We start from the raw sequence: 51,498 nt of genomic DNA on the forward strand, positions 1-51,498 counted from the left end.
GGTTGGGCGCGCACTTTCAAAACATTTGTTTTGTTTTGCCCGGGCAAATTTATCTGCGTTTCGTGTTTTTCACCGGCGTCACGGCCAGCCACCAGCAGTCAGACCCGATTGTGTCGGATCCTTTTAAGCTGTCGGAACATCAAGTAAGTTTTGATTCATTTGTGGTTTTAATGTTACAATCTGTAGCCTTAATGGTTTATTGACTGACAATTTTTTAATTTTAGCTCCCGTACAATCGTGAACCAAAGGACGATAGCGGAACAGCGATCAAGGGTAGAGGAACATCGATAGCACCTTTTCGCTATGGCCGGATGGGACCGTCGCTGGAAATTTCAGCCATTGGACGACGAACTCGCGATACCAGATGGTAGAATTTAGCGCAGGAACAATGATAGCACCAATTCGCTGCCCCTGCTGTCGGATGGGATCTTTGTTGGCGATCCCTTGCAATCACTCACAAATTTTAGGCGGATGACCGTAGCCGATCGATACCTAATTAGATGAAAATGTAAGTAATAAATAATTTCATATAATCGAACAAAAATGTTTCCATGAAAACATCCGAAACCCCTGTATAAAAATTTGAACTTGTGTGCGTGCCATGTTCCCGTAAATATGATTCTAATAAACGTATGTATACCTTCGGAAGTAACATTTTGTCGAATCGTTTTATACCTTTATTGGAAATGTTCGGTTACAAGATAACTTTAAGAATAACTGTATCGAAAACAGTTAGATGACCAGAATACGTTTTCCACGAACGATTCTTGGACGTTATCTCAACTGTTTGTAGAACAGTCGCCCCATACAAATGTTTTAACAGTTTTAAACAGTAACATAACTTAACGCCACATTCAACAGACCGTCGTTTTGGAATTCAAGATAAGTGCAATGTTTTTTATGGTTTCAGATATCATTTTCTAAACGTTTTTTTACGCTGTTTCTTATCGTTTTATAACTACAACAGGAACTGTTATGTTACAATATTTTCGTATTCGGGTTGCTATTCTGGCTGGCATTGAGGACGGGAGTCTGGGTTGCTCCCTGAATGCTTCCTAAATCACCCTCAGCTTCCAGATACTGCAGCAAACCACCATCTCCGGCTGCTACGTGTCAGTTTTCGGCTGCTTCCAGGGTTGCCAACATATATTTTCAAAAATCAGGGAACTGGTGAAATAAAAATCAGGCAAAATCAGGCTACACATAAGTAACGGAAATTCCTCTAAAAGTGATGACCTTTTTTTTTTTTTTTGGTCATCACTCTACATTTTTACTGTGTTAATAATTCTACTGAATCAAAGCCGAAAGATTCCTTTTCATTCCCTTTTTAAGATATGAATTAATGGGAATCTTTCGATTGCTTTCATTCAGCCACATTTTCGCTTTTTAACTTCAGTAATGGTACCTAATTTAAGTTCCTTACTACCGATTTTTCATCACATTCGCAAAAATCAGGCAAAATCAGGCATTTTTTGAAAAATCAGGGAAATTCAATGGCTTTTCAGGTTGTCAGGCAGAGCCTCGAAAAATCAGGCAATCCCTGAAAAATCAGGCATATTGGCATCTCTGGCTGCTTCGAACATCAGAAATTCGCCATCCTGTGTTTTGAGAGCCCGGTACAGGATGTAGCGCATAGGTCTTCTCGATATTTTTCGTCTCCATCGATGATGTGCAGTAGCAGCCTAAGGAAGTCGGATTTGGTGTTGACTTGTTGCAAGATGTGGAAACCGGTGGGAAGTTTTCTTCATAATTGTCCCCCAAGGCAGTCCACTTTCAGAGGCCAAATTTCCTCGAACAAGACCAACACTCGCCGATCATGTTTCGGTGGCCCAAGGGCTCGATTGTTCGTCAACACATCCAGCTCCTCGGTGATGTCCAGTTCCCCCAAAAGATCGACGATTTTGTCAAGCATCGATTCATCGGCGACCATAAACCATCCGTGTAAGAGGTTATAAGCTGGCTTCTTATTTCCTGTGAATTTAGAAAATTATTTTGAAATCATGTAGGTATTCATTTTTTTAAATATTATTACCTGTGACACATCGGTGCACCAACTAACACTGGTTCGCGCCTGTAAAAGCTCTTTCAAGCGACTTCCTTCCGTCAATTCTTCCATAAACGTGGCAAGCTTCGTCTTTGCCGGAATGATGTCTTATTGGTCCATTTCCTTGGGTTCCTGGCCTCCTTCGGATGGGTGGCACCTGTACCACAGAGAACAGACATCGAGCCCCGAACAAAAATGTGTTGAAAACGTGTGTGAGAATACCAACCTAAGTTTCAAACCAAATTCGTAAGTGGACTAACATCCATAAGATGTCGCTACCAGTACAATTATTTTTCCATTTTTTCGACACGCTTAGAAATTAATATTCATAGCTTATTTCAAATGAGGCCATTGCAATACATGAGAGTAACACAACTTTTTGTGTAATAAAGTTTAAGAACATCTTGATTTAAAAAAAAAATGCAAATCATATTTCAATCACTCTTTAATCGCTGTCATATGTCCCAGCATATGCCCCATATTGTTCAATCAATAATGACGCTGAATTGAAAGTTGAATTCCAAGTTTTAAAGTATGTCTGTCAGTAAATAGTTTTCTAGGACAGAGAATGTGAACATAAATGTTATAATTGTTAATTATGGGTCGGTATTCCGGTTGATGTTATCTTGTAACTCATGTGTAACTCAGTTATTATTTATTCATTTCTACTGATTACTAACCCTGAGTTACAAGTCCTCGTATCGATCTCAGGTAACATCAACCAGAATATCGAGCCATAATTTACAATTATAACATTTATGTTCACATTTTCTGTTCTAGTAAACTGTTAACTGATAGTAAAATCCCAACACATACTTTAACACTTGAAATTCAACTTTCAATTCAGCGCCAACATTGTTTGATTGGTGCATATGACTGCGTTCAAGTGTGATTGAAATATGATTTGCATTTTTTTTTAAAATCATGATGTTTTAAAATTTATTACACCAAAATTTGTGTTACTGTCATACATTGCACTGGCCTCATTTGAGATAAGCTATGAGTATTAATTTCTAAGCGTGTCGAAAAAATGAAAATAAAAATAGGTGTACCGGTAGCGACATCTTATGGATGTTAGTCCACTTACGAATTTGGTTTGAAACTTAGGTTGGTATTCAAACACACGTGTTGAGCTCCAGCTCGAACTCTGTTCTCTGTGCCTGTACCACGTCCATGCTTATCGATTCCACCTATTCTGATTGCAAGACCTCTTTTAGCACTGAATTGACACATTCCGTGAGCTCACCTAGGTTGTTCGGAGTTCGGATGCTGGAAATTTTTATCACTTTTTTTTTTTCTTATCGTTTTTCAATTACACCCCGAATAGACTTGCACCGTGAAAAAACCATGAAGTTTCCCGAATAGCACAGAACCATGGTATTACATTCATTTTCCAATGAATTTTAATGTTATCATGTATTTCATGGTAAAAAGAACATCCGAGCGTATTTCAAAAATTTACACACTCCAAGTTTTGCGTGTACGGTTGATATTTTGACAGCCGCGGCACGTGTTTTTTTTTCCTCTTTTATAATTCCCGGTCGGCCGGCAGTCAGTTTTTCGGTTTTTTGTTGTAAATTTGTTCGAAGTGTTCGGAAATGGGCGCAATGGTAAGTTTGATATCGAATATATCCAAAGGGCAAATATATTGAGTCGTTTTTTATCAATTCCAGCAATATAAATCCGACATACGAGTGGCACAGGATGTGATAACCAACGGATGCCATACGAGCAGCAATAAGATGCGGGAGTTGCGAGCCTCAAGATTCAGCGAATGATTAACAATTTGGAGTGTGTGAATAAAGTGTTAAAGATTGTTTAGATAAATATATAGCTAATGTAAATAAATTCATTCGTTTCTAGTTTTAAAAAATTATAAAAATGATGACAATTAAAAACAATAACAAAAACCCCACAAAGAGCAAAGATTTTTATTTCAGCGGGCGAACAATGTAAATTACCAAATTTTCATGGTTTTACCATGAAAAAATGGAAGCTGTTCTAACCATGAACTTTATAATTTTGGGCTTCCGAATGTATGGAAAATCGCCATTTTTTTCATGGTCACGCTGCATAACAATACCCCTTTTTCATGGTTATTTTTGTCAAAACTATGAAATGTATGGTCGAAAACTATAAATTACAACGTGCATTCACGGTATCGAAGACGATAATAATCATTGTGTAGATCGTATAATTTATGGTTTGTGAATATGGAATTCATGGTTTTTTCACGGTGCAATTCTATTCGGGTTGTAATCACAGTACCATGAATTTGGTGGTTTACACCATGACTTTTACGATCCACGATACCGTGAATACACATTGAAGTTCATAGTTTATGACCATAATTTTCATCGTTTTGACGAAAATTACCATGAAAAAGGGGTATTCCCGAATAGCAAAGACCATAATATTTATCGTAACACAACATTGATTTTAATTTTAACTATCAATTTTACGGTAAAATCATATTATTTGTCAAGCACTTTGGAATATGATATCACCACACATTTTATAGTAACCGTGAAATGTATAGTTTATCCATAATATTCCATAGTTGTCAAACATAGAGGAATCATCGTATCACAGTGATTTCCAATGTAACTGTTTTTTTCACCGTAAAATTCAAGTCCAAACAAAAACGACCATAGGTAATTTTTTTGCTCTTTTTACCCACTTAAGATTTTTCGTGAAGAGGAAAATTATTATCCAAGGCACGCCATTTTGAAGCTATTTTTATCGCGTTTCTCGCAGTAGGAAAACTGATGTTGTGACAATTGTGACCGTAATCTGGACAAGTTCCAACGTGAACTAAAAGAAAGTGAGTATTTTTGGTGTGCATGTGCATATTACGGTAACTATAGCCAATTTTTTTTTTTTTTCAGAAGCAGTCAGAAATAACAAAGTACCATCGCTCCGGAATGAATTGGGCCACATTTGCATATCCGAGGCCTGATGCTGGAGCAGCTTCCCAGGGAATGTATGCGCTGGAGGAGGCTCACCGAAGCGAGTACGTAGTGCAAATGTTAAATAAAAGTGGCTCAGTAAGTGTATCACAGTGTTCCGATTTATAATTTTCGAAACAAATAAATAATTATTGAAGTACTTCGGTGTCTTATTTTGTTATTGTTCCTGAATGAATATAAATAAATAATAATTCCAACCATGAAATTCCACGGTAACGATGGTCTATTACAAATTATGAAAAAACATTGAATTCCATCTTTGTCAGAACGATATAAATTCAACATAAAACAATGAATTTCACTGTTTGCTGGAGAAAAATTGGAAGCTGAAATGACCATTATTTTCATAGTTTTGAGATTTGAGATGTATGGAAAAAAGTTGATTTTTTCATTGTTAAGTTGCTTAACAACCCCCTTTTTTCATGATAAATTTTGCCAAAACCATAAATTTCACTGTCGAAAAATATGAATTTGACAGTACATTCAAGGTTTCATGTACCATGATTCGCATAGTCTGAATCATAAAATTCATGGTTGCGTGAAAATGAAATTCATGGTCTTTTCACCATGTTTTTCTATTCGGGTTGTTATGCAGCGTGACCATGAAAAAATTGGCGATTTTCCATACATTGGGAAGCTCAAAAATATAAAGTTCATGGTTCATTCATGTTCCAGTTTTTCACAGTAAAACCATGAAAATCTGATGATTTACATTGTTCGCCCACTGAAATAAAAATTGTTGCTCTTGGTGGGTTTTTGTTGTTGTTTTTGATAATGTCATCATTGTTAGGTTATAGATGGAAAACAAATTAATTCATTTATATTATTTATTAAAATGATCTTAAAAAATCATTCAGCCAAATACACAACTTGTACAAATTTATTTTTCACTGAACATAATGTTTTTAATTCCATTAAAACTCACTTTTTTCCGCTGACATCCAGATCTGCCTCCAGCGGGATTCCTCGGGGATCTGCCACAATCTTATCGTATTTTCCTGGAAAAAAAAACCTTTCATAAGATTCAAGCAACTTAAATTTAATCATCATTCGTACTTACCATCATTGAAAATGCTCTTCGGATAAATTTTGCAGGACATTTTATCCAACACCAAACACGTACAAAAAAAGTGAAAATTGTTAACAAATCGTACACGCTCATCTTAAAGTCCCAGCTATCTAGGTAATACATACAGTGAAATATTATGTATTAACCATATATTTCATGGTTATCGCCATATTTACGGTAATTTCACAATATAACACAAATTTTACTTTTTGAAGGGATTGAGATTTTACATTGTTTTTCATTGTTAAGACGAAAACCATTGTTATTACAATGTAGAACCATGGTCTTGGTCTATTCGGGACGGTTATCGAATAAACGCAATATTTGTCTCAAAATAAACCAAATTTTAATTGCATACAATAAAAAATAAGCGTGCAAAAATAACAAAATTTTTCGTTTATCTATAATCAAAATTATTGTGCCATTCAATAATCTGCTTTTGAAATACAAAATAAAATAACAAAACGTTTTGTTGAAACCAACCCCCATTCTTTTTCTGCGTGTGGTTGTGTTAGTGTGCAATCATTCACAATTCTCTAGGATTTGACATCTAGTCCGGTTTCTTGACAGCAAAATGTCAGGTTTGTTATGGGCCCACAAAATCGTGGGCCTGATGGTTGTCAAAATCAATGACAAAGGATAGGGCTGTCACCTCCCTGGTTACACAAATAACAGCCATTTCAAATCATCCGCATCACCCCTCACTGAGCGCCTGAAAGCGGAAACGCTTTTGACAGTTCGGTTGGCAACCGTGCTCGCGTCAAAACTGTTGCCCGCCTCCGTTTTTTTTTCATCTGTCACTGCCAAATTCAGCATTCTCTTTTCCGGCAGTCGCAGTGAAAGACCCATCGCTGGCTTGCTCGTATCGGAAATCGCGAAAAGTGTCGTTTGCAGATCCGTGTCCGTTTTCCGTGGGTGTCGAATCGAACCGGCCGCCAGGAATGACCGTTTTCCAACCGGAGCTAGGATCCGATTCGCTAGCTGGTTGAGGTAATGAACGTTTTTCTTCCAATGGGCTAGGCCAGCCAAATTGCAATTTTTCAAAATGGCGGCCACTCGCTGGCTGGCTCAGTAGCTTGGCTGCTGTTTTTCGCATCTGGTTTCAGCAATTGAGGTGTTTTTTGTTCTATCGAGTAGTCTGTTCTCATCGGCTAAAATTTGCGATACTGATTCAGATGGATAATTTATTTTGTGCATTAAATTGTGTGTGAGTTATTTTCCGTATGATGAAATCGATGGTAATTGATTTTAATTTTATTCTTAACAGAGTTAGTTGTTTTGAACATTAAACGTCAGGTATAATTCGAATACGAAATATTCGACATCATTAAGCTATAAATTTGGTACATTCTGTATTGTTCAAAAAATCTTATTCGCGCGTTTTTATGTTTGACAGTTAACCGGTTTGTTTACGTAAACAAAACGAGATCGGTTCATATTTTGTTGGTTTATTGCCAATTATTGGTCAACGTATTTTAATTATTTACATAAATATATAAGATTTCTTTTTCTGACCTTATCGAATAGCTGATTTAAAAATTTTGCTGTATTGAAAATAAAATCTAATTCTGAATACTACCCGTTATTTGGTACAGGTTTTTAGGTACAGAAAGAACTATGTACTTCGATGGTAAAATATGTTAATTTACTCTCAAATTGTCCCAATTTTCTATGATGAAACTCATATCGTTTTTGTATGAATGAATTGCAACTCTATTTTAGAGGTGCAAATCATCTCCGGATTACAATCGAGGCATTTGTCTGATTCGTCATTCGAAAAAATGATCCTGAAAAAGCTATCATATCATGTTTCTAAATCCGTAATTTTCTTTCTCTTTTTATACAGATGATTAAAAAATGAATGACGGTGATTCAGCGGGAGGGCAACGAGGTCAAAACCTAGCCCTTCCTGCTGGGACTGACCACAAAATATCGAGCATCAGTAGCGGTACAGGCCAGGTAGGTTTCATCGTATTCCGCTTGCTTACAGATGATTCTAATCCCAAATGTTTGTTTTTTCCTCTCGTATTAAAGCTATCCACTGGGAGTGGGCCTGTCATTGCGGCAAAGTCAGCATCACCAATGTCCCGTTCGTCAGCCGACGAAAAGCAGCAACATTTTCAGCATATCCAGCCAATGCAGAGCCCTTCTAGTGGTGGAATAGTGGGCAAACCTCTCCTCCATCATCAGCAGCAGCAACGCCAACAACAACCTCATCAACAATCTTCCGGTACGGTTAGCTTGGTTTCGGCGCAGGCCGGAATTGGGGCCGCCGGAATCGTCGGCTTCAATCTACACCAACAACAACAGCAGCAACAATTTGTCACATCTTCATCGTCAGTTAATGCCAATATAAGCAACATTTCGATTGGTGGTGCAAGCAATGTGAACAATAATGATACAGACAGTGGTTCTACGGCTTTCGGAGGAATAAGAACGCCCAGTGGCACAAACAGTAGTGCAATAGTGCAGCAGCAGAACCAAACAGTGACCAGTGGAAGTGTTTATAGTACGAACCTTAACGTAGTTGGTAATAATAGCAGCAACAATTTCGGCGGCAGTGGCCCCAGGAATATTTATATTCAATCCTCGGGCAGCCCACTAGTAGTGACTCCGGGCAGTGGTAATTTGGGAGTCGCTAGTGTATCGGCAACCTCCGTCGGAGGATCGGTGCCCGTTTCACCGACAGCCCGGAAACGGCTAAAGTTGGAACAGAGCCCGGTCATCGAAGTGGAGCATGACATTACGACACTCAAGAAACTGATTCTAGAGCACAAGTATATGAGATTACGCAGTATCAAAGACAAGTAAGTATCCTTCGCTCCTGTCTGTAGCCTGGCCGTAGTAATAGGTTCAATGCATTGCTATATGTAACAGATATTATGTTGAAAAGGAAAATGAAGGATTCAAGTTTTGTTTCTGAGGGGAAAAATCTCACGTCTTCAATCGCTAAGTATCAAATCTCGGTTTCAGGTCCCACGATTTTTTTTTCGAAGGACTTTAAGCATCCTTATGGCTTATTCATCCCGACAGGTCCCACGACTCAGGTTCCAAATCCAAAGACTTTTGTATTTGGTCTCCCGTTCAAAGGTCTCAGGTTTCAAATCTTAAAGGAGGTCGTGATGTAGTCCCAACTTCAAAAATTTCAACTTAAGCATCATCAAGGCATCAAGGAGAGCGGCATGGTTAATGAAACCTTGTGTAGGAGCCCATGACTTCCTATGGGGTTACGCCTCCAGGATAGTTCAAGTAACAGAAATTGTTTTACAAGGTTGTCAGTAAAGCAGAGGATTGCTTATAACAGTTTGATTTTTATCTACAAAATAAAGAAAAGAATGTTACTATCTTACATATAAGTATCCTTGGGAAAGAAGAGGCAACCATCTAGCTTGGGATGGATCTCAGGGCCTGCTGATTGAACCTGAACTTTTCTGTGGAGTATCGAGAAGTGCCTTGACTAAGGAGCTCAAGAACTGGGAAATCACCACTATTGTTTCCAACTGGAGAACACCAGGGGATTTTTTTTTATTATCTGACGGGTTTGCGCCGGGGGTCTTCAGATTTTCCCCAAAATTGAAAATTTGGTTCATTTTTGCGACTTAAAAACACATGTATTTTTTCAGATTTCTAACATTTTTATTTTTTGAGTTAGCTTCGGTTAGATTTTTTTGTCAATAAAAAATAACCTTTTTTCAAAGCTACATAACTCTGTTATTTTTCAACGGAAATTAAAAAATAGCACATCAAAATGCATTGAAATTTTATCAGCTTTCCAAATAAAATAGTTGAAAAAAGATAAATACAGACCTTCAACATGAAAAGCTGTAAATAAAATTTAAATGGCGTCTAAAAGTACCGTCTGCACCACCGAATATTTTGCAAAAAATACCATTGAATAGCTCAATTTATGATGCAACTTTCATCTGAAGACACCAAAGTGGGCCATCAACTCCTTGAAGAGTTATGAAAGAAATAATGACGATAAATCTCTTTTTTTGCATCGAAAACAAACAAGGGTCGAACAACTGCACTCACATATGGAGATAGCGCGCACTTCTAACTACATGGAAACAAAAGAACTTATCAAAGCAGGTAAAAAACACTACTTTTTGAGCTTTGTAGACTGCCCCTACTCTCATAACAGTCCCATATGAATTTTCGTCATTTTAGGTCAACATAGGGATTCAAAATAAATCACTAAAAAAGAGGTTTTGTTCTACAAATTTCGAAAAAAATATCAATTTGTGGCTGTCCTATATGAAATATACCCGAATAACAGTTCCATATGTGAAATACCACGGATTTGGTTACTTTTCAATGCTTCTATCGACGAAATAGTCTTTGATTTATTGATTTGAATCATTTAAAAAATTTAACTCACTTGATGTCGAATGATGCACACGAGTTTTCGAAGAGAGGTCTGACTTCCATAGGAATGACTTCCTGAGCGAAAAACTATCGGATGCAATCAAAAATCGTAAAAAGATTCAACTTACAATGTGGAATTTACAATATTTTTCCAAAAGTATGTTTCTTTTTCTGAAAATTACATTTAGAAGTTCAAAAATGCTAAAATTTAAGTCTTAGAAAGTAGATTTGAAAAATGTTTAAAATATGGTCGAATAAAAGTCCCATAATGAATAAAAATAGTGCTCTCGACCTTACCAATAACCCAATTTCGAAAATTTCAGGTCTTACGATTGATTATAACAACCTAGAAACGATTTTCGTTTATGCTGAAAGTGGTGATCTCAATTTAAGAATGTATTCCAAAACAGGAAAAGCTGATTTTCTCGCTTGCTTGTTTTTGCATATGGGACTGTTATGAAAGTAGGGGCGGTAGAGTGTTGCAGCTTAACTGACTTCATATTATATCCAAAAATCTAAAAACGTATTCGTTTATACCCAGTTTTGCACCAGGTCACAACAAGTTTTGCAAATTTTGCTATTATTTTTAGAAGTTTATGCGCTTAGTTTTGCATCCGTAATTTCGCAGATTTGATTTAAAATGGACACTGAAGATTCGTTTGTGAGCGATCGAGGTAGCAAAACACTGACGACGAATTATGTTCGTTCTAGTATGGTAAACCTCAAAACTGGGCGAATGGAGAAAACGAATACGGTAAAAGTATCATATTCTCAATGTCATATTACCTACAATGGGAATGATGCCTTCTACAGCCTGGGCTGGCCATACTGAGCTCTTCGATTATTTCTACGTTTGTGCCACACTCTTTGATTTTGATCAATGGGAAAGGATTTTGGTGGCCAGTGCTTAGCTCCCGATATAAAAACTATGTCCAGCACGTCTATATTTCATTTTTAATCACATTTTTGTGATCCCAAACACAAGGACTGAACCTTCTGCTCTTGGCATTGATTTTGCTTCACAATGATCTTTGATCGAAAAGTTAATAAGTTATATAGCATATGACCAGGTTGTAAAAGCAACTTTCCCATTATTTGTTATATCACATTAACAATACGATACTAAGAATTTTATTGAAAATTTAAAGTCAGTTATGCTGCAAACACTCTACAAAGCACGAAAAAGTAGTGTTTTTTACCTGCTTTGATAAGTTCTTTTGTTTTCATGTAGTTAGAAGTGCCCGCTACCTCCATATGTGAGTGCAGTTGTTCGACCCTTGTTTGTTTTCGATGCAAAAAAAGAGATTTATCGTCATTATTTCTTTCATAACTCTTCAAGGAGTTGATGGCCCACTTTGGTGTCTTCAGATGAAAGTTGCATCATAAATTGAGCTATTCAATGGTATTTTTTGCAAAATATTCGGTGGTGCAGACGGTACTTTTAGACGCCATTTAAATATTATTTACAGCTTTTCATGTTGAAGGTCTGTATTTATCTTTTTTCAACTATTTTATTTGGAAAGCTGATAAAATTTCTATGCATTTTGATGTGCTATTTTTTAATTTCCGTTGAAAAATAACAGAGTTAAGTAGCTTTGAAAAAAGGTTATTTTTTATTGACAAAAAAATCTAACCGAAGCTAACTCAAAAAATAAAAATGTTAGAAATCTGAAAAAATACATGTGTTTTTAAGTCGCAAAAATGAACCAAATTTTCAATTTTGGGGAAAATCTGAAGACCCCCGGCGCAAATTGTCAGATAATAAAAAAAAATCCCCACCAGAGAGATCAGCTCAGGCGAAAAGATTCATAGAACCAAGCGCACGACTCTCCGAAAACATGTTGAATTTAAATAAGCACGTGTAAAGTACTTACACCGGTCTTTTGATCGAATATTGTCCAACGAAACAGTTCTCAAACGGACAAACATTATTCAAAACGATGACTGGGTTTTGCAGGTTCGAAAAAGAAACTGCAGAGCATCTTCTTGATTGGAGAGAGCGTATACTTGAGGCAAAGTTAAAAGGCTCAACAGTCCTAAGAAAGTTATCCTACCTCATGCCTCAAGGTCTTCATTTCATGCTATCATACCCGATTGGGACAAAATGGTTAATCAGCAATCAACTGTCACTTCAATTCATAGTGCAAGTATACCTGCTATCATATTGTAACGCGAGGTCATTACCTCAATAGGCTCTTCCCTACTTCTTGGACGGACAGGAGAGGTCCAGCTACTCGCCACAGTAGCGATTGAGAAGGTGTAAAGTTGGATGCGCTCCAAGAGCTTGCATCTGGCTCACTACAAGACCGAGATGGTGCTGATCACCAACCTGATTTCAGCACAATCAGGAGGTGTAGGGTAACTCCTTCGTCGGGGAGCATCTGAGTAGTGTGCGTACGAACCTGGCAGAAAAGCATACTAAGATAAGACTATACCTTCTGCGTATGCCGAGCTGCCTGGTACGTCGTGCGTGTGTGTGTAAGATATTTCCACCGTGACTTTCGCGGAGTATCCGAATCGAACGCGCCCTCTGCGATGGAGGCGGCGGGGATAGGACATTACCTTCTCCGCAGTCGAACTTGTAGGGGGAAGAGTTTTTACGTTGCGGAATATCTCGAGTAGAGTGGTCTCACGTCGCCGTCATGTGAATAACTCGAGTCGGTGTAGGATGACGTCTTCGCTGGGAATCATCTGAGTCGTAAGCGTAAAAGACCCGTACGTGTGCTGTGACAGGCGTGAGTCTAGGATAACCTGCTCTCAATTCGTCACACGGCACTCTCGATTCGGACGGCAAAGAGCAGAGGGCCTCGAGCCAAACTAAGCGGAGCCAAGATTTTGAGTCGTTAGAGGAGAGGTCATTGGTCTCTTGCTATGCATGATAGTCGTGGAAACCCAGCGAGCCTCGAGTTACGAGTAAAGGCCGGACCTCGAGTCGTCAAAGGAGAGGTCCTTAGTCTTGAATCGGACTCGCCGTGCTCTGGAATGCAGGATGGCTAAATACGGAAAAAGAGACAATCTGTGTTCTGCAACGGTCTGAAAATGTAGAACAGCTTACCACGGAGCATTAAAGACTGTTAAAACTTGGATATTTTTAGAAACTGGCAATAAATCACATAGAACAGATAATTTAAAAAAAATCACTTATCCTAGAAAGAATCATCAGTAGTGAGGAAGCTCTGACGTAACATCAGATTGAAATTTGTATTGTGGTTGACTTACATGAGATTAAGACGAATAAGTCGTTCAAGGACATGTTTGTTCGACTTATTCGCGAGAATGAAAAGATCGGGTATGTGACCTTGCCGTTCTGCCAGACATGCAGCTGGCGCGTGCAAAACAGGTGCGATGACACCAAGGAGTTGGAGAATGCAGCAAATCGCTTTAAACGCAGTACGATTTTACCTGCAGTCAGGATCAGAGAAGACTTTGGCCGTTGCTCAAATAGCTTAAAAACCGTTCATCAACAAAAAAAGGATTCAGTAATTTGAGGAAGGCCTCTCATCCGAGGTAATGCTTAAAGCCAGAGACCAAATGAAATCTAGATCACAGGCCTCAGGTGGACTTTTGGGGTCAAAAGGTTATATGGTAGTCTAATCATATGTCCTGGAACCTGAATGTTTAATATTCTAAGAAATGGCAGTTAATTAAGAAACACGTAGCCAACCTTTGCGATCTAGGTTGGTAAAACTTATAATCGCTGAAGCACATTTTCATATTTTAAACTTGACTTATCTAATTTTTTAAAAAACAAACTGTTATAATTTTCCATGATGATCTTCTACGAAAGTCTGATTGAACTCTCATCTCCATTCTGGAGAAGTTTGTTCTTTTACAGATGACTTTCGAGGCATTTGTCTGATAAAATATAATCACAGAGTCTATCACCAAGTAATTTCGTAATCGATTATTAACTCCTGCCTTTGTTTTGCGTTTTGATTTCACAGATACTCGGAACATGTAGCGGAACTGTTTTTTCTTCAGTCCGGTGGTAATATGATGGAATATCCTGTATGGAGAAAGAAATCACATACACCCACATTTTTGAATTTTATGAGAACGTATAAGCTAGAACCGTTGTCATCCAACCTGGAAGAAGCAGGAGAAGCATTGAAACAAGTAAGTTTTGTCTATTTGTGGCATGATGGTAACTGAATCTTACGCCGTTCGTTATTTTGCCCAACAGCAATCGTCCAACCGAACATCGCTGGCCCTGGCGACGACCGGCGGAGCAACTTCATCAACAGCGGCTGCTGGCTTGCCCCAGGGAGCAGAAATCAAAATACCGGGCGTCGGAGCTACCCCGGTAGCCGTGTCGACGCAACTTCCAGCCGCGGTGGCTCAACTGAGTCAGCAGGGTAAGTGTCGGTTTGCCAACGCCCCCGCCTTCTCCCAGTATTCATTGTTTTTTTTTAACTTTTAGTTTTCAACACATATTGCTCTGCGTTTTTCTGTTCCCTAATCGTTCCGTTAGCATTTTGGTTTTTTTTTTCTGAAGAGACAATAACATCAAATCACGTTTGTTACAATTCATTTTCATCATCAAACGCCAAAACCGTTTTATCATTGACATTTGGATAATCTTGTATATATTTCGACATTACATTTGAGAAATCGGTTTATTTATGACTCTAAAGTCAACGTTATTGAAATTGGTTTTTTTCGGCCTGATGAGATGGACCATTCTAAGTTCTCTAGGCGCAACACAGATTTCGGAAGACGCTGGTTTTTGTTTGGGAAGGTATCTAACCGGCTCTGTCTCCCTCAGATCTTTCCACCCCGTGTGTACCTTCTGTATTCTGTATTTTCTCTTTCTTGGCTTTTGTCTTTTTTTTTTCTTTTCCCTCGTACTATGTAGGTCATATACCCGGCAGACCTCAAGGGGGTCGCCACGGGATGGTCTTTGGCCATGTTAGCGTTCCCGTGCCTGTGGTAGGAAGCTCCTCCGTACCTCTGGTGCCAGGTTCGCACCGTTCCACTCATTTCTCATACTCAAAGCTTTTTGATATTCTAGGAAATAAAAATGCTTTTTCATTGTTCTTGAAGAAAATTATGTTACATTCCGTCTTAAGTTTCATTTTACATCATGAATCATTGCTGTGTTTTATTTTCATTAAATACCAATAACCACTCATTAGTTACTTTATGCTACTTAAAACATGGTTCAATTAGCTACTATCTCCAATTCGCTTGAACTTTTATTTTGATTTTTCTTAGTGTAGATAAATAAAGAGAAATACTTACTTAACCATTTCACTTCATTGAAGCATGGGACTTGTTACCTTTTCGTTTATTAAGATGTTTGGTTGCTTTGCATCGATTGTTTCGTGCTGCTGACAATATTTTAAATGATGATTTTCTGTGCTGATAGTTTCATTGGTCTCGTTTTGAGACGAAAGAAGCTTCTTTTTAGGATGACTTCCGAGGCATTTGTCTGATAGAAAAATAAATGTACTTTTTCAATGCTTAAAGTTTCAGGTAGTCCATCTTTCTAATTTTGAATTTATTTATTTTTTCATTCACTTGAAAGGCGGCACCCCCATCATTCCTGATCCGATAGGAATTGGTGCTCAGGCGGGCATCGATAGGAAAAAGCACCTTAGCACAATTCCGAGTATAGGCGGCACGGCTTCGGCTACGCTTGGAATAACTGCGCTGGCTTCGTCCGGATCGACAACAACCAGTACGGCCGGTACAAGCGGGGCTGGGTCTGTTTCCGGGAGCGGAAATGATGGCACCTCTAATAACAATTCCCATCACAATGGGACGTCCTCCAATTCGACGTCGGCAGCACCGGCCACAGCAGCAGGTGGAAGCGGTGCTGGCGGAAATGGAGGACCAGACCAGTACACGAACAAAGCCAAACAGGAAGTTTACGTTATGCAGCGAATCCAGGAGCTCCAGAAGGAGGGTCTCTGGAGCGAAAAGCGTCTTCCGAAACTGCAGGAACCTCAAAGACCCAAGGCTCACTGGGACTATCTGCTAGAAGAAATGGTTTGGTTGGCGGCCGATTTTGCTCAGGAACGCAAATGGAAAAAGGCAGCCGCCAAGAAGTGTGCCCGAATGGTTCAAAAGTACTTCCAGGATAAGGCAAGTGCTGCTCAAAGGGCTGAAAAAGCTCAAGAGTTACAGCTGAGGCGAATTGCTGCTTTCGTTGCCAAGGAAATCAAAATTTTCTGGGGAAATGTAGAAAAGCTGGTGGAATACAAGCAGCAAACCAAAATAGACGAGAAGCGAAAAATGGCACTGGATCAACAGTTAAGTTTTATCGTGGATCAAACGGAAAAGTACTCACAACAGCTGGTGGAAGGCATGAACAAAAGCACTGCCGTAGCGGTTGGCAACACCAGCAAAGCTAATAGTTTAAGCTCCAGTCGAATATCGTCACCGCAGCACAGGAATGCATCGGACGATGAGTTCCGACCGGATGAAAATTCCGATGACGATGAAGAAACTATTGCAAAGGCCGAAGCAGAAGCAACGGGCACCAACGAGGAGGTCGCTGCCCTCCAGAAAGAGTCCGAAATGGACTTGGATGATTTTCTGAAGAGCCTACCGAAGGACTACCTAGAAAATCGGGATAAGATCGTTCTTCCGGTAAGTTCAATTTTGGCTTACTATTAAAATGTATGCATGAGTTTCCAAAATTTAAAAAAAAATATTTTATTTATTCAGGAGAAAGAAGAAAGTGAAAAGGAGAGCGATAAGGACTTTTCCGCAGGGGAAGCTAGCACAGATGACGAAGATACCATCATGGAGCAGGAGAAAAAGGAAAAGAATACCGACCACAAGAAAGAAATCGATGAACTAAACGTAAGTAGTCCGAACTGGGTAATAACAAAAATCAATTCTAATATCTATTGCATTTCTTTTCACCAGGCCGAGAACGAGATGAGCATCGAGGAACTGATGGCCAAATATAATCATCCGGCTAAGCCAAGCACCTCCAGCAAAATGGAAATCGATTCCGACGATGATCCAGACAATTCAGATGATGAATCATCTCCAAGCAGCAGTGAGGAAGCATCGGAAGACGATGATGGTGCTTCTTCGTCCGCCGACGAAGACATGGAAACGGAAAACCAGAACGAGGGCGTTGGGTTGAAATCTTTACTGGACGACGAAATGGCGAATAAAAGTCAGAGCGAAAAGGACGAAATGCTCAACGATGCAGCTGCCATCGCCGAAAGTATTCAACCCAAAGGGAACACTCTATCGTCCACAAGTGTGGTTACACCGATTCCGTTCTTGCTGAAGCACACGCTCCGAGAGTATCAGCACATTGGTCTCGATTGGTTGGTAACGATGCACGATCGTAAACTGAACGGTATTCTGGCTGATGAGATGGGTCTCGGCAAGACAATTCAAACCATATCCCTGTTGGCGCATTTGGCATGCGTAAAGGGTAACTGGGGTCCCCATTTGATTATCGTACCGTCATCTGTGATGTTGAATTGGGAAATGGAGTTCAAAAAGTGGTGTCCGGGGTTCAAAATTCTTACATACTACGGTTCTCAGAAGGAGCGGAAACTTAAGCGAACCGGATGGACCAAAGTGAACGCCTTCCACGTTTGCATTACTTCCTACAAACTTGTCACTCAGGATCATCAAAGCTTCCGGCGAAAAAAGTGGAAATATTTGATTCTCGATGAAGCACAGAACATAAAGAATTTCAAATCCCAACGGTGGCAATTGCTCTTGAACTTTCAAACGGAACAGTGAGTATGATGATTGAAACGGCAATTGCTTCTATTGAACCTTAAAAACAATTTTCAAATGATGATAACGTATCGATTTGAACGGATTAGTTTTAAGATTCTGTTTTAGAAACTTTTAACTATTTTCAAGGACGACAATCGAGGCATTTGTCTGATTAAATCTAAAAATAAAACAATTTATGTTAAAATAATCTTAAGGTATTGTTGAAAACAAATTAAGCTAAAGGCTGTTTTCTGTTTTTAACTTCAAACAGACGATTGCTGCTAACCGGAACGCCACTGCAGAACAACCTGATGGAGCTGTGGTCCTTAATGCATTTTCTGATGCCGCATATTTTCCAGTCACATCGAGAATTTAAGGAGTGGTTTTCCAATCCTGTAACTGGCATGATTGAAGGCAACTCGGAGTACAACGAGAACATTATCAAGCGCCTTCATAAGGTCTGTAACCTGTACGTAATGTAGAGATTATGATTATTATTTCCACGTTTTGTATGCGTACCTTTTATTTTTCCAAAAGTGGGATTTCGTTTTGTTTTTTTTTTCTTTATTGGTTCACTAGACCAGGGATTTTGAAGGTTTTATGTTTGTCCGTTGTCTTCTTCTGTTCTTTAGTTTTGTTTTTGCTACACTAAAACATTTGTCAAAGGATGTAAAAGGAGCAATAATCATAATGTTGATTACGTTGCATTTGATTATGAGACATCATTTAATAGTTAACTGATACATTTGTGTAACTAGGTTCTTCGACCCTTCCTTCTTCGGCGATTGAAATCAGAGGTGGAAAAACAGATGCCAAAGAAGTACGAACACATCGTAATGTGTCGGTTGTCCAAGCGGCAGCGGTTTCTGTACGATGACTTTATGAGTCGTGCTAAGTAGGTTTCATATTCCAGATTCGACGTTTCCAGAGAATATTCATTTTGTATTTAATTCTAGAACGAAGGAAACGCTTGCCACAGGCAATCTTTTGAGCGTGATTAACGTACTGATGCAACTTCGGAAGGTGTGTAATCATCCAAACATGTTTGAAGAACGCCCTACAATATCGCCATTCAGGATGGAAGGTATTAATTTTCGAACGGCTTCGCTCGTTTACAATATGCTAAACTACGATCCTTTTACGGTAAGTTAATTCATTGTGATTTAAATGAAAATTATTTCATGAACGATTTTTTTACACAGCAAATTGATCTGTCTTCCCTGAATCTGGTGTTGGTAAAGTTAGAGCTAATGCTGTCAGCTTACGTTGCGTACCGGTCGCAGCAGCTCTGTATGCCGAAACGCTTGATCGAAGAGATTGACTCCACGCCAGAACCAGCTCCTCGTTGTCCCACGGGAAAGATGAAATTGCACGTTCGTGTTCCCAATATGCTAGTGCAACAAAGCTTAAGCAACAACAGTGGCATCCGAAGCACAGGAGTGAGGGTTGGAACCAGCCCAGCTATGAAGACTGAAGGGACGCGCTATGTTCCGCTCATTAATTCTTCGCTAGTAGATAGAAAACCCTTGATCGAGGAAATCAACTCACAGCCGTCAACAAGCACGATTATTGTGGATGATCCCCTCGCATCGAATGTAAATTTACGTAAACAATGTGATATGAATAGCGGTAATAATTTTAGTAGTAACATAACTCCTAGTAATAGATTCAGTGCTGGCCACGTTGCACAAATAGTACATACGCCTGCTGGTAGGCAATTGATTCTGACGCCTAGCTCAGTGGTACAAAGTTCCAATACCCCCACAACTCTGATGACGTCAAGTGGCCAAAGGCTTACAGTAGTGAATCGATCCATTGCATCTTTCCCTGGAACGAATACGACGAACAGGATATCGTCGGTTTCTTCCGTACATCGGCCAACGATAGGAGCACAGCTGTCGAGTAATAGTATTCAATCTACTTCCTCTGTGACGAATCCGATCTCATCGACGTTAGCAGCTTCTATTGTGCAACAGTTGAAGCATCATTCCTATTCATCCACTGCCATGCTCACTCCCGAAGAGCTGGAACGAAAAGCCCGCACTGAATTTTATCTCGCAAGTGTTGAAGAATCCCGCAAAGAGCGAAGAGGCCAAATCCTAGAACTCCTTGGTAGGATGAACCAGAAACGTTGTGATGCCACACCAGTTTATGGCGAAGATTTGATCGAATCGTTGGAAAACGTGACAAACGATATCAGTTTGAATGCGGATTCTGTGCCAATAACTACGTTAGGATCATATTACTGTCGCGAAGCTTGGCGTAATCCAACGGACAGCTTAGCTTGTGCTATTCAAACTGTCGAGCAACGAACGGCTGAATTCCGATCTGTCTTTAGTAATTTCGTAACCTACGTGCCAGCTGTATGTGCGCCAGCTCCCATGCTACACGTTTCCCATCCCAATCCTTCGCGGTCGAACGAGGAAAAGTGCCAAGATAGCCAAATAGAAGTTTCGCTGAAACCAACGTTGAAAATGTTCCATCCTATAATCTCTGCTATGAGTACACAGGTAAGTCTAAACTCTTCTCATCAAAAGCCAAGTCAAACGAAAGTCTGCTCCAAAAATCAATCATTCCGAAGCATATTTTTGGCGATGATTTTTGCAATGGAGCTACAGAAATGGATCTAATCCAAGCATTGACCATCCAGCGGATCATGCGCTTTTGAACAACATCGCATAGAGCCTCTAGAACCTTGCTACAGTAAAACAGAGGCATTTTTTTCCTAAGCATCATTCAATGTGGCTGGAATATCCTCAAGAAAAAAAAACTGAGGCTCAGCTTTTGTCGTGATGCAACAAAATCGAAAATCTGAAAATAGTTTCTTGTAAATCAACGTTGGTCAAGCAGTATCACATTTGCAACATTCTTATAAAAATATATTCACTTAAAAAGTAATCTCATTTCTTAATTTAAATTTTCTTGTAAACAGATCTCTAAAAAAAATTTTTTTTTCATTCTCCAGTTTCCCGATCCTCGTCTGATACAGTATGACTGTGGCAAGCTACAAACACTGGATAAGTTGCTTAAACAGCTGAAATATGGTGGTCATCGGGTACTGATTTTCACCCAAATGACCCGGATGCTGGACGTGTTGGAAGCTTTCCTCAATTACCACGGTCACATTTATTTGCGGCTCGATGGAACCACCAAGGTTGAACAACGGCAGTTGCTCATGGAGCGATTCAACGGGGACAAGAGGATATTCGTGTTCATCCTGTCGACGCGATCCGGTGGCGTCGGAATCAATCTGACCGGAGCTGATACTGTGATATTCTACGATTCTGACTGGAACCCTACAATGGACGCCCAGGCGCAGGATCGTTGTCACCGGATTGGTCAGACTCGAGATGTGCACATTTATCGATTAGTCAGTGAGAAAACAATCGAAGAAAACATTCTGAAAAAGGCGAACCAAAAACGCATGCTTGGGGATTTGGCCATCGAAGGAGGAAACTTCACGACGGCCTATTTCAAGAGTTCCACTATTCAAGAGCTGTTTACGGTTGACGTTATAGAAGAAGATGCGTCTGCAAGGTTGGCTGACGTTATTGAGCGGGATAAGGAGCGCAAGGAAAGGTTACAGCAGAGTATGGCTGTCGGTCCTTCCACAAGTACTGGAGGTGCTCAACAGCAGCAGACGCAAGTCGAAGAAAGTAGATCTGCTATCAATGTGTTTGAATCGGCGCTAGCCGCTGCCGAGGATGATCAAGATGTGCAAGCTGCCAAGTGTGCTAAGGCAGAAGCTTCTGCTGACTTGGAAGAATTCGATGAAAACATTCCACTAGATCAGGATCAGCAAAAAGACAGGCCCCCTGAAAAAAGTAAAGCGGAGAAGGAACTTGAAAATTTGGTCAAACAGGTGAGTTGTTATTATTTTTTTGCTAAGACCAACCCAATCAAAAATACTTAGGTTGTTTTGAATCAATCGAAGTACACAAGTTTCTTAGTTTCATTGGGAAAATAAAAAATGAGAACCAGACCGCGTTAAAACGGCCTTAGGCATAGTTTAACGCTATCAAAGTTTTCAAACATCAATTCATTATATGTACATATTTAAGTGAACCACGCACATAACAATGATCATCCATTTTCATTCGTAGTTGAGTCCCATCGAGCGGTATGCCATGCGATTTGTGGAGGACACCGAAGGAACGTGGACAGCGGTGCAGCTGAAGGCCGTGGAAGCCGAAATCGAGCAACAGAAACGCGACTGGGAAGCTAATCGTTTGGCTCAGCAGAAGCGCGAAGAGGAAGCCGCGCGGCAACTGGAGGCTGAGGAGAACGATTTGCTGACGTTTTCCAGGGAGGACGCAAATAATCAGGTTAATAGAAACAAATCCAATAGCTCATCTATTCATAAAAATAATTCGGCTAGGCGGGGTGGTAGATTAAACAATAACGTGGGTAGACACCAAAGGGATAATCAAATGGTACACCGCAGAGTCGCAATTGTTCGCAATGCTAACAAGGAACAGATTTTAGGCAAACGCAAACGTTTGAGGGAAGATCAGGTAAATAATTCATCGGAAAAGACGAGGTCTAATGAACAGATATCAGTAGCAGCGAATAAGAAAACTAGGGTTATAAGGCAGCAGGAACAAGCGTTAACTAGCAGTCCAATTCGAACACGAAGAGAGAGCATTAGAACTAACAACATAAGACCCATCAGTCCGCGAAAAAAATTATTGAAACGTATTCCGGTTAAAAGAAATGTTTCTAATAGCGAAACTAAAGATAAGGATGGTGACAATAGGTCAAATGACGGAGAAGAATTGGCGAAAGAAATGAAACATGCTGAAGAATTTGATAGCGAATGTAGCTTAGACGTTATGATTGATTCCAATGACGCACCGGATTCGGATTCCAATCAGATGAATAATTACTACTCCTCACAGGATGAAGAATCTGGAAGCCAAAGTCAAGACGATGTACATCATGCTTTGACACATAAGATGAATGATTCTAAAGCGTCCAATTCTGGAACAGCTGAGGATGTAAATAGTACCCCTAGGACGAGATCGCGAGGTTCAGTCAAAATCAATTTGTGGACATTGGATGATAGTCCAATTATGCCAATATCAAAACGTCCCAGGGTAAGTGATTCATCAAGGGGTAAGAAAAACTCGTCCTCAGAGCAAAACAATTCTCAGAATGATAACGATTCTCTGTCGCTAAACGAATCAGCTACAAATGAAGAATCTAATGCGGAAAATGTAGACGCTGAAAACACGACACAAAACGATACTGCAGATGAGAGTGATGTGGCAGCCGAATTCACTGAAGATTCCATTCCACCTGTCACTTCGGCCGGAGAAACAATCAAGGAACTGAAAATAATTGTCACGGATGTAAAACAGATGAGACATGCACGGGTTCTAGATGGATTTTCAGCACCGCAACGAACACCGTCTCCTAAAGCGAGAAAATTGAAAAGAAACAACGCAACTACCCCACGATCTAGTGGCGGTAGTGGCAACAATAGAACACTAGACCATTGGATATCTAAAACGCCAAAAACAATGCCAGCATCTGCAAGCTTACCTATTCCACCAACCAATTGTAGTAACAGTGATGATGCGCCGATTTCGGAAACAAACATTACTCCGCTGGCACAGAGTGGCCGCAAGACTCGAGCTTCGGCTAAGGTAGACGGCATTGTGGAAAACGGTGATTCGCAAAACTAGTGACTCTCAATTTGTAAAATACTGATGAACATAGGGTTAGACAGGTTAAAGGGACTCAGCTCGACGAGATCGAATTAGATACATTGTGGGATGCAAAGAACTCGTTCTTTAATTTATTCGCGGTTGTATCACTCAGTTTACAGTTTATTGTTTTGTTTTTTTTTAAGAGACACTTCATTTGATCATTGTAAATAGTAGCAGGGCACGTTGTTATACAGATCATTTTCCCGTAGAGTTCTGTTTTCAGGTTTATTTATTCATCTAGGGATCGCTCTGCCAAGTAGTTTTAATTATGACAATCAGACGTGTTTTATACGTCTGAAAAAGAGATTGTAAATCTCCAGAAAAGTTAATTGGAAAATAATATATATCCTGCATTGTTTGTTGAACGATTCGAAGACTCTGTTACTACTTTCAAGTAGCTCCTCATTTCAAAAATACAGTTTGCAGGTATAAGAAATCCAGTTTACTAATGTCGATCGATATGAATGATTGAAGTTGATAGAAGACAGAGAAAAACATCGTTTTGTTCGCATACAGTCCGTGGTATGTTTGAAAACCCAAGTCAAAACGTTAGGTACTATGAAACAAATTTAGGAGATAACAAATTGTCTAGAAAAAAACAAATATCAATTCCAATGAAGCATTGATTTATATGTTGTTGATCTGCAAGATCACACTGATCTTATGCGATAACCTCTCCTTAACAGAAAAAATCTGGAATATCGAACAATACTAACATCAAAATCCTTAAACGATAAAAAAAATTGATAGAATAAAAAATCCTTGCTGAAAACGACCGTTAATTGCTGTATTGCCAGTGTTTATTTTTCGTCCACTCTCTCGCACAAAACAACAAATCTTCCTGTCTTGCGTGGTTTTATAGGCAAATCTAACGACGTATCGATATAAGTTTACGGTGGCAGTGTATCAGTGTTTTGGTGTCATTCAAAGAAAAGTTTTATTTTTCTAGTGAACAATGAAGCTAAATTGTACTTTACCGATATCCAAATCTAATATCCACATTATAACCAACATTATTCAGAGAAAAAGAGAACAGTTTTTATTAATTGCTGCTGCTTTTTTGCAGAATGCTTCCTTTCTCCAATTCAATTCGGTTTGGCAATGGCATTATTCTTTTCTTGTTGGCACCAAAATAAAGAATAGCAAAATTCTAGTTTTGAACGCACGCCTAAGTTGTTAAATCGGATTATTGCTTGTTTAAAAATTATTAGCTATGCCATGCCGATCGAATTAAGTGGAATACGATGGAAAGGAATAAGTTTATGGCGGGAGGTTTGTGGTGAAAATGAAAGCACCAGCAAAGAGCAATTAACAGCAAAGTGATAACTTATTTTGTTAATTTTATTTTTGTTTAATCGTTAATCACCTGGTTGGAACAATAAGCAGTTTTCCATTCCTGTTCCAGTTTGTCTTACAAATTACTTTTACGAAAATTAACAAAATAATTATCAAGATCCTTTTCTCTTTTTCTCTGTTTAATTTTAGATTTGGATATCGGAAAACACAATGGAAAAGATGCCGGTAAGTTGAATTGAATCTTGGAACTAGTTGGGTTGTTATAATTTTCTTCATTTTTTTTTCGTTTAGATGTGGTGTCCTCCGACTCCACCACAAGATGATAACGACATTTACGTTGATTATTCGTTGGGTTTCCTGTACGAAGCGGATATTATTCCGGAGTCTCAGTTACCGGCAGTTTACGTGAAAAAGGAGTACAAACGAAGCCATTCGGAGGCTGGATTTTATCCAGATGGACGACGACCGGTAAAAATAAGAAAAGAGGATACATACTATGCCCCGCGTTCGCTTTTTGATAGGCCGTCGCCTCAGATAGCAAAATTACGGAAGGATTATAAACTGCAAAGATACAAGGGTATAATCAAGCCTTTCCCGATGCTTGGTTTGAAACCAACAATGCCTATGAAGCAACTTGTTGAGCCGGAAGGCATGCCTGAATGGATGATACACGAAGATATGTCGATGCTGAATGTTATTCAGAATCTTCAAGGCTTGCCGCTAAACTTAATGCTTGTATCACCTGGCCATACGCCTAACTGGGACTTGGTAGCCGATATCGTGAATCAATCTTCGAGGACTTACCGTTTACCGAAACAATGCCGATATCGCTACGAGGCTGTTATTATCCCCCGTGAAGAAGGAAAGCTGCTAGAAAGCCCCAAGAAACAGAAGAAGAGTAAAAACCCTCTGAAACAATCGCCACCGAAAGGGATGAGAGCAATGCGTACGGCACAGCTCTTTACTGGCGATGGTAACAGCTCGTACATCAAATTGGCTAGACAGAAGTTTGATAATATTAGATTGGCGTTCAATAAGAAAGCGCCACAGGCTAAGCCGATAATTTCTAATCCACAAATGAAAAACCCTAAGCATGCAGCTGTTTTAGCTGAGTATGGAATAACCAACTACGAGACACCATTGACTCCGATAGAGATTGCTACAAGACGGGCGGAACGAATTTCGAAGGAGAAGCAGAAGAATGCTGTATTAATGCAGGGACAGGAGCAATTGGCCGCCCAACATCAACAACAACAGCAGCAACAAGTCCAGCAACAGCAAGCGCAACAACAACAGCAGCAACAGATTCAAGTACAGATGGCCTCTCAAATTCAACAGGTGGTACAGAGCCAGGCACACGTGATTCAACAGCAAGTTCAACAGCAAATACAGATTCAAACTCATCCTCAACATGTGACTTCTGCTGGAACAGGAGTTCAACAAGCGACCATCGTGGTTTGTGGAGTTGGAACAAACACATCGCCAGCAGTTGCCACATTAGTTCAAGCACCAACGCTGCAATCACGTGCTCAACCTGTCGTGAATATTTGTTCTACTGCTAACCAGCAACAAATCGTCAAAGCCATTGTAGCCAGTCCAGCCAACCAGAATCTTCTGTCACAGCAATTGGCGGTAGCTCAAAACAATCCTCAACAGCAGGTTTCCGTTGTTCTTACCACACCCGTCACTACAATATCTGGTAATCAGGTCCAACTATCCCAGCCGCAAATAGTTTCTATTCATCAGTCAAGTCCACAGATAATTCAAAGCAACCCAACCGTAACTCAATCCAGTAATTCCATCGTCCAAACCCTTGCCACGCAATCATTGCCGCAAGTTGTTTCTGTCGCTCAATTAGCTACAGTGGGTACGGTTATGACCACGGGTAGTCCCATTCAACAATCTCAAGTCGCAACTCTTACAACGTCTGCCTTGAGAGCCCAACGGATAGTAGCGCCACCAGGCACCCTACAGGAAGTTGTCCTTCATCAACGGCCCGGATCACAGAGCCCCACAGTTGTCAGCGTCAGCGGTTTAGGTCAAGGTTTAACTCAAGCCCAACTTCAAACTACCCAACTACGCTTGTCGATGGCTGGAGGGCAGCAAGTGTCCGGCGTTGTAGCTAAAGGAATATCGGTTGGAACAGTTACCAGTGCTGGGAAACCAATCAACACTTCTCAAATACAATTCTACCGCCAACAACCGATTCGCCAACAGCTTAAAGTTCTGCACCCTGCTGCGGGTCAGGGAGGAACGGCCACTGTACTTCAACAAGCTGCTGGTCAGCCGACATTAGTCAGCCCGGCCATAATCCAGGGAAACATTATTCAAACCGGGGCAGTTGGTCAAGCCGTTCAGGTTCAACAAGCTACCCAAAAAGTTTCAGTAGCAAGCGTTGGTACGAGTGCAACCGCAAGTGGAACTGCTACTGCAGCTGCCGGCACCATTGCTACCGTGCAAGTTGCTCCGGGTCAACAAAGGACACAATTTATTAAACAGGTGGGAACAAAACAGATGATCACCACCAGACAAGTTACTGACAATGAAATGCAGCTAATGGTTAAAAGACAAATTATCAGCCAACAGCACAAACAACAGCTTATGCCTCAAACGCAAATATTTGCTCCTGCCAATTTGCAAGTTCAACAGGCTGGTACGTCCGGTCAGCAAATTGCAACCCTAGTAAAAACATCTAGCGGCACGGTTGCGGCTACTGGAATGACACTTTCGCAAGTGAAACCCGGTCAGCTCAAAACCCTTAGCAATCAGAGCCAAGTGAGGCAGCTTCAACTACAGCAGCAAATTATTGCTGCCCAGCAGAGGAAAGGCGGTAAAATGACTCAAATAACGCAAGTTGCCGGCAAAGCAGGTCAACCAACGCAATTGTTCGTTCAGGGACCGAAAAATTTACCATCCGGAACGGTGACCGTTCAACAGATCCAGCAAGTGATTAGACACGCCCAACCGGCATCCCTAGCTGCGGGAGGACAAATCGTTCTTGGGAAAACCAGTGTTGGCAGGGTGATACCGGTATCCGTTTCACAGCAAGCCAACCAAAGACAAACGATTCAGGTAAGTTACCCGGACATTTGTTAAAAAAATTGCTCCCATTAAGCATCATCACATTTTTTAAAATCGTAGGTCGTCACTGCAACTTCTGCTGCCCAAGCCATTGCAGCGGGTAACATAAGGGCCCATGTTCCAACGCAAAACATCGGAACCATTAAGGTTGCTGCTGGGGCAACTCCAGCGCAGCAGCAGCAAGCGATACTTACCGCCCTCCAAAACCAACAAAACCAACGGCAGAATGCCAGCCCAGTGCGTTTGCAAACTTCCAGTGGTTCTCTGGTCGCAGTGACGGTACAACAACCTCAAACCGTATCTGCTGCCACTAGTAACGCCGAACTACAACAGCAGGCAGTGCAACAGGTTGGCACAGTGACTACCATCAGCCAAGCTCAGCAGCAGCAATCACAGGCCGCACAGAACCAATCGGTATTGCAAATATCGTCAGGGCAAGCACCGCAGATAATTGCATCGACTGCCGGTGCATCAATTTCTGTTGCCGGTTCTTCCGGCGATGGTAGTTCTGCGGTGGTACAACAAGCCACAGCAGCTCAACAAGTGAGTATGATCAAGAAAAAACAATCTCCTAGTGGCAAATAGGGCACCCAGTTCAGATCAAGGGAATTTATTATCGTTGATCATCATACAGGTGTCCAATATAAACTATCTTAGAATTCAGATTTTGAATACTTAACAGTATTGCACTGCAAAGGGGAATGGTTTGAATTTTGTCGTCTGTAAGTTTTCGTACCTACACAATATACAATCCGATATCAATAATATTCAAAACGAGACATCATTCCTGTAAAATTTTATTTGGGTTAACCAGTAACTTAAAGAAACTACAAATCCTGAAATGAAGTTCGGTATCTATCTTCGGATAGGTTTTGTGCAAATGCAACTTGTAAATTTAAACATTAGGGTTCCTTTCGACAATGAATGTATAAAGTTTCTTTTTGTGAAACTTTCTTAGTTAACTTAGTTATCATCGAAGCAGAATCTGCTGGCATAAACAGAAGCAAGAGATTTAATAATTTATTTAAATGTCTATAATTTTAGAGTAAAAACTTTAGTGTAAGCTGTGCCCTTTCCATCTCTTTGTTTCTTAAAAAGTGTACAATAAATGGTTAATACAATAATGACGCCTTTGGTTTAGTTCTGTTGATTTTTCACATCCATTTTACAAAGACGAACTCAAAAACTCGCGACCTTTATCCTCTGCCTTTAATGGAATCGAATGTGCGATACACGAGCTCGAATGTCACATTTGAAAGACTCTTGTTCCCCGTTTAATCTGAAAAGTTTACAAAAATTGTGTTATTAGCAAGCGGTATGAATCCTTTCCCCCAAGTTCATTGGAATAATTAAGACCATTCAGAGTACAGATTTCTGTCTTCCGTCGGTGGTTGCTTCCTGTAGCGTGGTTTCGTTAGCTCCTTCTCTACCAACTACCTAAATTCAACAGTTGTGTGGGAATTTCTTATCTTCACGACCCGACTTTATTAATTCCAGATTTCTAATGAGTTCTCGTTAAGTAATATTGGGGATCGGGTTGAAATAAGGATTTCGGGTCCGTTGATATTGAATGTGGTAGCTTCAGCGATGCAGTTTTATTTACTTGGTTCAACAATCCAGATTCCTTTGCTGTCAACAGATAAGGGTAGCTTATCATAATGCATGCTACGTCGTATTCTGGGTGAATTTTTGGGGGGTGATATAACTACGACCATAATAACTATGACCATCGACCACGAGCTCATAACTCAACAAATAAGCGTTACAGCCCAAATACCACTCACGATGAATTCCTTTCAGTCTCACACCGGCAGCATATCGCTAGGCTTTTCATAGCTGATCCATTCGCTCTTCGTAGCAGTGGTTTCGTCGTTGCCTTCGTCTGCTTCAAGTTCCTCTTCGAAATCGGCGCTGCTACGTCCACTTTTGGATCGTTTCTCTCCTATCCGTGCCAGCAAAGTGGCAAACTGTTTCTTGAACGCATCAAGCTGGAAGCTTTCGTCCAAGGTGAAGATAAACTTTTCGTCGAACGAAGAAATTCCGCTGGCAGTTCGAAACGGTCCACTCTGAGAGAGAAATTTAACCATTGACTGCGCAACATCTTCCCAGCCCTGATCCGTGCAGTCGAAGACCGGTCTGGCAAAGATGGATTTTACGGTTTCCAGGTACTTCAACGCTATGTCCGAATGAACAAAACTAGCCTCGAACAGGCTTAACAATCCAGTCAATTTAATTTGCGATCTACAAATTAATTAGGAAATTTAATATTTTAATTTTATTTACAAATGAATAAAACATTACATTTTTATTTCGTTTTGGACTGCTTTCATTTGGTTGCAAGTTTTGGAAATTTCCATATGGTTTTTCTTGAGCAGCATCAAAACTCCATCAAGGGCCCGTATGGAACGTTCCTGGAGCTTGACCACAAACCGTCGCTGGAAAAGTCTCATTTGGCCGGTCTGAATTTCCAATTCGTTCTAGCGTGGGTGTATCAGAAATAAAAGATTATTAAATTCATAAACGGGAACCGTTTGCTTAAAGCTTATGGGTATCGTCAAACGAACTTACTGATTTCTTTTTCAGTTTTTCCCTTAGTTGGTAATGTTCATCGATGGCACCCAGTAGATCATCAACGGGGGGATACGACGATATTGATACCTTTAGAGTCTGTTTCTTGGAGTCCCTGGAGGATTCAGGATTGATTTGAATGATTCGCTCCACCAAGGAGTTCACAACAATAGGGATGGAGTAAAGGTCTTCAGATTGAACGCTGAAATCGAAAAATGTATTAAACAAGGAGTTGTATACTACCTAGTATTTACCCATTCAACTTACCGATAACGGTTTGTGTTCTTAGCAGCAACAATCGTTACCTTGCTTCCAGTAAGTAATGACGTAAGTCCTAAAGCATGCGGACTTCCTTCACTCATAAACTCAGGAAAAAGCCTTTGGAGACCTTCATTGGCATCGTGGACAGTGAGCGTGACTTTATGGGATCCTTCCTTTGAAGCTTGGCTTGTTTTGACAAACATTTTCATCGGCAACGAGCTACTTTTCTGTTGAACTCTCGTTATACCTTGTTTATTTGTGTAGGAACATGTTATGAGTATATCTGAACTACCAGGAGTCACCGGCTCATTCGGATAAACCCACGCCGATAACTGTTGCACGCTATCTGCAGTTACATCTATAAACATGAACATTTCTTTGGTACATTTTAAAGCTGGGTCTACTGACACAAGTATTTGAAGAAGCTCAAGATTAATCCTGACCTTAGCTGTGACGGCGATTTGACACATTTGCAGGGAGTGACTTTCATAAACTACATTACCCTTATGAGTACATTTTTCTAAATTCGAATCAACTAACACATGCAACGCAACATCACGTTCGGCAGCAGCGTTCAAGAGACTGATGTCGCTAAAGTCGACCCCAGATTGGATTTCTTTTTCTAGCTCCAACATCTCCCTTTGGCATTTTTCAATCTCGAAGGGAGCTAAATTCAAAGGAGGTACTTTGAACAGATGTGGTTCCGATCCCAAGTATCCAACACAAAGGACTCCGGTGCTGTCCAGGGTTATCAAGGCTCCCGGCAACTCGGTTACGTTGGCTCTTCCAATGGCGACCGGTATTTCTTGTAGCTCTGCAGACCACATTATTTGATTACCTTCGTATAGCAACAACGATCCGCTTTCGGAAACCACGGCTAACAACAATCGTGCATCGGGCTCTAGAAAACAATCGAAGTTTTAATAAAAGTTTTCAATTCTCGTGATACACTCACCCCAATACCAGCCAATAACAAACGAACAGTAGCATATTGGAGAGAAATCCAACTTCTTCACAAACCTTATTCTACCAGTATCTGTGAAACATAGGATGTTGTTCTCTCCCAGAATAACGATAAGGGATTCAGTGCTGAAAAGATTGGAAGGATTTCATCAACATTCCAATAATATATTCAAACAATCCACTCACTTCGAAATTTGATGAACACTTAGATCCAGAGCGTACTCGCCGACACAGGCCGACCAGATGGGATCACTACGACGAAGTTTTTCGTTCGTCTCGGATAGATCCTGGTAGCGGTAGCACTCAAGCTCCCAAGCTGGAGAAATGGTCACGAAACAGTCCACCCGGGCGACGTACGTGATCGGTGAAGGTATATTACGATCTCCGGCAAGGCTGCACTCGAAGCTGATACCGTCCTGCTCGAAGAAACGCAACGAACAGTCCAGGTGCTGAATGCAGAGGAAGTCTCGACCTTTAACACCGCCGAAATTACCCCGGCAAAACGAAAAAGCGGGCTTCGTGAGCTGGTGTTCGTAGAGTAAGTGTAGAGTACTGTGATCGCCTGTAAAGATCCAAATCCAAATAAGGAAATCAATATGGTGGTTCTTCCCTGAAGAAATAGTTTCAAATAAGATATTTCGAAAAATTTACATTTAGTAGCGAAAATCAACAACTATAGTTTGTGCAAATGCATTTCGGTTTCGAAAACGCTCCATCTACGTTCCAACGCGCGATGCGACATGCTGAGACTCTTGGTCCATCATGCGTTGGAACTCAAAAAGAGTGCTTTCGAAACCGAAAGCCATTCTCATAAATTCATAGTGTCGATTTTTGACAGTCTTGTAATTTTACGATGTGTTTTTGCAAGTTTGCACTTCGTGTCGAAATTCGACATTATAAACCTTTGAGGTTGACTTTCGGTTTCAAAAACGTTCCATCCTCTTCGCAATGCGCGTTGACTTTTCTCTTAATATGTTGTCCATGCGTCGTTAGCAATGAAGGTGCACCCACAATCAAACTTCTTCAACCCGTTTACAATAACGGAATACTACTTTGTTCTGGTGTGTTTCGCACAAGCCCAACACTTTCTATTATGGCCGACCTTCACTAACTTGGTATGATCATCATTTGCAGCGTGACCTAACTATGAAAAATGCTTTTCGTGTAAGCGATCCCCTTTCTAAAGCAAGAACCATGTTCAATCATCTGATAAACACCAATTACAAAAATCATCATGCGATTTACACAGGATCTGCCGCTTTAGACGGCTCTGTTGGCATCGGCTGCTACAGTGAAAAAATTTCAATCAAAGGACATTTACCCAAGCAATGTTCTGTTTTCTCGGAAGCATCGCTGATTTTACTTATTGCCATCGAATTCCAACTCCCCTCCAACAGATAAAAAAAAAATCTCTACTCTGCAAGCTGCATTGATGCAATCTGTTCCGAAAAATCTACATGGTACATAAATATCAACGCGTTGTAAAATGTAAGCACTGTCAATACTGTTGAACAATGTGTCAAATTTAGGTTGTAGGTGAGGTTAGGCATATCAGAGCACACCTTTCCTCATACGAAGGGAGTTGGATCGGGTCATTCCAGGGAAGACGCCGTAGAGCGTACCTTAGGAAACATCGTTGAACTCGTTCAAGACGGTGGTGTGCCCTGAGCCGAACTCCGGTTAGTTGATAGTCAAAATGGATCGTACTTCTTGCACGAGAGAAGTTTATAATCTTGCACTTTTTACGTTTGCTAGCATTGCTAGCATAGAAGGGCCAGACAGTCAACAGCGTGTTGGATCTTTCGGAAAATCTTCAGATCATCGGCGTAAAAGAGTGTATCGGATTGAAGTGCTGATCACGGGTCATTCACGAAGATTATAAACAGCAGGGGTCCGAGATGGTTCCTTTGAGGAACTCCAGACGGTAAGGCAAACATTCTTTAGCGCGTGCTCCTTAGGAATTGATAAGAAACAGAAACTGCATCCCCTCTTTAAAACAAACGAATCGTCAGCCATAATCATAAAAAATCATTATTAAAGCAAATCGTCGTAACGGGTGTTAAATAAAAAATGAGAATGTTTTCAATACCTTTCAGTAACTCAAATAAAGAGCGTAAAATTTTCTTTCTCCAAGAAAATTGCTCTTTGGGCTCCCTAGAAACAGTAGGCGTGTTTGGTTTTGCTAGTTTGAATTTAGTCAAAGCAAAGATGGGGTCGAAACAGTGCTCCGCTAACGCATTGTACGGTTCTACGAAACGCATTTCCAGCAAGGAAAAAAGTTCACGGTGGCACTTTTTAAGGAAGAAAATGTACCTATCAGTACGGTATATCGTATCCTGGGTTCCCTGTACGTAGAGCGGAAGGTCGGAAGTGGTCGTCCGGTGACGATAATGACGAAGCAGAGGAAGAAATCGTTAAAGAAGCTGTTTGACAACAAGGACGCAACCAGCCTGCGTGACGCCGGTCGGAAATATGGCTGCTCCCACGTATTGATCCATTCTACCTTCAAGATGGAAGGAATCGTCTGCAAGAAGAAGACGAGGTCGCCGGAGTACACGGAGGAGCAGATTGAGACGGTTAAATCACAGTGTCGGTGGATGACCAAAAAATACCGCGAGACGTCATTCGTTCTGGCTGGCTGGCGTACCTTGAGGAGAAAAGATACCGTTCGTGCCGAAAGATCGTAACCCAACAAACTTGCCCCAGTGCCGCCCAATAGAGGATGTCTTTGGCTCACTCAGTGCCCTAGTGTATAAAAACAATTGGAGGGCCAAGGACACGAAGCAACTGACTACAAGAATCCGAAATTGTATCCGGAAAATGGACGTAAGTGCCGTACAACGTTCTTGTGAGAGCATCGCGACAAAGTTGCGTCGAACATCAGACCACGGCCCTTACTCAAACATTCACTGACATTTTTTTGAAAAAAAAAAACATTATGTTATTAATAAAAAATACTTAAATCGATTAAAAAAAATAACAATTTTTTCAAATGTGATTGAAAAAATTCTCATTTTTTATTTAACACCCGTTATAACTTATTTAAACAAAAAAAACTTATACCATAATACGAATCTGTTCGTAAATTTGGTACATTTAGCTAGTCTTTTAACGAACTTTGATTGATTAATGAAAATACTAAGGCTTTAGCATGTAAGTCACGTAACTGGCAGCAAATTTGCGGTATTTCAATAACCTAAAACATTATGGTTCATGAAAAACGACTTTTTTCTGTACTGTTTTGGAAAAATTCATAATGTATTCTTTTTGGCGTTGCAGCATATGGTAACCCCAGTCTAGAGTAAGGTTGCCAGATTGCCCGGATTTATCCGGGTTTGCCCGGATATTCAATATAAAATTTAAGAAAAGTCCGATCCGGACCGATTGCTCGGATTTCATTGGAAAAGCCCGGGGTTTTCCCGGATATTCTCATTCTTAAATCCAACTTAAAACAAATTCTGTTGTAATTTTTTTTATTTATGCACCCAATTCGAAATTTTTCGAGGAGTATCATAAAAATAATCATGAAAGGTTTTATAAGCCATAAATACGATATAAAATCTGCTGACAAACTGGAATGAAAAATTTGTTTTTTCAAGTTTTTTTTCTTTATTTTCGATGTGTAATCCCTAGGTTTTGACCACAATTGCCCGGATATTGCCCGAATTTTGGTCGGCAATTTTGAAATCAAATGCCCGGATTTTGCCAGGTTTTCTTCTGGCCAGATTTTCATTCTGGCAAACTTAGTCTAGAATCAACTCTCCAAAAGATTAGATACTGGGACCCAACAATTAGAATAAGTTTTTTTCAGATCCTCTGGTGCCACCGCTGATGAGGAACCTCAGCGCTTCCCAAAATCGAAGTCTGACAATGAGGTTGGATTGTTCTAGGTCTTAGTTAAAAAAAGTTAAATACCTCTATTATACAAAGAGCTGGGTTTCCTTATCAGCGGTGGCTCCAGAGAAACCAAATAAACTACATTTCTTGTACTTAGTGTGGATCCCGACGAATCTCATAGAGGTTTCCCGAGACTGTCGCACATCTGACCTCATCGATAGTGTCTAGATAAATAATCGGGAGAAGAAAAAATGAACTAATTTCGCAAAACTCGTCAAAGCAAGCAACTTGAACCACCAGTATCTGGAGACCTACAATTCTAGTTTTATTTTAAAGTTTTGAACTTCAAATTGCACATTTCGCTTTGCGGTAAAATTTGTCGAGCAGATTTAAAAATTGCATTCAGAATTTCGTGGTTTGATTTTCAATATTTGGCATAACTGTTAACAATTAGCGAAACTTCGTTATAAGCTAGGTCACGAAAATTTAGCGCGGAAATTTGTCCACTCACCAAAAATTAGTGGCCAATTAGCGATTTGTGAAATAGCGTTTTTGTGCCAGACACTGTAAATAAGGGATTAATTCGCACTCACCATGGTCGGCAATTCCGTCCACCGTCAATATCTGGTAGATGGCCACCTTCATCGGATGCAAAATGGCAACATGCAACCGGGTATCGGACTTGGAGGCACTGAAAGAAACATGAGACCCATCAAAAACCATCACTTCCCGTTGCTGCACAATGCAGTTCCAAAGGTTGGTGTACGTGGTAAACTTTCCACTGGTGATTCCGATCACCGGATGGGGTAGTTTTATTTCCAACACCACATCCGAATGCTGGAAAACGTTCTCGAACTGCTGGTCCTCCTCGGACTCATCTTGGGGGGTTTTATACGAGGGTTGATAAATCGAAAGGTGTCCCGAATGGGAACCCACAATGATGCTATCCTTTTCACCTTCCTCGATGCAGAGACGGGTGCAGTGAAGCGAAAACGAATCGTAATTAGGTTCCACATCTGGGCACTGGGTTTTCCACCAATTACACATTTTGAAAAGAGACATTTTCTTCGCTAAAAATTTCTGCCAATGGTTTTCTGATGTACTTTTGCTGCAACTAGACGCAGTTTGTTTTGCCTGATTAAGCAAGTTTTTGCGAGGAAATTTATGTGTTTAGCGCCACATGTTGCCATAGTAACAGGCAAACATCCCTTCATAAACCAATGTTATCAACGTTATATACATACACTAGAAAAACTAAAACAAAATTGTTCACATGATTTGGTCAACTAATTGTGACATCTATCAATTTCAAAAAATTAAATTTTTTTTTTATGTTGGCATACTTTAAAAAAAAAATTGATATAAGATTTCATGCATCTTTATGATTTTTTCAAAAATAAACCATTTGTCTTTATTATCCCCGTAATTTCTACTGAAGAACCGAAAAAATATCGTTCTTTATACTGAAAATATGTGAATTTTTAAGACGATTTTCTCATACATTCTTGAAGAAATGCACCTTCATTTCTTTAAACATTCCTCTAGAAACACGCAAGGTTGAACAATTTCGGGAACGTCAGTGTCGAGCAAAACATCGCCTTGCTGCTGTTTAAAATTGACAAACGGCTGCACAGCGAAGGTGTGAAATGCAAAACCGCTGTCCTACGAGAGCTGCGACAGTAATTAAGACCATAAATAATAGGATTTTGATAGAATAGGCGCAGGAATGTCCCGCATGGAAGCCATCGTCGAGACTTATGATTATTCGAGTGTTTTTTTTCCTTCTCTTCTACCGGAACGTCGTTGATTTCGGCATAGTGAAACAATAAGTTCCGAGGAAATTAAGAAATAGAAAATCAAAATTAAAAAGATTAGGAAAAAATTTTAACAGCTAATTGTCTTGATAAATGTCATCATTAAACTCAAGGTTTTTTTTCATGAAAAACCAACATTTCCCATAAACCACTGTGAAAGCCAACGTGCAGACGCGAATCGTTTACGGAATAATTCCGGGCAATACCGGGCAAGTGATACAAATCATGTGTGGGAATACATGTATGTAAGTTCATTCTGATCCGGTATGCGAAATCGCTCTGTTCCACGACCCACGCAGATCAAGTGTTTGCTGCTGCTGCAAGCACACTTTAGGATAGGTTAGGTCCGTACGCGAAAAATGATTAATGTTTTACAAGTGGATATTTTTAGTTCACTGCTCAAAGGCATGTTTATCGTTTGTTTTCACTCTAGGGTAAAAGCACTTCTAGTATTCCGGTCGATGATATTTTCATACTGAACTTTAAAGCAAAATAACTTAAGAGGTTTAGAGTTTGTTGAGCTGATCAGCCAGATCAGAGGTCAGTAAGAGGTTTCAGTGCTGACTCAAAGTTCACTAAAATATTTTGAATTTTTATCGGCTGATTAAAAACCAGGCTTCTTCGATTCTCTTGATTTTTGCTCACTTTTTCTCATTTGATTGTCAAACGCCTTAGAGAATCATGCTTTCTCACACTTAAACCGATCAAGAAGCTCACGTTTTGTTGCAGAGCATTTCAAAAACGCAGTCACCCAATCTCATTCTCGAAGGGAGAAATGTTCATCAGCTTCTCAGTTACTGGCTGAGAAATCAACGACCGAACAGAGGTGGACGCTTCGGTTGTGGTTTATTTCAGCACTTGCTGGGACCAATGTTCCATAATTTCATATAGGAAGAGGACGGTTCAATCGCACATTAAAGCGAAAAAATTCTCTTGGCTCTCTCAGCAGCAGATGATAAAATGCTCATTTAAAATCTCCTCACAATTATAAGGAGCGAGAAAGTTCACTGTCTCCTTTTGGGCAAGATGAGAAAAATGAAGCCTGTTAAAAACTTGATTTCAACAAAATTTTAAAACTCACGAATGAATGTTTTCAGATATTGTACAGAGAATGCTTGCTTACATTAAAATTTATTTACTTCCATTCGTAGATGTAGGTATTTACTTCTTACATACTCTTATACAAACTTACTTACTTACTTACTTACTCACTCACTTACTTACTCACACACTTACTAACTAACTTACCTCCTTACATACTTACTTACTTAACCACATAATCACTTACTCACTTACTTACTTTTTTACTTACTTACTTTCTTACTTACTAACTTATTTACTTACTTACTCACTGACTTACTTACTAAGTGACTTATTTACTTACTTACATATTTACTATATTACTGACTTATTTACTTACTTACATATTTCCTTAATTACTGATTTACTGACTTACATACTTACTTGCTTATACTTAATTACTTATTTGCTTACTTACTTCTTATGCTTGGTTCGCATGCAGACTAAGAAGGTGTACACACGCGTCTGTTCTCCAGGTCAGGGGCGGCTCAAACAGCGTCTGTCTCGCAGCGAGCGGCTGAATTTTTGAAATGCGGCTCCCGCCAGCTAAGTCCAAGATGGCAGCCCCATCGCGGGATAAGGACTTTAGGCTAACAACCTACTGCTCCCGATTTGAAATTGTTACGGAATCCGAAAGAAATGACCGACCTGGAACTTTGGCGACGACTTTTAGCATGAAAACACGGACACGAATTGGAACTTGAAATGTTTTAACCCTTGCCTAACAAGGCAAGCTGGCTCAACTTGCTAGAGAAGCTAGCCGTCTCAAGCTGGAAATTCTGGGACTGAGTGAAATCCGTTGGCCCAACACAGGAGCACACAAGACACATACGAGTCCGGGCAAGTCCTGCTACTTACTCTGGCATACGAAGAGAACAAGCTACTCAGGAACAAGGAGTTGGTTTCCTGTTACGCCCGCAGCCCATGTGGCCCTCATTAGATGGGAACCGATAAACGAATAAATAATCGTAGCCAGATTTAGAACACGGGTTAGAAACCTTACAATGGTTCAGCCAGTGTTATGCGCCAACTGACGTTGCCAATTTGCAGGAGAAAGAGCAGTTTTACAGTCAGTTGAACAGCGTGGAAGAAAAAAATCTGAAGGGATTCAAATCCACTTATTTAGGTGACTTCAACGCAAAAATTGGCTCCGACAATCACGACCTTGAGCGCATCATGGGGCGCCATGGTCTAGGACAGATGAGCGAAAACGGAGAGCTTTTTGTAGAATTTTGTGGCAACAACAACATGGTGATTGGTGGATCGCTCTCCCCCCCATCGACCGGCACATAAGTTCACTTGGGTATTCCAAGATGACCAAACAGAAAATCAAACTGACCACATCTGCTTCAACCGAAAAGGAGGAGAAGCCTTCTTGATGTCCGCAACAGACGTAGCGCAGACATAGCGCGTGTGCAACGGCGCTGGGAGAAAATCGGGTGTCGATACGACGTCCATCGGTTGGAGCATTCAGAGATGAAAAGGGCATACGTTGAACAGCTAGAATTCCGAGCCTCGGAGCTGCCGACAGACGTAACAGCCGAAGTACAGTGGTGTGGAATCAAGAATGCTTTTATCACGACAAGCCATGGTACTCTCGGTAAAGTTTGTGGAAGAAGAAGTGAATGGATGTCGGATGAAACTTGGAGGATGCTAGATGATCGGAGAAAGGCGAAAGTCGGAATTGAGCAGGCATGTACCGGGTCAGCCAAAAAAGCCGCTCGCTTACGATATGCGGAGCTGGAAAATGCAGTTAAACGAGTTTGTAGACGATACAAGAGAGCCTGGACAAACTCTCTAACCGAAGACGAAGAAAGATTCGCCGCCATTGGAGATATCCGATTACTTTATGACGTTTTTCGCCGCCTTAGTGGTGCAAGGACTAATGCTAGAATGCCGCTAACAGACCGAGTGGGTCAGTTATTGACCGATCGAACAGGTCAGTTCAAACGATGGACTGAGCACTTCGAACAACTCTTTCGAGTCACGAATAGCGATGGCCAACAGAACCGGCAGCTCGAAGCGCCAACAGTAAGTCGCATTATTGACGTCATCTCCGAAGCGCCTTCGCTGGCTGAAATAGAAGCGACAATCAAAGACATGAAAATCTGGGATCGATTACATCCTTGTCCTTGACCCTGCCTTGTCAGCTTAAATGTTGAACCGTCTTTTTGCAGACATCTGGGATACTGCAACATTTCCGGCCGACTGAATGCAGGGTATGCTCGTAAAGGTCCCAAAAAAGGTGGAAAAAAGGGGGAATCCAGGAGAAAATCGACGCTACACTCCGACGGCAACAAGCTGGATTCCGATCATGTGTGGATTACATCACAACGCTACGAATCATACTATAACAAATTAACGAATTCCAGCACTCTCTTCTGTTGGTGTTCGTTGATTTTGACCGACTGCACCACGACAACATCTGGGCTGCTCTAAGACGACGAGGAGTCCCAGAGAAACTAGTCCATCTCATCGAAGCATAGTACGAGGCATTTTCGTGCAAGGTCTTGCACGACGGTGTCTTGTTCGATCCAATCCCGTTAACTGCTGGAGTGAGACAGGGATTATCTTATCACCGCTACTTTTTCTAATCGTAATGAATGAGATTCTGACTGAATCGATCGACTGTGCATCGAACCGAGGATTGCCGTGGAATCCTTTATGAACGGAGCAACTCAACGACCTTAACCTGGCGAACGATATTGTTTTGCTCGCCCAAACACAATAGGATATGCAGAGCAAACTCGACGAACTCACCGAAAGCTCCAAGGTCTCAAAGTCAATGTCGGAAAGACCAAGTCGATGGGAATCAACACAGAAAATCCTTCCAATTTCGTGGTAGCTGGGCAACAGGTTGAGAAAGTGGAGTGCTTCCAGTATTTTGGTAGCCAGATAACGCCTGATGGTGGTACCAAGTAAGACATCGAATCAGAAAAGCTAGATCAGCCGGATCAGAAAGGCCGATTTGCATTTGCGAGTCTCCGGAACATCTGGCGCACACGTCAGATATCTCTACGAACGAACATTCGAATCTTCAACTCAAACGTCAAATCCGTATTGCTGTACGGGTGTGAAACTTGGTGCACATATGCGATAACGACGCGAAAACTGCAAGTAGTTGTAAACCGCTGCCTGCGGTTAGTAATCATTTAAATTAAAGTCTTGTAAAATATCGATTGAAAAAAGAATCCAGTGTACTTCACAAATAGAAAGAAAAGTTAATCGATGGAGTATTGAGTGTAAATTTGAACTCATTTTCGCTTGATACCCTCCATCAAAGTTTTTTCAGTGTCATCCGATACTATGTTTCTAATTTTTTTTCCCATTTCCATGCCTTTCTCGTCTTTGACTGTCTTCTTGCTCTTCCGAAGTTCCAGCTTAGTACTGCTCCACCGGGCGCAGCTCCGGACAGTTTGGCGGGTTCATGTCCTTTGAAACAAAATGGACAGAATTGGCCTCATTCCACTCCAGGACACTTTTAGAATAGTGGCATGATGCCAAATCTGGCCAAAATAGCGGAGTTTCGTCGTGCTGCTGCAAGAACGGCAAAATGCGCTTTTTGAGGCACTCAGATTTGTAGATCTCGCCATTTACTGTGCCCTTTGTCACGAAAGGCTCACTCCTCAATCCGCAAAAGCAGATGTCCTGCCAAACGAGATATTAGGAGGCGAACTTTGACATTTTCTTCTTCTCAAATTTGTCGTCCACATCGAACTTGCTCTTGCTGGTGAAAAACTACAATCCCGGAATTTACTTAAAATCGGCTTTTACATACGTTTCGTCGTCCATAACACAGCTGCCATATTTTGTCAGCATCTTCTCGTAGAGCTTCCGTGCCAGAGTTTTAGCTGCGATTGTTGCCGCGGTTTGGAAGTTCTATACCTTGTATGTATGTAGTCCAGTTCTCTTTTTTGCATTCTGAACGTAAAGAGTGATACGGTCAAAATTTGGTCAATATCAATTTGACGCATTTCTTTCAATTTTGCATTTAAAAAAACCTGAACACATCTCATTTTGACGGTGTGTGTGTGTGTAGAATGTTGCTCCTATTTTGATTTTGGAATTCACTCTTTAGTTGTCAAAATGCCGTCCAAGGAAGAAGAGCAGCGTATCAAAATTCTGCTCGCGCATCGCGAAAATCCGAGCTACTTGCACGCAAAGCTGGCAAAATCGCTTAAAATGGTGCCAAATCAACCGTTACAAATGTAATTAAAGTGTTTGAGGAACGTTTGTCGACAGCCAGGAAGTCTGGATCGGGGGGAAATCGAAATTCGGAAGCCGCTGAGACGACAAAGAGAGTTGCCGGTAGTTTCAAGCGAAACCCTAACCTCTCTCTCCGAGATGCCGCAAATAAGCTGGGTGTATCGCCTACAACCGTGCATCGAGCCAAACAACGAGCCGGACTATCGACTAACAAGAAGGTAGTGACTCCAAATCGCGATGATAAACAAGATACGACGGCCAAAGCGCGATCCCGGAGGCTGTACACGACGATGCTGACGAAGTTTGACTGCGTGATAATGGACGATGAAACCTACGTCAAAGCCGACTACAATCAGCTTCCGGGACAGGAGTTTTATACGGCAAAAGGAAGGGGCAAGGTAACAGATATTTTCAAGCACATGAAACTGTCAAAGTTCGCGAAAAAATATCTGGTTTGGCAAGCCATCTGTACCTGTGGCTTGAAAAGCAGCACTTTCATAGCTTCCGGGACTGTCAACCAAGAAATTTACGTGAAAGAGTGTTTGAATAAACGTCTGCTGCCTTTCCTGAAGAAACACGGTTGTTCCGTACTGTATTGGCCGGATTTGGCATCTTACGGTAAAAAAGCCATGGAGTGGTACGCCGCCAACAACGTGCAGTTGGTTCCCAAGGACAAGAACCCTCTTAACACGCCAGATCTCCGCTCAATTGAGAAATTCTGGGTTATTGTCAAGCGGAACCTAAAGAAGACCAAAAAAACTGCTAAGGACGAGCAGCAGTTCAAAGCAAACTGGCTTGGTGGACAAGGTGGCTGTACAAAATCTGATGGCAGGGGTTGAGCGTAAGGCCCGGCAATTCGGATTTGGAAAAGCGGAAGCCCAACTGAATATTTTTCCTGAATTTTATACTAATTAAACTTGAAAAAGTAATTTAATTTGATTTTTTAAATAAACGATTTCACCGATTTACACGCGTTTTCCCTTGACCAAATTTTGACCGTATCACCCTTTAGCTCTGTTACATGCCGTTTTTTTAGCTAAATCACGGCTTGAGACCTAGGGATTTGCTTTAATTTTCCGCTTCACCTTTCCCTCTGTCTTTTTGTTCTCCGGTCCCGGTTTTCTTCCAGCTCCTTTGCCGTGGTCCAACGTCAACCACTCCTGGAACCGCTTCGACACTCTGGAGACGGTTGAATGGTGAATGTTCAACATTTTTCCCAACTGCCGGTGCGACATGTGTTTGGGTAGAATTTGTTTTCTCGATTCGCGTTGGTTCACCTCCATTTTCTTTGAATCTAATACCGTATTTTTTTTCACCTGGAGGCAAACTAGAGGCAACCTAGGTTCGCTCTAACTGCTGTCATCGTGCTCATTTATTGCTCGAGAGGCAACCTAGGTTCGCTCGAAAAACGGACGGAGTCGCCCTGAGAAGAAAGTCAGTTTTGCGAGAAGTTCACCAATACTCTCAACGTTGTTGTCAAAACATTAAACAGCTGTTTTTGGCTGAAAGTAAAACAGTTGAAATTATGAACGGGAAAATGATTATTGCCGCGATTTTGAACCTCTCAGCCAAGCAAAATCGTACTATCTGCTGTCCAGTGCAATCCGGACACGAAAAAAGGCAATCCGGATGTGAACAACCGAATGAAGAAATCCAGAAGGGAGAACAAATTGACAGCTGCATGTAAACATTGCGCTCGTTCTCACGCACACCTACGTATGGAATAACTCGAAACCCGAAAATCATTTTTTTATTCTGACAGTTCTAGATCCAAATCCGGAATCGAAAAAAAATACGCCATAAAAAAACACGACTTCGAGTTTGACAGCATGTAAACAATACACATCAATGAGAAAGTGTGCAAAATTTGGTTTATTTTTACCCAATGGTTAAAAAGTTATGCCCTGTTGAATGGGTCGCAATAATTTCGTGTTCTCCCTTTATGTACATAAAGTTTAAAAAAAAATATCCATTCGAACCTTAAAACGAGTCTCGGACGTGATTCCCAACAGTTTACACATGTGTAATGTGTGTTCGGCTGTACACATTCTACAATGTCGTTTAAGCGACTGTTTTGTCTCTTATTATGATTTTGTCAATTAAGATTCAATCGATCGATACTTTTATACTGGGAACGTGAGATTGATGTATCAGCCCGGGCGTGTAAATTTTATCGATTGGGTGTCACCTGTTGTTTTTTGCTGCTCGAGCTTTTGAAAATGTAATTTCATATTCCGAAGTGATTACTTAGGTATTGTGGGAGCAAATCGCACTCGATCAACGCAGGGCAGGGATCGATGACGGCGATTGTGGCTGATCAACCGCCCAGAATAATGTCTGGGAGTGAACTGTTTCTTATGGGATTTATTTTATTTTTTTATACTGCCAAAGCCGTTCACACTTCTAGCTGGTTAGGCCGGCATAAATGACATGAATCCCTCGGTGCGACTTCTGGCTGGCTAGTGCAGGGGCGTATCGGCCATTGAGCGCGTGATTGAGCAATATAGTGGTGATATTTATATTTGCCTCTGTCGTAAATTTGATTGATTTGAATATAAAGAGCTACACTAATCGCTAGGCGAGGGCTATTGATTGAATACTAATATCGATCTTTTTCGCACCATCATTATCATGACTGAGGCAGGGGAGATCACAACTTCACCACCACAACACAACAACGGCTGAGTTCGAAGAGTTATTATTGGCGTGCGAAGGGCAGGGCGTAATCGAGCAAACATAGGGCGCGAACTCTGGCTGGACGCTGGAAAAAACTAAAGTGGCCGGAATGGACGGCGGCGCGCGAGGCGAATAGTCCGTTGTCTTTGGGCGGCCGGTGTCTGGTTTTAATATTTTATTCTCTGTTTGGCAGTTCCCGAAGCATACATATCGAATTACATTTATAATTAATTAGCTTTATGGCGCGTGCATTTCAATGCCAGTCAATTGCTGTTTTGCTTTATTTTGCTGGCGTTATTCTTCTCCAACACCACGCTCCGGCTTTATTGTTCTGCGGCCTGGTGAATTGTGAATGAAAATTTAAGTGGAAAGTAATTTTACTCCGCTTTATATGGATTCCTGAATGGCGTGTGGGTATCAATTACCACTTGCAAGAGCCCAATTGCATCGGATCATCGTAAAAGGCGCGGGGAAACAATCACGCAAGTGTGAATTGATTCGGAAAAAATGGAAAATGTAATAACATTAGACCTGTATGATTTATACACACGCGCCATATTCTGCATTGTTTTCGATACGAAACTATGGAGGACACCTGTGAGTTTGATTGTTATTCCTTTGCTGAATGGTAGATTAACATAAAAATGCAATTTAGAAATGAGCTTTCTTTAACCAATTACGGATGTTACGACCTGAAGTGCTTATGAATTTAAATAATTTATCCAATTTTTTTTTTATTAGCTCTACATCATTCTTTATGGCAGTTATCGTCTACCAAATACCGTCAAACGGGGCATCTTGCAGCAGCAGGGTAAGATGCAACACTTGTATATCAAAACACTCATTCAATTTTTATTTAATACTAGCTGACCCGGTGTGCTTTGCTACACCTTTCAAAATCGAATAATATTTTCAGAATTTATTCAAATTTTTTATTGTTTTGTTGGCATTATTTTAAATCAAAATATAACATAATTCATAAGCAACCGCTATAAAATGAGAGCTGCAGCTGGAGTTTCGAATTGCTACACAAAAATAACTTAAACTAATATTCTGAATATTGATTTGTGTTTAAGATCTGATAATTTTAATCTGTTTCTTTAAGCTCTGCCCTAAAAAAGGAGGGTTCCAAATAAATCGTACGCAAACAATCCAACTAATAGAATATGGTTGTTTTTGCTTGACATGTTCTGAATTTATGCTAGAAAACTGATAAGAGAGGCCACCCCCCTGTCCTTCCCTTCCCTCTGCTGAATGGAGATCGTGATTTTTAATAATCATACCCATTTTTTTCGTTCCCAAAAACCTTCTTGTATCAAATATTGTTCCATTGGTTGGAAATTTTTTAAGCTTTACAACAAAATTTATATGGAACCCCTTCCTTTCTTCTCTTCTCTACACTGTAAAGCATAAGGGTCTATAATAATCTCTTAACCAAGTATCTTTCTATGCCATATTTGTTTCCATTTATTGGCTTCGTTAGCATAAACTGAGAATTTATGCAAAAAAATTGTATTGGGTTCAACCACCTCCTCCTTTGTACCTACTCACTGACAGGAGGATGGTGTGTCAGATAATCAAAGAATCATACCAAAATGTATGTCTCGGTGGTCATGTGGTTATCGTGGTAAGACGGTAATCGCTGGTCCACTGATGGCATGGGTTCGATTCCCATCTCGGTACTGGGTGTTAAATGTTGATCTTAAGTTGTCCACGTCATTCATTCAGTCTGTAAAGCCTAAATCGGCTAAGACGGTGTATGTCTTTTTTTTATATTTTTAATTTTTAATTTTTTTTAATGATTTTTTATGTTAAGTTTTGTCCATTTCTCGGATTTTGTGTAAAAAGGTTAAAAGTAAGCTTTCCTTTTCCCTTCCTTTATTTCCAATTCTATTATCCCACTGCAAGGAAGGAATTGTTTTACATAGAAAAAATTCTCGTATTGAAATACCATCCCATGTCAAATTTGGTTTTATTTGCGATATAAATTCTTCAGTTATGCATAAACTTGAAAAGAAGTACCAACCCCCTTCCATTCGCCTCATTGAATTGAGGGGTGAGAACTTAATATTAATAAAAGTATTTTTTGTACTCATAAAATTTTTGATACCAAGTTTTATTTCATTTGCTTTATTAATTCTCAAGTTATGCAAAAAATTTATGGTAGCCCCCCTTTCCCCTTTAAATCTTTCCGCTAAAAAAAGGTGGGGCTTCAATTTATAATAGAAACATTTCTTGTATCCAAATACCCTCACATGCCTAATATGATTCAAATTTGTTCGATCAGATCTCCAGTTATACTGAAAATTGTAAGGAAGACCTCTTCTCCCCCTTTTCATCCACCATTTTGAAGGATTGAGGGATACCAAATATTCAAAAAAGCATTTCTCGTACCCAAATGTCGTTGCATGCCAAATTTGGTTCCATTTGCTGTTGTAGTTCTTGAGTTATGCAATAAAAATTGTATGGAACTTCCCTCCCTCTTTCCTTTCTCCTCGCTGGAAGAAGGAAGGGGTCTCAAACAATCATTAGAACATGTCACGTTCCCTAATATCCGCCCATGCCAAATTTGATTCCATTTGCTTGATTAGTATTTGAATTATGTAAAAATTAAAAAGAGCCCCTCCCCCCCTTTATATCTCCCTATTGGAAAGAGGGAGGGGTTTCAAATAATCACAGAAAAATTTTTCGTATCCAAATACCTTCCCATGACAAATTTGGTTCCATTTGCTTTATAAATTTTTGAGTTATGTGAAAAAATATGAAAAAGACCCCTCCCCCTTTCAACTACAAAAAGGGAGGGGTCTCAAATATTTAATCATTGAAATATTTTTCGTATCAAAATACCTTCCCATGCCAAATTTGGTTCCAATATCTTGAATAGTTTTCGAGTGAAATTTGTAAGATAGCCCCCCTCCCTTTCTATCACCCCACTGAGAGGAGGGAGGGGTACTTAATATTCATTGAAATATTCTCGTTCCCAAATACCACTCCATGTCAAATTTGATACCATTTGCTTGATTGGTTCTCGAGTTATGCAAAAATTTGTGTTTTGTTTGGGAGGCCCCTCCCCCCTTCCTGTTAGGGGGAGGGGTCCCAAACTATAATAGGAACCTTCCCCGGCCTCCAATACCCCCACCTGACAAGTTTCACGTAAATCGGTTCAGTAGTTTCTGAGTCTATAGGGAACAGACAAAAAGACAGACAGACAGACAGACAGACAGAAATTCATCTATATATATATAAAAATGAATTTCTGTTTGTCTGTCTGTCTGTCTGTCTGTTCCCTATAGACTCGGAAACTACTGAACCGATTTGCGTGAAACTTGGTAGTTGGGGGTATTGGAGGCCGGGGAAGGTTCCTATGATGGTTTGAGACCCCTCCCTCTCTCATGAAGGGAGGGAGGGGCCTCCCAAACAAAAGACAATTTTTCGCATAACTCGAAAACCCATCAAGCAAATGGTATCAAATTTGGCATGGGGTGGTATTTGGGAACGAGAATATTTCTATGAATATTAAGTACCCCTCCCTCCTCGCAGTGGGGTGATAGAAAGGGGGAGGGGGGCTACATTACAATTTTTCATATAACTCGAAAACTATTCAAGATATTGGAACCAAATTTGGCATGGGAAGGTATTTTGATACGAAAAATATTTCAATGATTATTTGAGACCCCTCCCTTTTTGCAGATGAAAGAGGGAGGGGCCTCTTTCATATTTTTTTACATAACTCAAAAAACTTATAAAGCAAATGGAACCAAATTTGTCATGGGAAGGTATTTGGATACGAAAAATATTTCTATGATTATTTGAAACCCCACCCTCTTTCCAGTAGGGAGATATAAAGGGGGGAGGGCCCCTCTTTTAAATTTTTACATAACTCAAATAGAAATCAAGCAAATGGGACCCAATTTGGCATGGGCGGATATTTGGGAACATGACATGTTCTAATTGTTTGAGACCCCTTCCTTCTTCCAGCGGGGAGAAAGAAAAGAGGGAGAGAAGTTCCATACAATTTCTATTGCATAGCTCAAGAACTACAACAGCAAATGGAACCAAATTTGGCATGGAACGATATTTTGTACGAGAAATGCTTCTTTGAATATTTGGTATCCCTCAATCCTTCAAAAAGGTGGATGAAAAGGGGGAGAAGAGGTCTCCCTTACAATTTTCAGTTTAACTGGAGATCTGATCGAGTAAATTTGAACCATATTTGGTATGTGAGGGTATTTGGATACGAGAAATGTTTCTATTATAAAGGGGAAAGGGGGGGCCACCATACATTTTTTTTGCATAACTTGAGAATTAATAGAGCAAATGAAATTGAACTTGGTATCAAAAATTTTGTGAGTACAAAAAATACTTTTATGAATACTAAATTCTCACCCCTCCATTCAATGGGGCGAATGGAAGGGGGTTGTTACTTCCTTTCATGTTAATGCATAACTCAAGAATTTAAATCGCAAATAAAACCAAATTTAGCAAGGGATGGTATTTCCATACGAGAATTTTTTTAATGTCAAACAATTCCTTTCTTGCTGTGGATTTTTCACAAAATCCGAGAAACGGACAAAACTTAACATGTAAAGGGAGGGGAAAATAGGAGGAGGGGGTTGAACCGAATACAATTTTTTTAAGCATAAGTTCTCAGTTTATGCTAACGAAGCCAACAAATGGAAACAAATATGGCATAAAAAGGTAAGAAAGGAGGAGGTTCCATATAAATTTTGTTGCAAAGCTTAAAAAATTATCAACCAATGGAACAATATTTGATACAAGAAGGTTTTTGGGAACGAAAAAATGGGTATGATTATTAAAAATCACGATCTCCATTCAGCAGGGGGAAGGGAAGGACAGGGGGGGGGGGGGGGTGGTCTCTCTTATCAGTTTTTTAGCATAAATTCAGAACATATTGAGCAAAAACAACCATATTCTATTAGTTGGATTGTTTGCGTACGATTTATTTGGAACCCTCCTTTTTAGGGCGGAGCTTAAAGCAACAGATTAAAATTAACAGATATTTAACACAAATCAAGATTGAGAATATTAGTTTAAGTTATTTCTGTGTAGCATTCTAAACTCCACCTGCAGCTCTCATTTTATAGCGGTTGCTTATGAATTATGTTATATTTTGATTTAAAATAATGCTAATAAAACAATAAAAATTTGAATAAATTCTGAAAATATCTTTCGATTTTGAAAGGTGTAGCAAAGCACACCGGGTCAGCTAGTTTTTATATATATATAGACTAGCTGACCCGGTGTGCTTAGCTACCCCTCCCAAAAACAAATGTAAACATTTATTTAATTTTAGGAGCATCACTTTTAGGAGCTGAAGTTTAGATTTGCAATAAAGGGTGTCCACGATGAAATTGCCACACACAAAATTGATTCGCTAAATTCGAGTTTTCATCCGATGGGCATCAAATTTTCAGGGATTGAAAAATAACTATTAAACTTCATTTTACCACTTTACTCGTATTTTATTTACAGTCCATAAGCAAATACCCGCACCTTGGCCTTTTCTGCAAAACCTGTGAATCAACCGTTTGTAGCATGTCAACCCATACTTTTTTCAGTTCCTCGACTGTCTTCACTATTTCTTTATTTTTTTCTTTATTGGAGGGGAAAAAGCCCATATAAGTTGGATTGGATCCCTCTCATATGCGCGTATAAACCCTCATCTTTTGCATCAACAGATTACAATTTAAATCCAAATGATACATCGAGTACTTAAAATTAACACACCTTACAATCTAGCAATGTTTGCACATTTAAGTATAGATAAGCCTAAATTACAAAAGCTCTCTGCGAAATTTACGTTTTAATGTGTTTCGGGATAAATGAAAATCAAAAG

At 40.3% G+C, this 51,498-nt stretch overlaps 2 protein-coding genes and 2 non-coding genes across 5 annotated transcripts; 3 read left to right on the forward strand and 1 right to left on the reverse strand.

Annotated features, from left to right (window-relative positions):
• Positions 1-6,909: 6,909 nt before the first annotated feature.
• Positions 6,910-29,360, forward strand: LOC129759659 (helicase domino). 2 transcript variants are annotated; one of them, XM_055757167.1, is made up of 18 exons: positions 6,910-7,072; positions 7,929-8,041; positions 8,117-8,889; positions 14,395-14,566; positions 14,634-14,805; positions 15,306-15,410; positions 15,978-17,044; positions 17,123-17,260; positions 17,327-18,165; positions 18,420-18,606; positions 18,907-19,043; positions 19,105-19,291; positions 19,351-20,658; positions 21,114-22,010; positions 22,252-22,473; positions 25,345-25,380; positions 25,447-28,227; positions 28,297-29,360. In XM_055757167.1, exons 2-18 carry the CDS (start codon positions 7,940-7,942, stop codon positions 28,819-28,821), a joined length of 9,648 nt encoding a protein of 3,215 aa, XP_055613142.1. In that variant the 5' UTR covers positions 6,910-7,072; positions 7,929-7,939; the 3' UTR covers positions 28,822-29,360. The 2 variants fall into 2 exon arrangements, with proteins under 2 accessions (XP_055613142.1, XP_055613145.1); XM_055757170.1 differs by lacking the exon at positions 15,306-15,410.
• LOC129759661 (small nucleolar RNA Me28S-Am2589) lies at positions 15,790-15,892 on the forward strand. Its single transcript, XR_008740210.1, has one exon. It is a non-coding gene; the product is annotated as a small nucleolar RNA Me28S-Am2589 (small nucleolar RNA).
• On the forward strand, positions 18,218-18,327 carry LOC129759662 (small nucleolar RNA Me28S-Am2589). The gene has a single exon (XR_008740211.1). It is a non-coding gene; the product is annotated as a small nucleolar RNA Me28S-Am2589 (small nucleolar RNA).
• Positions 29,307-37,023, reverse strand: LOC129759660 (protein PTHB1). The gene is made up of 8 exons (XM_055757171.1): positions 36,632-37,023; positions 36,459-36,556; positions 32,215-32,590; positions 32,021-32,154; positions 31,072-31,966; positions 30,805-31,006; positions 30,538-30,713; positions 29,307-30,477 (listed from the first exon to the last, which is right to left on the reverse strand). The coding sequence occupies exons 1-8, from the start codon at positions 36,925-36,927 to the stop codon at positions 30,039-30,041; spliced, it is 2,616 nt and encodes an 871-aa protein (XP_055613146.1). The 5' UTR covers positions 36,928-37,023; the 3' UTR covers positions 29,307-30,038.
• Between the last annotated feature and the right edge of the window lie 14,475 nt (positions 37,024-51,498).

Source organism: Uranotaenia lowii, unplaced genomic scaffold, assembly GCF_029784155.1.
Source record: "Uranotaenia lowii strain MFRU-FL unplaced genomic scaffold, ASM2978415v1 HiC_scaffold_236, whole genome shotgun sequence".
In the NCBI taxonomy this organism is placed as follows: Eukaryota; Metazoa; Arthropoda; class Insecta; order Diptera; family Culicidae; genus Uranotaenia; species Uranotaenia lowii.

Coding starts and splice junctions, on each gene's coding strand:
- LOC129759659 (XM_055757167.1), top strand. CDS start 7,940: ATGAATGACGGTGATTCAGCGGGAGGGCAACGAGGTCAAAACCTAGCC. Junction 8,042..8,116: donor TCAGTAGCGGTACAGGCCAG/GTAGGTTTCATC, acceptor CTCGTATTAAAG/CTATCCACTGGGAGTGGGCC. Junction 22,011..22,251: donor TTGAAAATTTGGTCAAACAG/GTGAGTTGTTAT, acceptor TTTCATTCGTAG/TTGAGTCCCATCGAGCGGTA.
- LOC129759660 (XM_055757171.1), bottom strand. CDS start 36,927: ATGTCTCTTTTCAAAATGTGTAATTGGTGGAAAACCCAGTGCCCAGAT. Junction 31,007..31,071: donor AAGAACACAAACCGTTATCG/GTAAGTTGAATG, acceptor TTTCGATTTCAG/CGTTCAATCTGAAGACCTTT. Junction 30,478..30,537: donor GTCCAAAACGAAATAAAAAT/GTAATGTTTTAT, acceptor ATTAATTTGTAG/ATCGCAAATTAAATTGACTG.